Source organism: Nerophis lumbriciformis, linkage group LG05 (assembly GCF_033978685.3).
Source record: "Nerophis lumbriciformis linkage group LG05, RoL_Nlum_v2.1, whole genome shotgun sequence".
Lineage (NCBI taxonomy): Eukaryota > Metazoa > Chordata > Actinopteri > Syngnathiformes > Syngnathidae > Nerophis > Nerophis lumbriciformis.
Window position 1 is genome coordinate 42,540,651 of NC_084552.2, and position 64,682 is coordinate 42,605,332.

The 64,682-nt window shown below is 40.9% G+C and overlaps 4 protein-coding genes and 2 long non-coding RNA genes across 10 annotated transcripts; 2 read left to right on the top strand and 4 right to left on the bottom strand.

Moving 5' to 3' along the window:
* Positions 1 to 12,773: 12,773 nt before the first annotated feature.
* On the bottom strand, positions 12,774 to 16,081 carry LOC133605626 (uncharacterized). The gene is made up of 3 exons (XR_009815157.2): positions 15,953 to 16,081; positions 13,228 to 13,575; positions 12,774 to 13,148 (listed from the first exon to the last, which is right to left on the bottom strand). It is a non-coding gene; the product is annotated as an uncharacterized lncRNA (long non-coding RNA).
* A 5,192-nt stretch (positions 16,082 to 21,273) lies between these two features.
* On the bottom strand, positions 21,274 to 22,178 carry LOC133605722 (uncharacterized). The gene is made up of 3 exons (XR_009815173.2): positions 22,042 to 22,178; positions 21,695 to 21,941; positions 21,274 to 21,545 (listed from the first exon to the last, which is right to left on the bottom strand). It is a non-coding gene; the product is annotated as an uncharacterized lncRNA (long non-coding RNA).
* Positions 22,179 to 26,698: 4,520 nt separating this feature from the next.
* On the bottom strand, positions 26,699 to 29,326 carry smim20 (small integral membrane protein 20). The gene is made up of 3 exons (XM_061959158.1): positions 29,121 to 29,326; positions 26,962 to 27,018; positions 26,699 to 26,862 (listed from the first exon to the last, which is right to left on the bottom strand). The coding sequence occupies exons 1-3, from the start codon at positions 29,227 to 29,229 to the stop codon at positions 26,819 to 26,821; spliced, it is 210 nt and encodes a 69-aa protein (XP_061815142.1). The 5' UTR covers positions 29,230 to 29,326; the 3' UTR covers positions 26,699 to 26,818.
* Positions 29,327 to 29,606: 280 nt separating this feature from the next.
* man2b2 (mannosidase, alpha, class 2B, member 2) lies at positions 29,607 to 45,208 on the top strand. Of its 3 annotated transcripts, XM_061959160.1 has the most exons (19): positions 29,609 to 29,805; positions 31,452 to 31,598; positions 31,685 to 31,790; positions 33,781 to 33,953; positions 34,019 to 34,128; positions 34,197 to 34,374; positions 34,479 to 34,677; positions 36,163 to 36,353; positions 36,415 to 36,577; positions 36,656 to 36,792; positions 38,932 to 39,209; positions 39,279 to 39,470; positions 39,534 to 39,777; positions 39,846 to 39,956; positions 40,016 to 40,220; positions 40,623 to 40,769; positions 40,839 to 40,951; positions 41,021 to 41,138; positions 43,322 to 45,208. In XM_061959160.1, exons 1-19 carry the CDS (start codon positions 29,671 to 29,673, stop codon positions 43,429 to 43,431), a joined length of 3,057 nt encoding a protein of 1,018 aa, XP_061815144.1. In that variant the 5' UTR covers positions 29,609 to 29,670; the 3' UTR covers positions 43,432 to 45,208. The 3 variants fall into 3 exon arrangements, with proteins under 3 accessions (XP_061815145.1, XP_061815143.1, XP_061815144.1); XM_061959159.1 differs by having other exon boundaries at positions 29,608 to 29,805; positions 36,415 to 36,792; XM_061959161.1 differs by lacking the exons at positions 40,623 to 40,769; positions 40,839 to 40,951; positions 41,021 to 41,138; positions 43,322 to 45,208 and adding an exon at positions 40,296 to 40,557 and having other exon boundaries at positions 29,607 to 29,805; positions 36,415 to 36,792.
* Positions 45,209 to 45,794: 586 nt separating this feature from the next.
* Positions 45,795 to 51,765, top strand: LOC133605848 (uncharacterized). Of its 3 annotated transcripts, none has more exons than XM_061959162.1 (8): positions 45,795 to 45,936; positions 46,436 to 46,507; positions 46,576 to 46,647; positions 48,785 to 48,972; positions 50,930 to 50,984; positions 51,063 to 51,228; positions 51,290 to 51,487; positions 51,576 to 51,765. In XM_061959162.1, the coding sequence occupies exons 1-8, from the start codon at positions 45,904 to 45,906 to the stop codon at positions 51,731 to 51,733; spliced, it is 942 nt and encodes a 313-aa protein (XP_061815146.1). In that variant the 5' UTR covers positions 45,795 to 45,903; the 3' UTR covers positions 51,734 to 51,765. The 3 variants fall into 3 exon arrangements, with proteins under 3 accessions (XP_061815146.1, XP_061815147.1, XP_061815149.1); XM_061959163.1 differs by having other exon boundaries at positions 50,933 to 50,984; XM_061959165.1 differs by lacking the exon at positions 45,795 to 45,936 and adding an exon at positions 45,973 to 46,214.
* Positions 51,766 to 51,980: 215 nt separating this feature from the next.
* LOC133605849 (low density lipoprotein receptor adapter protein 1) lies at positions 51,981 to 59,250 on the bottom strand. The gene is made up of 3 exons (XM_061959166.1): positions 58,952 to 59,250; positions 56,544 to 57,239; positions 51,981 to 52,738 (listed from the first exon to the last, which is right to left on the bottom strand). Exons 1-3 carry the CDS (start codon positions 58,965 to 58,967, stop codon positions 52,653 to 52,655), a joined length of 798 nt encoding a protein of 265 aa, XP_061815150.1. The 5' UTR covers positions 58,968 to 59,250; the 3' UTR covers positions 51,981 to 52,652.
* Positions 59,251 to 64,682: the final 5,432 nt, after the last annotated feature.

Sequence of the window (64,682 nt, forward strand, 5' to 3'; positions counted from 1 at the left end):
AGCAAAAAAATGTTTTGGAAAAATAAAAATGTTCTGCCATTTTCGAAGAGGTTTTGAGACATCTCCTACAACTTTAGGACCAGTATTGTTCCGTTGATGCAAAACAGATTTTTTTAATTTAGGGGGCAAAATTTTAGCGGAAAACATTTGTTTGCTGCATGTCTGCTGCATGTTTTAAAAACGCCACAGCGACCAGCATGATAACATGGATGTAGTAAATGAGTGCCTCCATGGTTAAAGCCGCATAGTACACGCAATATCCTCAACAAATAGGGCGGAATGCATAAAATGGAGGATGAAAAAACAGACCCCAGAAAAAGATGGTAAGCCGCTAGTATTCTATATAGTATCTTCTTCTACTCATGTTTTCCCCAAGATGCTTGAGGAAATGCTCAAAGAGCATTGGGAAACACGAGCTATGGTGTCTAAGAGGCAATGGAAGAGCAGGGAAGTCCCAAAATGGCGATTCTTTTGTTTTTATTTTTTGCTCATAAAGTTAACCGTATTAGTTTTGAAGTAATCATGGACCAGGGTGAAAGAAAACAGCAATTAAGTAATGAAAACAATACTTTTACATGTCTTTATCCACCCTGTTTATGTGCGGAAAGGAGCTCCAGATGACGTTACACCAAGAGGGGGCGACATATCGAGGCTGACAATGGAAAATGGGCGTTCCAAGTACATTTATCAAAAACTAAGTGATATTATAAGAATTTACGGTAACACTTTAGTATGGGGAACATATTCCAAGTAACAAAGACTTAATTGAGAGTTATTTGGACACAAGGGGAACATATTCTAAGTAACAAAGACTTAATTTAGGGTTAGGGGGTTAGGGTTAGAGGGTTAGGGTTAGGGTTCATAATTGGTTGTATAACAAGGCCATGCAGAATAAGGCATTAATAAGTACTTAATAATGACTAATTAAGAGCCAATATGTTACTAATTTGCATGTTAATAAGCAACTAATTAATGGTGAATATGATCTCCTTACTAAAGTGTTACCGAATTTACTGCCAGATTCATTTTCAGGAGCAAAAAATACATGAAAAGAAATTGTTCGTGACATTTCAGTCATCCGGACGCTATGTGAGTATGTGCTGCAAGGGAGGTTGTCAAAAGCTATATGTACTGATCGGTCAAAGTTTAAAGGTCAGAAGACCAACGTAGTGCAGCGTCATTAGCAGCAGCTGGTACACCCGCAAAAAGGAAGCCAGGAAGGAAAGAAAAACAACATGCAACCGCACATCCAGAAGCTAATCCGCTTCAATGAAAGTAAAATATTGGTTGACATTGACAACGTGACGCCAGCCAAAAGCCAGAAGATATTTATATCTATTTATATGCACATATGTCTGACCTTCATCCGGCCTCACCCTCTCCTTCCCCGGCTCCTGCCTATTAGGCAACCTTATTACCTTTAAATGAGAACCATCTTTTCCTTTCCACTCTTCACTCCTCTTTGCCTCAGCTGCCTGGATGATGTCACCACTAATATTTTCTTTTTTCAAGAGCAGTGAGCTCATTGGAGCGGACCACAACAGGAGCTGGCATCCAAGTGTTAGAGCATCATTGACCTGAGAGCATGTGTGGAATACAGCTCACCACTTTACTGGCTCCTCTGGAACAATTATTGCTACTCTGATACCTCCTTTAATAAATATATTGTTTATTACAGCACAGTGGTCCCTCGTTTATCGCTGGTATTTGGTTCAGGACATGACCGTGATCAAATAATTTCCGCAAAGTAGGAATCAAATCAAATATCTTCATAGACAGGGCATAAAAAACTGCTTACGACCTTTTAAATATGTTTTTTTTTTTTACATTATGAGACCCCTCCAGATATGAAATAACACCCTTTAGCCACTTTTACACTCTTTTAATCCAATATAATAAAGCTGCCTGGGGCTGAGCTAATCAGTGGCCACGATACTGATTGGTTTGGTTTCCTCTAGTGCAAATACTACTGTAGTGTTGATATTTCAAGTTGATTTAGCCATGTTCCTGCTTGAAAATAATTAAGGACAAACACATTGTAGAATATGCTTTAAAAAAAGTCTTTAAATATCCAAAAACAATCTGCGATGTATTGAAGCCGCACTATTAGAAGTGCCATGTGGCGAGGGACGCCTGTACCAGCTTTATTGATGCAGCCCTTGCATTGGAGGCCCTTCTAATGTGTGGGTGTACCTAATGTTGTGTCCTGGGGCTGTTTAAAATCAGCCAGTGTCCCTCTGCATAAGACGCAGGTGTCCAAAGTCCCGCCTGGGGGGCATTTACAGCTTTTTTCTTTTTGGTCATCTGCATTTTGTAGGAATAAAATAACTTTCTTTTTTTTTGAGCCAAACACACGGCATCGTCCCAATGCTCCAAAGACAAAAATGTTCCAAAACCCCCCAAAAAACACTCAAACACCATGTAACATATACAAATGGAAAATGTTGCAATTAAATATGTTGCCATCACATAAACACTGCAGAGCAATAACAAATGAAAAAGGAAAAAATGTTGCCAAGATGATATTGGAACACATACAAAACTACAAAAACAATTGCATGAGTGAAATGATGCAAACAGAACAAAATGGAAGTGTGCCATGCTGCCAGGGAAACAGGCCTAAGGGATATCTTTAAAGAAGAGGTGAATGATAAGGTACATTTTAACTCCTATTCCACTATCTTAAGTTTTTAAAGACAGATATATCTCAAGTCGGTTGCCCTGGTATTAGGAATGGGAATCAAAAACCGGTTTTAACATGAATTGATTAATGTGCTGAAGTTGAAAAACTTATTCGGGTGTTACCTTTTAGTGGTCAATTGTACGGAATATGTACTGTTCTGTGCAATCTACTAATAAAAGTTTCAATCAATCAATCAATCAATTCTAGTTTGGAACCGGTTCCCAGTGTATCAATTCCTTGGAATTGCTTGCCAATTTTTCAAACGATTACCTTTACGGATGCTGGTCTGTGGCAATGCTGTGCGTAATGACGTCAAATAGCAAAACGGCAGTGCTCGGACAGAACAAACACTTTAAAGTTGACTATGCTTTACAAGAAAGGATTGCAACATCGCTGCTTGTAATGATTGCAAGATTGCCATTTAATCAAGAGGAGGACATACACTATATTGCCAAACCATACTATATGGCCACCCATCCAAATGATCAGAATCAGGTGTCCTAATCACTTGGTGTATAAAATCAAGCACTTAGACATGGAGACTGTTTCTACAAACATTTGTGAAAGAATGGGCCGCTCTCAGGAGCTCAGTGAGTTCCAACGTGGAACAGTCATAGGATGCCACCTGTGCAACACATCCAGTCGTGAATGTTTCTTGCTCCTAAATATTCCAAAGTCAACTGTCGGCTCTATTATAAGAAAATGGAAGAGTTTGGGTGGAAGGCGGGGTACACCCTGGACAAGTCGCCACCTCATTGCAGGGCCAACACAGATAGACAGACAACATTCACACTCACATTCACACAATAGGGCCAATTTATCATTAATTTATTAATTAATAAACCTATCCCCAGGTGCATGTCTTTGGAGTTGGGAGGAAGCCAGAGTACCCGGAGGGAACTCACACAGAAAGACACTGAGCCCGGGGTTCAAACCCAGGACCTTAGTACCACCGTGCTGCCCAGGAACCAAATCATTAAGTAGAATCAAAAGTGGAATTGGAACTGGAATCATCCTATAAAATCCCATCCCTACCTGGTAGCCTGACTCACTTCTGTTTTGTTCTGTAAACTTGCAGCATTTTACTCATGCAGTTGTTTTGTAAGCTTTTGGGAGGCATTTACATTAATACAATTCAGAAAAGTTGCAAAAATGCTTGCAGAAAGGCTGTGCTAACCTGCTTAACGAGGATAATTGTTTGGCGATACCCTCCTTGAGATATATCCTTTAGCGTGCATGTTAAGCGCTCACATCTGCGTGCCTGGATCTGTGTGCATGTGTGTGTGTGTGTGTGCGTGTGTGTGTGTGTGTGCGTGCGTGCGTGCGTGTGTGTGTGTGTGTGTGTGTGTGTGTGTGTGTGTGTGTGTGTGTGTGTGTGTAAGGGGGCTGAGGGGGTCAGTCTGGGCAATGGTCCAGACTGCTAAGAAGAAAAGTAGTGAGTTTCACCACAGGGGGCGGGGTCTGGGCTTGGTGCCAATAAGGCGTGCACGCGTGCATGCACCCACATACTGTAGCACTAGCAGGCGATACTAGCTGAGGACGCAGACGGCCTGAAGAGGAAGCACAGAGGAGAAGAGATGGGAGGAAGTGCACACTGATAGGTTGGAGACACAAGTCATGCTGATAAATGAAAGGAAAAAAGGGAAAGTGTGTGTGTGTGTGTGTGCGTGTGTGTGTGTGTGTGCGTGTGTGTGTGTGTGTGTGTGTGTGTGTGTGTGTGTTTGTGTGGACAGAAGAGGAAGGGGGTGTTGAGAGAGGAAAGGGTTTTGGTGGAAAAATGGATAAGACTACATTAGGGACAAATGAAAGACACACTATGGTTTGTTTGTTTGACCTTTTTTCAGCAAAGGTAGGTTCAGTCACGTGGGTTATGTACATAAACTGGTTCATCCACTATGATAGCATCACATGCAGGTGTGGATGTCCTAAAAAAAAGAAAAAAAGTAGAAGGGAAGCAGACATTTGTAATATTCTTTACTATACTTCTGATGCTGTCAACTGATTTTGGTCCAGGTTGGAAACATAACAGGGAATTGAAGTACTTGATCTCCTACCAATCAGCATGCACACTGATCACCAACAGCAGGTTACGTGTCCATGAAGCACACAAATTAGTCCTAAACATTAAACATTCTGCTTTGGAGCTTTTCCCTCCTGACCCTGGTGGCCAACTAAGAACAAGATTTGACTTCAAGGTTTCTCCATATTGTTATCAAATACTTGCGAATACCAATTATTTCAAATACTTTGAAGTTGTTGGGTTTTTTTTACTTCATAACTCTCTGTTACAGTAAAACTACCATAAAATGATGGACTGTTTGCTAAAGAGGTTAATTCACAAAATCCCCAGAGGATAAAATACTTTTTTTGCCCACTGTGATTGTAACCATGAGACCATATGCATATATTTGTATCTTTTTCTTCCTATGATAACTTTGCACCGTTGCTCCTGCATTTGATTTTTGCATATTTTTTTGGGATGATTCACTTGGAATACAGAAATGACTTATAAACCAAAGTACTGCTATTTATCTGTTATATACTGTTGCATATTTAAATACAATTACACAGGACTGTACACATGCCATCATTATAAGGAAGTAAATACGTCATATTACTGCAACAATGAGTCTGTTTATTTTAGCCAAACGTTGTACTCGAGTAACAGTACCAGTACTTTTGAGTAATATGACTCAAGAAAAATTAAAAAGTAGTTAGCCAAATAATTACTTGAGTAAGGGTGTGTATACAACAAAAAAAACTTTTCAAGTGCAGAGTCGTGAAGTGAATTATATTTATGTAGCGCTTTTTCTCTAGTGACTCAAAGCGCTTTTACATTGACAAATGCATTACAGTATCTACATTTAAGCTACGTTTACAACAGTGTGGGTGGCACCAGGAGCAAGGTGGGTGAATAATAATAATAATGATAATAACTGGGATTTATATAGCGCTTTTCTAAGTACCCAAAGTCGCTTTACACGTAGAACCCATCATGAAGTGTCTTGCCCAAGGACACAACTGCAGTGAATAGCATGGCGGAAGTTGGAATCAAACCTTCAAGTTTCTGGCCGGCCGCTCTACATGTGAGTCACGCCACCCCACAGTAACTGGTGAGTGACTTCTAATTTATTTAGTTGTTATTTTGTAATGGTGCTTGCATTACAACCATAGTTGGAGTGTTTGTGTGTGTGTGTGATGATAGACACTACAACAGCATGTACTACAAAATATACACATTTTACAGTCACTTGACATTATAGCAGTGCTAATGTGTGCAGCTAAAACATAAAAAAAACCATCTACAACTTACAATAAAACATGTTTTCTCCAGTTGGAAGTGGAATTCTTGTGGTCGGAAACGTGAACATTTCTACTAACGCAGATGACGGAGCATGATATAAATGTTATTTTTCCTAGTTTGTAAGGAAACATTGGAAAGTTGTGTTGCCTCGTCATGTCATTTTTTACAGTGTGCAGTTTGAGTGCGGTCATTTGACTGCCAGGTTCTGTTTGGTGAAACGTCGCTAACGCTTATTGATCGTAGTTCTTATGTTGGATTGGTGAAACAGAGTCATGTGACGGTGCCCGCTGGAAGAACTCTCTCCAAAACTCTATGCAAGCTGTAATCAATAAATCCGCTTATGTCTCTTGGGGTGGCGGGGGTTGGGGGGCTGGAGTCTATCCCAGCTGGCCAGCTGCACTTGGGCAGAAGGCGGGGTACACCCTGGACTAGTCGCCTCTTCATCGCAAGGCCAACACAGATAGACAGACTAAAATCACATTAACAACTATAGAGTCAAATTAGGGCCTGATTTACTAAAGAAACTAAAACACGTGCAAACTTAATAGCATGGGCAAAGCTGATCTACTGAATGTGTGCAAAGTGGATTGCCTTCATTTTGCATCAGTAGCTGTGTTTTCATTGCAGTTGTTCGCAATATAAAAGAGATGTTTCAAAAATTCCCACACAGTACGTTTGCGACTTGTAGATGCTTCCTTTACAGTGTGTTTTGCGTCATGAGCCGTAATTCTGGTAAAATCTCATCCCGCGAGACTCCACTTGGAGGAGGATATTGCAGCCGTTGCTGTTGCTTTGATGTCAATAGAAGACATAGGCAGCGTGCGATTGCTCAAAGGCAACATCCTTACGGCCCCCTTGACACTTGTTCGGGCACGTGGGTTTCTCCAAGCCTCTACTGCGGGGAAGGGACCCGCAAGACGGCCGATCTCTACTGCAGGGAAGGGACCCGCAGGATGGCCGACCAATCGGAAGCGAACCCAAGACGCCCAGTCTGCCCAATTTGTCCTGCATTGCCGCCCCGTCGGTTCGGTGTTAAGTTGCCCTCTAAATGCGAAAAAGAGTTTCCATCATGCTTTTGCGAAAAACTTCAATATAGAAATGTCTCCCAAACTAATCATGAGCTTAAAAATGTTTTAGCGATATTTGCAAGGTTTTTTGAAATATGGGTATTTCCATTAGCAGTTTCTACTTGCGATTTTTTTTAGGTTTTGCGCATTTCCAGGGGTAATGAAAACACAGCTTTTTCCCCCCTCTCCCTTGTAGAGGAGGGGGCACAGGTTTGGTGGCCACGGATGAAGCGCTGGCTGTCCAAAGTCGGGACCCGTGGTGGACCGCTCGCCTGTGCATCGGTTGGGGACGTCTCTGCGCTGCTGACCTGTCTCCGCTCGGGATGGTCTCCTGCTGGCCCCACTATGGACTGGACTCTCACTATTATGTTAGCTCCACTACGGACTGGACTCTCACAATATTATGCTAGATCCACTCGACGTCCATTGCAACGGTCGCCCTAGGGGTCCTCTCCAAGGTTTCTCATTGTCCCATTGGGTTGAGGTTTTCCTTGCCCTGATGTGGGATCTGAACCGAGGATGTCGTTGTGGCTTGAGCAGCCCTTTGAGACACTTGTGATTTAGGGCTATATAAATAGACATTGATTGATTGATTGATTGACAGCTTATGTCTTCATTGATATGCAGAATATATGCTGATCATCAAAACACCCACAATGCTCGGAGGAGAAGATGCAAATATAATTATTTAGCACACGCAATGTGATTTATCAACACTCATCACTGTTTTGCAAGCATTATTTTGCTTTTTATTTAGCACGTGTAGGAAGGATGTGCAAACTGACAGCTCCACACATGGCTGCAGGATCAGTGCTCGCGCTGCACAGACAGACGATGGACAGAGAATCCTCCGTCCTACGGGTGTGTGTGTCAATATTTTGGACGGTCAGAAATAAAAAATATTACACATATCGTCTATTCAGCAACATAGTTTTATAATTTTACAGCTGCTAAAGGACTTAAGGGGCTGATTAAAACGATATATTGATGCATTTTGGTGTCCATGCATCCAACCATCCATTTTCTACCACTTGTGCCTCTCGGGGTTGCGAGCCTGCATTTTGCTTTAGTATTTTTCTGATGACGCTTTTTTTTCTCATAGAATATATATTATTAAAATATAAACTTCTTTAAGTGTGCATTTTTTTGCGTCTTGAGCGGAGTAAGTGCAGCCTCTCTCCAATGAGCGCACTGCACGACTGCTTTTAAAATGCCCATAAAAAGTGGTAGATGTCTCCTGCTTGTTTGAAAACATCGCAAAAACACCACAGCAACTACAATTGCACAAGCACTGTTGGTAAATCGCACGCCTGGATGGATGGATGGATGGATGGAATAAAAGTAGTATTTCCTCTTTACAAATACACAAGTAAAAGAGTATGTTGCATTAAAACTACTCTGACAAGTACAATTAGTCCCCAAATAATACTTAGATGTAACAGGGCAAATGCAGTGTTGTTCTTTATTTACCCAGGAAAGTCCTTCCTCAAAAATTCTTACGTCAGTGTAGTTGACACTGGGAGCAAGGTGGGTGAAGTGTCTTGCCCAAGGACACAACGGCCGTGACTAGGATGTCGGAAGCTGGATACGACCTTAGAACCCTAAAGTTGCTGACACGGCCGCTCTACCATCTGAGCCACGTACCACACTGCCCTGTTACTACCTACCTCTGCCGCTAATTAAAACGAAACGATCCTGGTTGCCGCCCTATTCAAACACAGTGCACTGCGCACATCCAGGGATCCTAATGTGCCCCACAAGCCTTGAGTTTGATATCAGTTTTTAAAACAAAGCTCCCAGGAACCAAATGACCTTTTCACTCTTTCCATGCACTGAATATTTCATGATGTTCTTTGCCTTCTGCATTATAAAAGACAAATAGCAGGAGGCTACAGGAGTGTGTCCGTCAAGCACACGTAACAAATTTGTTCCGTTGTTGCTGCTGTGTCTCTCGTCCTTTAACGCTGCGGACACACAGATGGAGGAGAAAAACAAGTAGACTCGCGGATAGAAAGAAAGAAGGTCTGTGTTGGTGCCAGAGAGGTATAAGGTTTCTTCAGACTTATTTTCCTAACTTGCTCCTTCACTCTGCTACACTCTCTCTCTCTCTCTCTCTCTCTCTCTCTCTCTCTCTCTCTCTCTCGCTTTCTTTCTTACACACATTTTTGTCTTCTTTTCCTCAGATTCCGACTCTAAACCATCTTTAAAAGTGTCAAGATCATCCAAATCCGAAAGGAGTGCACGCACGCACGCGCACGCACACACACACACACACACACACACACACACACACACACACACACACACACACACACACACACACACACACACACACACACACACACACACACACACACACACACACACACACACACACACACACTATCCAAGGAAGATGGAACCTTTTGGATAACTGAGCCCAGATCCCTTGGGCTACTCCTAAACAGACGCTCCAGTTACACCACCACGATCCAGAATTTAGTTCCTTTGTTATGGTTTGCTTTGGCAGATGCTTCCCCCCCACCTCACAAATATGCAGAGCCACCCCCTGACCACCTCGCCACTGCCGTCTTCACCCAAATAACAGTAAAGTCGCACAAAGAACAATTACACAACTTCAATCACTTTGTGCACACGCGCACAATAGTTCCTTTTTAACCAGAACATGTTACCGGTTTCAGTCCGGAGTTTACAGTGTTCTTCCCTGTTTTGAAGGCTGGGAGACTGGTGGTCGGAGCAACAAGGCCAGTGGACACAATCTTCAATTAACTTTGTTCATATGCCTTTGGTCCACACTTGGAAGAGACCAGATTATTCCTCATGGTTTTCCAATGGACTTGACTTTTCTGTACAATTATTCCCATGTTCCATTTTTGCTTGCAACTATAGCTTCCATGCAAATCGTGGTTCTACTTTTTGTATGAATGGGTATGTCTTTTTTCGTCCTTCATTACAGGTAGGTATTGATATCCACTTTTTGTCTATTATTTCCAGGCAACTTTGTTGCTCCAAACCTATTTTTAGCTTTCGTAGTCTCTGCTCTTATGAGTTAAATTAGCAATTCATGTCAACGCCCCTCAAACTGCTTGACTGACGTTGCCATAAGATGTCGACAAAAGCCATCCATTCATCTTCTTCGCTTATCCAAAGTTAGGTTGCGGGTGCAGCAGCCTCAGCAGGGAAGCCCAGACTTCCCTCTCCCCAACTACTTTATCTAGCTCTTCCCGGGGGATCCTGAGGCGTTCCCAGGCCAGCTGGGAGGCATAGTCTCTCTCCAGCATGTCCTGGGTCTTCCCTGTTGTCTCCTACTGGTCGGACGCGCCCTACCTCCCCAAGGAGGCGTTCGGGGGGTATTCTGACCAGATGCCCGAACAACCTCATCTGGCTCCTCTCGATGTGGAAGAGCAGCGACTGTATGACAGCGCTTCTCACCCTATCTCTAAGGGAGACCCCTGCCAACCGACAGATGAAACTAATTTAAGCCGCTTGAACCCGTGATCTTGTCCTTTTGTTCATAACCATAAGTGAGGATAGGGACGTAGATTGAACGGACCGATGCAGGGTTTGTATCACTGCAAGTGCTCCGCCTGTCGAACTTACGATCCACTCTTCCCTCACTTGTGAACAAGACCTCGATGTACTTCAACTCCTCCACTTGGGGCAGGATCTCCTCTCCAACCCTGAGATGAGATGAGATGGCACTCCACCCTTTTCCGGCGAGAACCATGGACTCAGACTTGAAAGTGCTGATTTTCATCCCAGTCGCTTCACAAGCCAGCAGGACCACATCATCCGCAAAAAGCAGAGACCTAATCCTGCAGCTACCAAAACATATCCCCTCAACGTCCTGACTACACCTACAAATTCTGTCCACAAAAGTTAAGAACAGAAACGGTGACAAAGGGCAGCTCTTCCCGAGTCCAACCCTCAATAGAAACGGATTCGACTTACTGCCAGCAATGCGGACCAAGCTCTGACACTGATCATACAGGGAGCGGACTGCCACAATCATGCGGGCCAATACCCCATATTCTACGAGCATCCTCCACAGGACTTACCGAGGGACACGGTCGAATGCTTCCTCCATATCCACAAAACACATGTAGACTGGTTGGGCAAACTCCCATGCACCCTCAAGGATCCTGCCGAGAGTATAGAGTTGGTCCACAGTTCCACAAAGAGGCCGAAAACCACACTGCTTTTCCTGAACCCGAGGTTCAACTATCAGACGTAGCCTCCTCTCCAGTACACCTGAATAGACCTTACCGGGAAGGCTGAGGAGTAAGATCCCATGATAGTTGGAACACACCCTCTGGTTCCCCTTTTTAAATAGAGGAACCACCACTTCAGTCTGCCAATCCAGAGGAACCACCCCCATGTCAATGCAATGCTGAAGAGTCTTGTCAACCACGACAGCCCCACAGCATCCAGAGCCTTAAGGAACTCTAGGCGGATCTCATCCACCCCCAGGGCCCTGCCACCATGGAGCTTCTTAACTACCTCGGCAACCTCAGCCCCAGAAATAGGAGAGCCCACCAGAGAATCCCCGGGCACTGCTTCCTCATTGGGAGACGTTTAGGAGGGATTGAGGAGGTCTTCGAAGTATTCCCTCCACCGATCCACAACATCCGCAGTCGACGTCAGCAGTACATTGTCCCCACTGTACGCGGTGTTGACAGTGCACTGTGGCACAGGGGTTATTGTGTGTTTCTCACAATACGAAGGTCCTGGTTTCTATCCCTGAGGTCGGATTCTTTCTGTGAGGAGTTTGCAAGTTCTCCAAGTGACGGTGTGGGTTCCCTTTGGGTACTCCGGCTTCTTCCCACCTCCAGAGACGTGCACATGGGGATAGGTTGATTGGCAACACTAAGTTGGTCCTAGTGTGTGAATGTGAGTGTGAATGTTTTCTGTGTTGGCCATGCGATGAGGTGGCGACTCGTCCAGAGTGTACACCGCAATCCGCCCGAGTGCAGCAGGGATAGGTTCCAGCACCCCCTGCGACCCCAATAATGACGAGCGGTAGAAAATGGATGGATGAATGTTACAGAGATGCTGTGGTAATTTTTATATACTGACTACAGTACAATGACGATAAAGCTTTCATGCATGCGTAAACAGTCCAAGTAGCAATCAAAACCTACCGTAAACAAAACTGAACATACAAAAAATAGACTCAAGACTTAGCACGGAAGCTTGTAGCCAGCAAAACCTCCATATTGAAATAATGGCACAGGTTCGTGAACTCCACCCGAAAAATCACGAGGAATAATGAAAGATGTTACTTGCCAATTGCAGCCCTCTGCCTCGTTGCTCCGCCCTCTCTCACCACACCAAGCTGTTAACAAAAGAGATCAGAAATAAGGAACTGACCAAATTATGAGTTTGTCTTAAACGTTTTCACAATACTATGTTGTGGTTAATAGAGGAATGTTGTGTGCATGAGAACATGGTCAACGTTTTACATACTTGGCATTGTCAATGAACGCATCATTTCCTCCACATTCCTGAGGGAAGGATGACATTGTAGTGCTTTAAACGAGAGATGAAGAAGACAGAGCTGAGCAGAAGTGAGCTCAGCAGAGTGGAAATGGAAGTCTTCTTCGCGGCGAGGGAGCGTTCCAAGCAGAGCTCTCAGTAGCGGAAGGCAGTCAGACGAGCACTAAAGTGTATTTGGAAGTCCAGAGACCACAAGTACACGTTTGGTTTTCCTTCTCCCTTGTCTTCCTCTTCAGCCCCAGAGCCAGACCACCGTTTTTGCGTCCAAATGAATCATTCAGTCACCCGCACGCTAAAGAAATATTTCAGTATTCCCACCACGTTTCCTGGCACATGTGCACACCTTAACGTTCAGCACACACACACACTAAATCCTGCATCGTTTTCCTTCAGCCCATGAAGCAGGATCCTTCCAAGAGATTTCCAACACTGACCTGAGATCATGTCACAATATATCTTCATGTACCTCCATTAGATCAATCCTCCTGGTAAGTAAAACACAATCAAGGCGGGAGTAGGGGAGGTATATTGGGCAGGAGAGCTTCGTTTTGGGGGGCTGCCATCCCAGGATTTCTCCCTGGAACATGTGGTTTGTCCTCTGAATGGAGCAGGAAGGAAGGAATGAATGAGTGAGGCTAGCAAGGAAGACCACAAAGTGAACATTGCTGCTTCTGCACCTTGTCAAGATCCTAAGCAAACACTGAAGTTGCTCCTTGCCGCATTGCTCAATGAGGTTTTGAGATGCTTGGGTGTAATCCTGCTGACTAATAAGCCAGTACAGACGAGTCTAGGATATCGAACGCTCCAAACGTCATTTGATTTCGAGGATCATCATCCCGATGTGTGTGCTGCGTCCTCTTCCTGCAGGTGTCCTTAAGGTGCACCACACACCCCAGACCACCTCCTGCCTCCACTTCCTGCTCAGCGCAGAAGCAGCCAAGAACAGACAGCCTGTGTTCCGTCAAGGCCTCCAAAATACCACGACTTTTCCAAACTTTCCTCTCTGAGCCAAGTCGTATATTCTGCTGTCAAAGGAAAAGCACAAGAGATGATTTTTACTCACACAAACATAAGCCTGGCAAGTTCAAGTCATGAGTGATAAATAAAACATTCCGCACAACTGCTGCAGGGGTCAACTCATTGAGTCTGTGCACTAATAGCAGGATTTTTAATCATTTTTATGGTATGTTCATTGTGACAGAGAGACCTCATGAAAAAAATGCTTTGATAACAATGGTAACTCTCCTGGGCTGGCTCGGAATACAGATGACACAATGAAAAGTGTTGAGGCCACAATTTCAGAATTGTCACAAATAGTCTTATTTTGTATATTCCTGAGAACCAGCGTCCTCTGTACTGGACATTTGATTTTGGTCTATTTATTTTGTCGGAGTTACAATATTCAGAAAAAAATAAACAGCTTTGTCTGTGCAACAGGAACACTCTGCTGTTTTTAAAGACCTACTAAAAAAAAGCTATTAAGAGATCCTCTATGACAGCACTCTGGTGTTTTTAAGAATATGCTGCTAAAATCTTAGTCTCTTACAAGTTTTTTTAAAAGAAATTGCAAGCTGGTTGGTGTCATTCCCGGGCCAAATCTGGCCCCTGCTCTATATGAAGTCAATGAGGTAGTAAGCATGTGCCTTCCAGCATGGTTTGAATCAACATTCATTTTAATAAATGGTTCAGATAAGTTGGATAACTGTCTATAACTATCACTTGACCTGGTAAATAGCAATCACGGTGAGGTGTGTTACGAGTTCTCAAATAGGCTATGGGTACTGAAAAACAATAACCATATACTTTACTGATTAATTCATTAGGATCTTTTCATAAAAAGGGACCTATGAGGATTTTAACCTACATTTAAAAAACTTCCTTGTTGTCAAAATCAGTGATTTTCAAACTTGAGTATAAGCGGGCCCCATCTCGTGGTAAGCCAAATCTCTTTATTAAATATTCAAACAGTATTACTGTTCAAACTGTGTGTAATGTTACAGCCGCCAACAATATTAAATATACTTGTTGAATAAAACCTCTTCTGCCTTGTTTTTAATGAATATTTAGGTCTACTATGCAACTGTATCTGTATTTATCTATGGTGGTACTTGGAGTGTTTTCTGAGGTGGTACTCAGTGAACAAAGTGTAAGAACCGCTGGTCTTGATAATATGTATTGGATATACTTTGGTGTACATTTTGATACACTTTTATAAACCGTTTTTTTTTTAATCTGTCTGCAAGATGTTTGATGGTATCGCTTGCAGATTGCAAAAAAAAAAAAAAAAACTGTTTAAATATATATTTTGGAGTCGTCAACATATTTTGTTTTCTGATATGGTTGAAAATAATCTTCATAAAATTAAATAGATTCACCCGGTCACAACATTAGGTACACCTGCTTAAAAAAAGCTGTTTGCAGAATTTATGTCACTGCATTTTGCACATGCCACGATTAGATTAAAATAATACCAAACCCTATCTTTTTTTGGCTGAGAGCTTGACTTAATTTCCGAATAAGTACATCCACCTCACTGTGGCGCAAACAGAGGCATCCAAAACTGTGTGCAAGTTGATGCAAAATGCATTAACCTCATGATTTGGCATTGTTTAACAAAAGTATCCCACTTTGTAGCATTTAGAAGTCAGAAAAGATTAAAAAAATCAAAAATCCCCTTTAACCACTAAAAGGCAATGTTTGCAAATCGCTCTAAATTGCATGTTTCAAACTAAAAATTATAACAATTAGGAACACCAATGGCTAGTCTAAATTGTGTTACAATTAGTGGTTTAACATAACTTATATGTTTTTTAGATGCCTATATTACTGTGCATCTAATTATAAGTCCCACCAACCTTATTTTTGGACACATTTTATTTTGCGAAGTGTAATGAATTGAATTATACTTACATAGCGCTTTACATGATGAAACCAATTATCTACATCTTTAAGCTACATTTTAAACTAGGGTGGGTGGCAAAAGTGTGGGTAAAGTGTCGTGCCCAAGGATACAACGGTAGCGACTAAGATGACGGAAGCGGGGATCGAACTTGGAACCCTCAAGTTTCTGGCTCGGCCGTTCTACCAACCAGCCATGTTGTACATACAGTATATTACCCGCAGATCTCTACAGGCCGCAGGTGTACACATTGAAACATGAAATACAGGTGAAACTAAAAAAAAGTGAATATTGTGCAAAGTTTGTTTATTCCAGCAATTAGGAAAAACTAATATACGACATAGGCTCATAGCATTCAACTCAAGATATTACATGCCTTCTATTTTAATAAAAAGTGATGATTATGGCTTACAAATATCCCAGAAAATGTGGGCTTTTCTAAAATTGTATGCGGCTGTGATAATCCAAACATAACAAATTAAGGTTTGACATGTCACACTCACACATTTTTGCGGTAATTGTGATGGGACCCCAAGACGCAGGAGATAGGAGGACAATGTGCAGGTAAGGCAAGTATTTAATTGTTAAACATTAGGAAGTCAACAACACATGTAACATTGTCCGTAACCAAGGCAACCTTACAGCCCTGACTGCAGGGCAGTCTGTCTTATAAAGAAGACTGATTGACAACCAGTCTGTCTTATAAAGAAGACTGATTGACAACCACCAACAGGTGTGCTGAGCTTGCCAATCAGGGACAGGTGAGGGAAGCAGCGCTCAGGCCAGAGTTGGGAAACCAGACAGGAAGTAAACAGAAATAAGAGCGCCAGACAGGAAACAAATACAGACAATAAGAAAACACAAGGTCATGTCAGACCTGCTCACTTTGCATGTAATGAGTTTATATTTCAAATAAATTACACATTTGAAGTTGAATTGCTGACACGAATGGACTTTTACACGATATTCCAAATTTTTGGAGATTCACCTGTATTCACAGAGGCGCTGGTGTTCATTCATAAATTCAACAAAAGACAGTGCCTGTAACACGGCATACAGTAGTCTACCCGAGAAGTCACTGAGCGCTGTCTGTGTCCGTCTCACTGAAACCGCTAAAGTTGTCTTCTTCAGCGCGCGGCAGTCAAATCTATTGGGGCCTGTTCCCTTTTTCAATGGCCGGGTCGATCATCTTCAGCTTTGGGGTTGCCTTGTGTGCAATTTGTTCATTTCGTCGTGTCTTATATGACGAAACGTACATAACGTGCTAAATGGCTGAGTGAATGATTGTGTGAGGGTGTTTGAATTAATGTGAACAATTTCTTTGCTTTGCAATTTTGTTGGTCTGATGTGAAGCGGCAACATTTATAAGCAGCATGAAAAATCCATAAACTAGCTTTGGCATTAATTAATACATTGATTTAGTTAAATTAAATATGGTTAAAATTGTGGGAAAAAAGTTGTTAGGGTAATTATTTTGAATAAAAATTGGTCTTGAGTCCGAGGAATTTGTCTGATGTTCAAGCGTGTCACACTGGCCGCTAAACTGGCTAGTGCACCTCCCTGATTCATCACGTTTCATGTGTCAGGTAAACCGCGACGAATAGGGCCATATGAATCCCCCTTTTAATGTACACTACAGCAGTCCATGAGAAGCAATTAATTTGCAGGCTTGTTGTTACAAAATAATTTACACTCAATAACAGCAATCTACATTTTGCTAAAACACTATCATTATCTGACCACACACAAAGGAAATACGGATGTATTACGTACAAGTGTAGTTACTGTATTTTTCGGACCATAAGTCACAGTTTTTTTCATAGTTTGGCCGGGGGTGCGACTTATACTCAGGAGCGACTTATGTGTGAAATTATTAACACATTACCATAAAATATCAAATAATATTATTTAGCTCATTCACGCAAGAGACTAGACGTATAAGATTTCATGGGATTTAGCCATCAGGAGTGACAGATTGTTTGGTAAACGTATAGCATGTTCTATATGTTATAGTTATTTGAATGACTCTTACCATAATATGTTATATTAACATAACAGGCACGTTCTCAGTTGGTTATTTATGCGTCATATAGCGTACACTGATTCAGCCTGTTGTTCACTATTCTTTATTTATTTTAAATTGCCTTTCAAATGTCTATTCTTGGTGTTGGGTTTTATCAAATAAATGTCCCCAAAAAATGCGACTTATACTCCAGTGCGACTTATATATGTTTTTTTCCTTCTTTATTATGCATTTTCAATCGGTGCGACTTATACTCCGGTGCGACTTATACTCCGAAAAATACGGTACATCAGTAGGTGCTAAAAGCCGAAAGAGGGAGGGATATAATGCTAACAACACTTTGGAGAGTTAGCGCAAACAGCTCCTTTTTAGTTTTATTTTATACTTTCATCAAAGGATATACAAGCTTACAACTCACATGTTGCAGAGTGATTTAGTTTCACATTCAGTGGGCTCTCTGGTGTGTGATTTATTAGTGCACTGCCACACTGCCAATACCTTGATAGTTTTATTTTTTTACTCTATGTCAGATAAACAGTATTGAATCTTGAACTCTAACCTGTGTAGTTAACAGTTATTTATTCAAGGCTCCAGAATATAAAGGGATATTGTTCAATGCAAGTCTCGGGTGCTTCTACGTGCATCAACAGGGCAAGTTGGCAAAGTATCTGCGACTGCAAGCGGATTGTTATGGGCCAGTCTGGACAAAAAAAGTCCAGGGCCAAGTTTTTGTCCCATTCCACCCCTGCTCGAGGCTGAATGTTGACGGTATGAGCGGGCGCCCTGCTGCTTTAAGTGCATTATAGTTCATAAGGAAACCTGCTAAAGTATGTGACTGACGCATAGCAGGGCTTTAACATTTAATTACAAATGCTGGTTTTAGGACTCACTTTATGAAGAAAAACAAAGACAAAAGTGTGGTTTTTAGACAGCGGAACAGTCTGGAAGAATGGAAAGATGAGGTCTCTCCTTAACAAAGATTTTCCTCTGCAATGGATAAAAGATGGAAGAAATAATCGCTCCGCTCCAACTTTTAAAATTCAGCTAATTGTTTAAACATTTCCTGCACAAATCCCAAACATGGACACGGTCCCAACGACGGAATCCTGGCACTCCTGACGCCACTTTTCACATGTCCCTGCTGGCCTCGCTCTATCACGTCCACAGTCCTTGCAGCATCATGGAACAAGGGTGTACAAAGTGCGGCCAGGGGGCCAATTGCATCCAGCAACTCTGTTTTTATTGGCCTGTCGCACATTCTAAAAATGCAATTAGACTAGAAAATTACAAAAGACAGCAAAATAATGGAAAAAATGGGCAATCTAACAAACACAACAAAATTGGGTTTCGCATTTAAAATAGCGTAAGCCTGGCCCGTTTATGTCGACAACCCGCTTAAAGGGGAACTGCACTTTTTTTGTAATTTTGCCTATCGTTCACAATCATTATAAGAGACAAGAAGACAACATTTTTTTGGTTTTTTTCTCGCTTTCTCTGAGCCGAGGATGTAGTTGTGGCTTGTGCAGCCCTTTGAGACACTTGTGATTAAGGGTTATATTAATAATCTTTGATTGATTGATTGATTGATTAATTTCTAAAATATAAAAATCGGCTTGTTCTAGGTAGCTAACAATGCAGATAATGGGAGATATCAATTCTAACACAACATCACTTTAAAAATGCATTAAAAAAAACCTCAACAATACTTAATTTACGTTCCGTACCCTGTATAATAACCAAGCTGTAGCAACATTGTTATCGTAAGGGCGAACACTGACACGTCGGCCTGCTACGGTATTAGCTGTAACAGCTAACTACGGCAAGAGATAATCCAATCAAATCAAACTTTATTTATAAAGCGCTTTTCATACATAAAATTAATGCAATGCAAAATGCTTTACAAACTTAAAAACAATACCCCGATGACCCAGACCCCCTATTATCACACACACACATACGCACGCTTATAAATACCAAACATAAACACACACACAACATACACACATATGCAACTATATGAACAAATGAATGCATGGCTGAGTACAGAGGAGACATGTGAGTAAACACTATCACAAGAACCATCTGCACCAGGAGGTCATCAGCCACCAGGACGCTGACACAAAGCACCCCCACAAGCACGGCCGATGCAGATTGCTCCCTTTAAGGAACGTTGGAAAGTAAAAATATTAAAACCTGTAAAATAGTAAGAAACATGAGTAGAAATAAAATATAAGTAAGACATATGAATATAAACTAATTAATTAATTAATATACAGTAAATATATAATAAATAAATAGAACTAAATAAAAATCTTGCATAACTAATAAGATAAAAAGTAAAATATGAATGACTTCAATAAAATAATTAATATTAGGTAAAAGCTAAATCAAAAATGTGGGTCTTACGCCTGCTCTTAAAAACATGAACGTTCTCCACAGCCCTGAGGTCCTCCGGCAAGCTGTCCCATAGACGGGGGCCATAATAGTGGAAAGATGCCACCCCATGACTTTGTGTCCTGACGTTTGGAATAATTAGGAGATGAGTGCCGGAGGAACTCAGGGCCCGTGAAGGTTTACAGGGAAAAAGAAAATCTGAAAGATAAGAAGGTCCAATACCATAAAAAAAAAACATTTATAAACCATAAGAAGAACCTTAAAATTGATCCTGAAACACATGCCGAGATTTTAAAACTGGTGTAATGTGAGCCCGCCTTCTGGTCTTCTTCAGGACACGTGCCACTGAATTTGGGAGTAATTGTAAAGCTGCAATAACCTTTTTAGGAAGAACAGAAAGCAGAGTGTTACAATAATCTATACGACTTGTAATAAAAGCATGCATTAGCATCTCCGTGTTGCCCTGAGAGAGAATTGGATAAAATCTGGATATATTCTTAAGATGATAGAACCCCAAAAAATATGTGTGTTCTTGTTTCTCATAATTATTGTGAACGATAGGCAACATTCCCCCCCAAAAAACTTTAAATCGTAATTGACATATGCGGTTGACCACTTTTGTCGACCCTAAGTGTCATTTCTATGAAGGTCAGTTTATGTGGACATGTTAACTTCATAATTGCTAAGTAGTGCAAAATGACAACAGCAACACAACATTCTGTCTAGTTATATATCATTACAATGTGCGCACAATGACTTTAATTTCACAATAAAGGAATGACAGTAATAACCAGTATTCTACTACTGACAAATTGCAACAATTAATTTTTTTTAGACTGTTAGCCACTGAAAGAAAGATGTGCGCATGTATGAAAGCTCTATAGTCGTTGTGGTCAAGACGTACAACAAAGTTACCTGTTAGCTAACAGTATCAGATATAAGAAAAGACAAGCATCCAAATAAAAACATGCCAAAATGCTGTTGGTACAAATTCTGTTCAATATCACCCATTCTTTTTGAGTCTTTGGCCAAAGTCAATGTGCAAGCAATGTGTTTCGTTTAGTGTCCCGTAGTGTTGGCTGTGACCCCAGAATGCAGAGATGGCAAAGTACAGGTAAAGTGTATTTTGTAATAAAATAGTGCACAAAAAGGGAAAACAGTCACAGGAAGCATATGGAAAGCTATGCAACATGGAGTGACAAAGCAAAAAGGATCCTATGGGAAGCAGCCTGATTGGCAACCAGGGACAGGGGTGTCCTGATTGCCAGTCAGGGACAGGTGAGGGAGCCAGCACTCAGACTAAAGTGATGGCAAATGGAAGAAAACAGGAAGGGGAAGTAAAAATCAAAGCGACAAGATTTGATGCCCCCCTAAAATACTTTTCTACTTGGAGCTATTTTTAATGTTATCACTGCATTTTGCTGTACTTCTCAGTGTGAACACACTTACACAATAAAAACACTGAAGTGTAAGCTCTGGACTTGGGCGAACCGAGGCACAGGCAGAGTGCGATGTGCTGCTCTCATGCGTGAGTGACCGCTGACATGAAGGCCTCCAGAAAAGGTCACCATAGTTTGTGTAGGTGACGCGTCGCCTTAAGAATGTGCTTCTCTTCCTCTGGACGCTTGCTTCCATTTCCCCTCGCCTGCTTACTTCACTCACGGTGTCGCTTGAGGAATCTGGAAAACACCAGCGGGGAATGAGAGGAATTTTCTGCTTTTCTTTTTTTTTTTTTTTTTTTCACACACACACACACACACACACACACACACACACACACACACACACACACACACACACACACACACACACACACACACGCACACACCTCCAGCTCTGGAGTTTTCTCTTGTTTCTGAGCAGGGCCCAACAATAACACGCTCTCATAAACAATGGGCCTTGTTCCTGGCCTCGCACGCCAACAAAAGTCCCAAAGTACACGCTACATGGAAAAACCGAAGTGCAACCTCAAAAAAAAACAAAAAAAAAACACATGCTTGACTTTTCTTCATTTCTGTCGGATCCATGTTTCCCTCCGAGGGGACGTTGACGGAGCAAAATCCTGCACGGGGTTGCTGGTCAATGTCAGGAAACCACAAAAGCACAAAGAAGAAGAACAAATAAGCACTTTTGTGCTTTTGCAGCATGTTGGGAGTCTGAACAAGAAAGTCTAACCTTAATCATGATGGGATAATAAAATATGCCTTCTGCTTCTCAACTGTATTTTTAACGCTCACAATAATTAGAAGAGTAACGCATTTGTTCTGTTTTATGATAATGGCACACTAGAGAGGTTTCTGGACTACCGGTAGTTTTTCCCTTCTTAAAATAGAAGAAGACTGTCCAGTTGACTTTCATGCAGTGACCAGCGCCTCCCTGTGGATAACAGAGGCCAAACATTCCAGTAAAAAAAAACATTATGAATCTTTATGACAAAAATCTAACATCTACGACAGGGATCTTCAACTAAATAGTTTTGGGGGCCGCATTTCTACAAAGCTAAGGGCCCGGACTTCTGCCTTCAGTATCAGTCTTATTTTGTATATTCCAGAGAACCATCATCCTCTAAAGCAGGGGAGTCAAACTCATTTTAGCTCAGGGACCGCATTGAGGAAAATCTATTCCCACGTGGGAATAGAGTAGCCAGAAATTGTACTCAAGTAAGAGTACTGTTACTTTAGAGATTTATTACTCAAGTAAAAGTAAGGAGTAGTCACCCAAATATTTACTTGAGTAAAGTATGTTGTGAAAAAACTACTCAAGTACTGAGTAACTGATGAGTAACATACACACTCATATCATATATATATATATATATATATATATATATATATATATATATATATATATATATATATATATATATATACTGTATATGTATATATATATATATATACATACATATACATTGATACATACAGCACATCATTTATATGTATTTATTTTGCTGTTTTTGTTTACATGTTAAAGGTGTTTTAATGATAATACAAGCATGTTTAACATATAGATTCCTTTCTTTCATGAAGACAAGAATATAAGTTGGTGTATTACCTGATTCTGATGACTTGCGTTGATTGTAATCAGACAGTAGTGATGATAACGTCCACGTTTTCAAATGGAGGAGAAGAAAAGTTCCTCCTTTCTGTCTAATACCACATGAAAGTGGTGGGTTTTTGGCATCTTATTTGTCCAGCTTCCATATTCGTTTTTATACCCTTTACAAGAAATATATTGGCGTCAAACTCCGTAGCTTGCTAGCTTGTTTGCGCTGGCTTTCGGAGATTCTTGTTTTGAAAGCGCAGGCGCGATGGAGCAGCACTTTTATTGTGAAGACAGGAACGTCCTCATGTGCGATCAGTCTTTAGGCTTTTGACGGGATGTACGGTTGAAATAAAAAAGTATCTTTTTTCCTTCACACTTTTGATTGATTGATTGGAACTTTTATTATTAGATTGCACAGTACAGTACACATTCCGTACAATTGACCACTAAATGGTAACACTCCAATAAGTTTTTCAACTTGTTTAAGTCAGGTCATGTGACCACCTGGCTCTGTTTGATTGGTCCAACGTCCCCAGTGACTGCATCTGATTGGTGGAACGAAGTGAAACGTCACCAGTAAGGCAGGCACTTTGAAGGTCTGTCTGACAGACCAAAACAAACATAGCGTGCATTAACAGATCGATAAAAATTAGTAGCGAGTAGCGAGATGAATGTAGATAAAAGTAGCGGAGTAAAAGTAGCGTTCCTTCTCTATAAATATACTTAAGTAAAAGTAAAAGTATGTTGCATTAAAACTACTCTTAGAAGTACAATTTATCACAAAAGTTACTCAAGTAGATGTAACGGAGTAAATGTAGCGCGTTACTACCCACCTCTGGGGCCGGACGGGTAAAATCATGACATGATAACTTAAAAATACAACTATGACAATTTAGGATTGGTTTCTTTGTTTTATTTCGGCCCAAAATAGAACAAGCACATTCTGAAAATGTAAATATCACAAATAACCCTCTTGACAAAACACTTCAAGTTAGTTAAAAATTCTGACGAAAGAAATTGGTGCAGTTTCAAAAACACCATGAAGAACAAAATGAAATTAGACTTCATCTTGGTGTTTCTACAAACCAATTAAACTTTAAATCGCAGCCCGTATCTGTTTTTCCGAGCTTTCCAGGTTCTACACCAAAGGCCATGGGCTGAGCCAGGACAGGTGGTGGACTTTCATACACACTTCAAACTACAACTTAAGACTTTCCAAAAATAGCTTTAATTGCAATAGAAAAAGGTTTTCTTTCCAAGGTTAACAAAAACAACTTTAACTACATATAAAGCTATAAACAAAACTAAGCTCAAGTGTTGCGTAAGCAGTGGTCAAAAAATGTTGTCACCTCCAGTCTCTCCACCCGACATTTGTCCAATCAGTTTCACCTGTGCACCCCTATATGTTTTCCTCACAGGTGCTGTAAATGACACACAATGTAAATGACTTTCTAATTTAAAAAATAAATAACTTAATATATGCAGTACCAGAGAAACATGAATAACACTAAAATGGCTACCAAAACCATAATGACCAACAACAAAGTGCAGTTGCACAGTAGGCCCAAGCATCCATCAAACACCACCACAATGACCACCACCAAAGTGCAGTAGCGCAGTAGGCCCAAGCATCTATCAAACACCACCACATTGATCAGCACCAAAGTGCAGTAGTGCAGTAGGCTAAAGTATTCATCAAGTAACAAATAATTTAACTTAATATAAGCAGGACTACCGAAATATGAATAATACAAAAATGGCTACCACACTTCAGGTAGGTTAAAAATTCTGAGGAAAAAAACTGGTGCAGTTTCAAAAACACCATGAAGAACACAATAAAATTAGACTTAATCTCAGAGTTTCTATAAACCAATTAAAATGTGCAGTGTCTCATGGAGCATTTTAAGTGAGGTCTCCGAATGTATATTTCACTCCTGTTTGTTTTACATTAGGTTGAGTGGGAGGAGTCGCAGACCTGCTTTACCAAGCACCTCTTGCTTGGTATACTTGCTCGCCCCAATATAAACTATTTAAAAAATAAAAATAAAAAAATGTAAAAATGCAGTTTAATTGTACACTTAGCAAATTCATCTCACGGGTCGGATTGAACCTGTTCGCGGGTCTACTCCGGCTCACAGCCCGCATGTTTGACATCCCTGCTCTAAAGTAAACATTTGATTTTGGCCAATTTTTTATTTTTTTTGTTGATTTATTTTTTTTATCAAAGTTACAGGAGCGCTCTGCTGTTTTTTTTTAGGACCTTCTGCAAAAAAAGCTAGTCAAAGATCATCTCTGTGACAGCACTCTACGGTGTTTTTAAGAATCTGCTGCAAAACATGTGACTCTCTCACAAATTTTTTGACCTAAAATTGCGGGCCACCAGTTGAATTGCCCAAATGATGCAAAAGAGAGGACCTAAAATGGAAAACTAAAGAAGCTGAACAAATGACTACTGACTGCATCTGAAGTGAACAAGCTACAGTGACAGCTTACTTCCACATCACATTAGGAAAAAAGTGTGGAACTGCCAAAAAGGAGAGGATTTAAAGGGGTGCCTTGAGGAACGCCTCAGTTATGTTAATCACAAGTTTGGACCCCAGTGTTCTATGTTTACTAGCAAGGGTAAATGTCAATGCAAGGATCTGCCAGTGTTTACAGTGGTTCAAGTCCCTCTATACAACAGGAGCACTCTCGTGTTTTTAGGAAATTGCGGGGGGGAAATGTACGTTTCCCTAGTTTTGAACTACACTCGGGGGCCGGTCTGGTGTCTGGTGGATTTGGCCCCCGGGCCACCAGTTGAATAGCCCTGATCTATGGTAATGATGACAGGTATGATTTTTGTCTTACTTTCTGACACATACTGTAGGTATGAAACCTGGGTGAATCTGCCCTCATTTGAAATATTGAAAATACCACTGATGCTGGATTGTGCAGTAAAATGTGTTTGTGCTGTTAAGGCTTATCAGTATTTCAAAAATATATTTTCTGTGTCAAGTGTCCTTGTGTTACCCACTATCAACTATTCTTCAGAGATCATTATTTTGCCAGTGCTGTTGGACCGGATGTGACGTGTAACGCTATTATTGTAAAGGCTGGAAATGTGTGACTGGTGGGAAAAAGAGAGCTATTGACAGTGGCTATGATTGAACGAGATAAGATTGTTGACTTTAAAAAAGTGCCTCTCCAGTTACAATAGTTTTAATACTCCCATATTTGTGATGAAAAATGTCATCTCCACTTATATCCTGCACTGACAATAGCTCTTGCTGTGTTGATCACATACGTTAAGCACCTTGGGTAGTTTTTAATAAAAAAATTATTTGCGTTCTTCTTGCCTTGTCTTCTTTTCTGCTCCATTTGGGTAACTCTGTTTCAAATTTTTTTTTTAAATGTCTCATAATCAAGCCAACAGGTTTGTTTTGGTCTGTCTTCCTGAACCGAGTCTGCACATGTGCAGAAGCATGGAAAAGTTATTTGCGTTATTTGCGTTTATCCTGACTGATAAAGAATTATAATGTATTTTAAAGCACACAAGTTAAAAAAAAATATATATATTTTTTAGACAGCTTGTGTATGCCTAATAGTAAGTCCGCCCTTGGACTTGGACATGACTGCGCCACAGGTCAGAAAATGTATTTTTACAGCAAGCACAATTTTTATGACACAAACATTTTAATATTTCCAATGAGAAAAGTGGTCTCCTTCATGCAGGTTTGTCTTAAATGCTGACATGTAATGATGACTGGTATGATGTTTGTTCGCTATCATGAGCAAGAAGAAAAGCAACAAGTTGAATCTAAAGGATTTTATTTGTTTTAGCATATCAACACTTTCTTCACCTCATTCACTCACACATGCACACTGCCCCTCCACCTGTATCTTCTGTCCTTGTTGTTGTCGTCACCAGGAATCATTTGTCTGAAGGCTTGAATGGATCAGACCACACCTTCAGACCTGATCAAAATAAAAATGCAGAAGTTTTAAACATTGATTAGTTTTCTTATCAAGTGAAAATGTACGAAAGAGGAGTAATAATTCACAGTAAGCTCTTACCTGCAGGCTGCACATCCTCCGGTTTGATTCCTGCACGGTTCACCTTCTGGACTTCTCCTGCAGACACACACTTTGGTTAGTTGGTTTGTATGATATCAAAACATGCCTTTACAATGATAACAGAGATATACTGTGGTACCTTGGTTTTCATTATTTATTATTTCCAAAGTATAGAGGAAAACCGAACTGCAAACAAAGAACCCCACAGACTCCACCTATATACTTTGCTACAACTTATGTCTCAAATTCAGTTACTCACCTTATTTATCAAAGTGATGGCATTCTTATTACATCCATGAACACATGGACAACAACTGTGTGCTCACGCAACTTTGTTTCCATCAACTGATGCCATCACACATATGTGCGAGACCGCTTTTAGACACAACACGTCACACTGACGTGACTCTGCAACCTTACGTGTTCTGGCAATCTCCCCCTCTTCCCGTTACAACAGCAGGGAATACAAGGTGGAACTAATCTTCAAGAAAATGTTAGTGCTCTGTATACATTTATGGTGGCACATTGCAATCATGATTCTCTGCCTAGATTTACAGTATATAGTGTGGTATGTTCAGTGACACTCTGGAAACATGGACGCTAAGGCTTTTGTTGATTTTGTTTAGACTATGATTGTAATCTACAACTTTTTTTGGTTATCTGGTGGCTTTTTTTCTCAACCATACTCAATAAAAAAAAGCACAGAAACCAAGTCACCAAGTGATTAATTTGGCTAAAAGTGAGGCAGTGTATGAAAACAGACATATTTTTGTGAAAATATTCTCCTAAAACCGAGGCAGTTGAAAACTGAGGCAACACAGTGGTCTTTTTATCATTGGGGTGTCATTGCCCTCAATAAAGTAACCAAATATTGGAAGTAGAACATAAACTAGCAAGAAACACGTCAATAATGAATAAAGCAAAACATGTTATGGACCACAAAATCACTTCATATTCTCTACTGCTCGCTAGTGTTACCATATCTGAGTTATTGCGTAGAAATATGGGGAAATAACTACCAATGTGCGCTTCATTCACTAACAGTGTTACAAAAAAGATCAATTAGAATAATACATAATGTTGGATATAGAGAACATACAAACCCTTTATTTATTTATTGAATAATAAATATTGAAATTCTACGACTCGGTGCATTTGCAAACAGCTGAAATGATGTACAAAGCAAACTATAACCTGCTCCCCAAGAATGTACAACAATTCTTCTCGACAAAAAAGGGGAAATATAATCTTAGAGGACAATTTAATTTAAAACATTTGTATGCACGTACAACATTTAGGACCTTTTGCATATCAATATGTGGAATTAAAGTATGGAATGGATTAAGCAAAGAAATCAAACAAAGCACTAAGAACAGTTTAAGAGACTGTTCAAACTACAAGTGTTCACAAAGTACACAGACGAAATATGATAAACATCTTGAACCTTTTTTTTTCAAACGATAATCTAATTAATCCCCTAGGTGAACCATACATTACTTAACTATTTACTTATGAGAACTTAAATTATTGTGTATATGTTTATGTCTAATATGTATTATGTATTTATCCATCCATCCGTTTCCTACCTACCTCTCGTATTTAAAACTTGTGTATTTAATGTATTTACATATTTGTTTATTCATTGTTCTGTTACAAACAGAAACAACTGGAAATATGCGCTGCATTACATTGAAATGCTGTTTTCTATGCATGTTCGAATTCTACCTCGTAATATTTACTCGAGGGTAGTTTAGCGCTTAAACTAGATCAATATTTCTCAAAGTGTGTGTACGCAGGCTCCATCTAGTGGTACACCAGAGAAGTGTGTACACATGTATTGTAAATGGAGTATCATTGTTGATGATCTTTGTGCATTGTTATTAAATATACTTATATACCAAGTGTTTTCTGAGATGGTACTTAGTGAGAAAAGTTAGAGAACCATTAAACTAGATGTTAAACTACAAGGGTAGAGTCCCCCCCCCCCTAAAGAAGTAGATGCAGTATTTCTGTTGGCAGTTAGCATTATATGTTAGCAACCTTGACATAAGAGACATAACATTAGTGCCAGACTGAAGACGCATGTGTGTGATGTGTTGCTGTCATTTTAAGCAGGTTTTCTGATCATTGCAAAGAAAAGTAAATGTGTCGCCACTTACTGTAGTCTTCTTTGTGGGTGAACGGGTGGACGAAAATGGGGTAAAATGCAGCAGCAACTGCAGTCGCAAATCCTCCAAAAATCAGCACTATCTTTCTGTTTTTGGACATTCTTCCTATTTTATTTGGCGCAGGCTATAAATTGTATGTTACCTACAAATGTGCATAATACTTGAGCAATAACTTCCGGTGTAAAGGTTACATAAAGGGCAAACGCATGTGGTTTGAGCTTTTTGGCTTTCCGTAGCAGCCATAACGCAAATCACGTGACCAGACAAAAAACAATACAGTGTAGTTGAGGCAGGTTAACTGCTTGTTCGGTGTCATGTCATGTTTTATAAAGTTCAAACAGGTGCTTCGTGTCTATTTACAGTATTTATATCCATGTGCAAATGTGTATTATGTTTGATTACGTTTTTCCGGGGAAAGGGTTACGAAGTGGACACACACGTCTTATTTGTTCTTTGCGGCTTTCCGTAGTCACCATAATGCTAGTCACATGACGCGTCATATTAATAACAACGAAGTTGAGGCTTGTTCGGCGCTAGTTTTATGAAAATGAGTTTTTTATCCGTAATATGTTACTTTCTTTGCTGCGCATATGCTTCGACAGACGAAAACAAGCCAGTTCAGGCATTTGTAATCCCACACAGTCACATGGATGTAGGGTGGGTCTACACCATCCAGGTAATACTGCCCAGCTGGTATTTGAACCTTTATTTACCATAAAAAAAAACATTACAATTCATATGGGGAGTCCTTCTGCTCCAATGGGACAGAAGGACCTATTGTTATTGTAAGGTTGTATTATTATTATTATACCGGCCGCCTCTTTGAGTTGTAATTTGACCCTTCAAAACTCACCATATTTGACCCACACATCAGGACCTGCGAAAATTGCCTTTTAATTAAAAAAAAACCGAACCCCAAAACTCAAAATTGCGCTCTAGTTTGGTGTTGATTTTGCAAAGCAGATCAACGTTGATATTTCAATGTCTTACGTTACAACATAGTTATTAATGTTGAAGGCTCAGCTATGTACTATAAATGGTAATTTTTATAAACGCATAATATTTACCAATTAATAGTTTTTCAGATGAAGATATTATGTAAGTTACTCTGCTACTTTATATGAAACCTACAGGACCAATATATACAGCATAAAACAGTGACACAAATATTTAATAATTTAAATATACCAAATGCAACTTTCTGGAGTATGCTTTCAACTTGTCCCCCCGAAATTCCCTCAGCTTTTTTGTGATGGTTGCGGCCTAAAATACCTGAATTGGCGGCAGCTTTTTCAGATCGTTGCAACAAAAGTTGCAATGTTTTTAAGTTTATTTTTTTGAACAACATTGAATTAATTGAGGATTTTTATACATTCATTATTAATAGTTCAAGTGTTCCTTGTAACCATATTCTCTAAATGCACAGGATTTCAACAAAATATGGAAAACAAATATTGCTGTTTTACTCGTTGTATTCCACACCTAATTAAATGTAAACACTCGATGGCATAAAAGCACATGCTCATTGACAAATTACTCTACTTTAAAAAAAAAAATAAAAATTCAATTATAACAAATGATAGTAATAGTTAATTTTAATTACAGAAATAAACATCACTAAAGGCTTCCTTATCGTCCGTTGTTTGCTTTGTTGTCCACGAGTTGCAGACATTCTCCATGTTTATTTTATGCTTGTTAAGGCACTGCGCTCTCTTGTAGTGGTTTTTCTTTGTTTCATGCATTGAACAAAGAAAGCACAGACTACCAAGTCAATTTCATGGTGTGTTAAACATACTTGGCCAATAAAGATGAGTCTGCTAAGTCCGTATGTCCATCTTAAACATTCATTTATGTTCCAACATATATATCCCCTTACGTTTAGTGCATTTGTGAACTGTTGATTGCGATCTCACCCCCCGCGACCCCGGATGGGACAAGCGGTAGAAAATGGATGGATAGAAGGATGATTGCGATCGATAGTGACATTTTTTATTTGGTTATAGATTAGATTATAATTACACATTAACATATCTGTCATGCAAAAGCTGCCTTTTTGCTAGGTCAGTATTGCAAAGGAGAATCTGTTCTTAATTGCCTTATTTTACCTGAGCAATAGAGCATTATTACATTGTTACATGTTGTTGTTCCTGCTTTGGCTGCACAAGAAACAAGCAAAGTGAATAGACGTTGAATTAGATTAGTTGAATTTGCATGAACTGGCGCGATTAAGACATTGCCAATATTAAACATTGAAGAAATGCCCCAGGATGATCACTGTCTTAGTTTCCATTCAGACAGAAAACTAAAGTTTATTTACCACAGGAGAGCATGCACGCCTATGCAGCCAATGTGTACACCAGTGTGACAGAGGAGCTGTCGAAGGGGAAACATCGAAAGTTTATCGTTGTGGAGCAGGAATTTTTTCGACTGTGGTGGAATAACGTGGCCTCAGACTCCCACAAGAAAAAAGTATTATTAACACATAACAATGTTTTACTACCCTTAAGTGTTGAATAAGGAGGTTCAAACATGGTGTGACTCGTTTTAATTTTTAGGTCCGGCAGCTTGTGAAAGAAGGCCGACTTGAGTTCATCTTGGGGGGCCAAGTGATGCATGATGAGGCTGTCACTGATTTAGATGATCAGATCCTTCAATTGTCAGGTATTTTGGTATTGATCCAATACCAAGTAAATACTGTGCAGAAAAAGTATTATCGATATGTTTTACCAAAAGAATTATGTAAGATCATTTAATGATTTTGTGACTAATCATGATTATAATCAGAATAAAACACAGGACAAATACTTTAAGGGTGTCCAAAGTGAGTCCTACTGGCCATTTGTGACATATTTTTTTTATATTTTTGTTTTGTCTGAAATCATTGTCCTGTGTTTTATGTAGGGGTGTCCCGATCCGAATGGGATTTCAAATTTATATCAGCAAAAAAAAAACAAGTATTGGATTATTGGCTTGCATCTAACCTCTCTGATATAAGCATTCCGATACAGGCAGTCTTGCAGCGTGTTTACCTGTGCAAAGCTGGAGAGCCAGTTAAAATGTCCTCCAATGAACACACAAGGTTGGTCATTTTAGGCAATAGGAGGTAGCAACTACACAACACCCAATCACATAAATAGCACACAAGCTAGTCATAGGTAATTAGGATAGGATAGGATAGACCTTCATTTACCCCACAATGGGGAAATTATGTGGTTGCAGTGCCCATTTAAAAAGTCCACCAAAATAAGGTAAAAACACACGAAAACAAGAGGGAAACATTGAAGAACACAAATGACATAAAAGTCATTAAGAACACAGAGCTGATGCAACCAGCAGCCACTTCAGTGGTGCCATTTCTGCATACAACAACAAAAGTAAAACAAAAAATGAGCAAGAAATAATACATATTGCGCACATTCAATTGCAGCATGCATAGACAAACAACAACAACAACAAAAAACACCATCTTAACAACCACATGACTGTGGTGCTCCAAGCCATCGTTTGCTGGGGGGAGGCAGCACGGCCATAGACAGGAACAGACCTAACAAAGCGACCAAGAGACCCATCTCTGTCTTAGGCTGACCACCAGCCCCCAGCCAATGTCTGATCCACAAGGGCGAGAACTTCGAGAAGTATCCGATACATGCTCATCCAGCCAGGACTCCGTGAAGCTCGTCCATCCGAGAGAGAGCAAACAATCCCCATGACAACCGATGGCAAACACAGCCTAAACATCTGCCCTATCTCCCGACGCTTAACGCCATTTCCACAGCCTCGTCTTTTCCTCCACATCGCAACTGGACCCTGCGGTCTCTCTACGCAGACTCTGGTGTGGGAAAGAACCAGCCGCTGGTCTGCGGCCAAAAGGCTCCCCATTCAAAAGTTCACAAAACACATCAAAAACAGCGCAGAAGTCACAAAAGTGCCTCCCCTCTTTGCACAATCCCAAAAGGGGTCGAACCATAAGTCAAAAACACATGAAAACAAGCGGGAAACATCAAGTAAGACCAATGAGGACACACAAAGGCCAGAGCTCCTGCAATCAGCTGCTACTACAGCGGAGTTATTATAAAATAATAGTAACAATTAGTGTCCTTAACTGAACAATATTGCGGTCTAAAACACCACATTTGTCAGTATAAACAAATATACAATTATTAGAGTTGCAATTTATTTACAGATTTGTATCCAAGGCAGAAGTGTAAGTAACAACTGTGTCCGCATTATTCAACTTACTGTGTTGTGATCTTTTTTCAAGGAATTATTGTGGCCACTAGGTGTCGTCAAAAAAAACATATTACTACGCCACTTCAACTTAAAACATTAACATTCCAGATGTTAATAATAAATAGCTAAACAATTGTCATACCGTACATACCATTGTACTCTGTTTGAGAAGTTTCACTCGCTCAAACCTTTTCTAACATTCCACATTATAAAATGATAAAGTATGCATGATTTCTGCTGATATCGTATTAAATCAGAATTGGAATCGGACAATATTCAAGGCTCCAATATCGGTATCAAAAGTGAAAAAGTTGTATCGGGACACCTCTAGTTTTATGATCAAGTAATTACCACCCTGTCGTTACGATCAGTGTTTGATATGTCAGTCGTATCCGCTTCAAGATTCTTTGTGTGACTTCAGAGGGCCATGGCTTTCTCTACGAGACGTTTGGCGTTCGTCCACGGTTCTCTTGGCATGTCGATCCGTTTGGAGCCTCTGCCACTACGCCGGTGCTCTTCGCCCTGGCGGGGTTCAACGCTCACCTCATCTCCCGCATCGACTACGACCAGAAAGACGACATGCAGCAAAACAAGGTCGTCACGCAGCGGCCTGTCAGAGTTGCATCTTTGCATATAAACCTTTTGTTCTCTTGCGACAGAAATTACAGTTTGTGTGGAGAGGTTCCGCCTCCTTGAAAGAGCAGCTCTTCACTCACATTATGGACCAGTTCAGCTACTGCACCCCGGCTCACCTGCCGTTCTCTAACAGGTAATCACCAGTAATACAACAAACACTTTAAACCGACAAAAGGCATAATGTTTGTGCGTATACCTCAGCTCTGGCTTTTACTGGAACGGAGTAGCATTGTTCCCAGACCCTCCTAAAAGCGGTGTGTACCCCAACATGAGTTTGCCCGTTACCAAGGCAACAGTAGATGCTTATGCCAGGACCATGGTGGAGAACATCAAGCAGCGGGCCGCTTGGTTTAGAACCAGACATGTTCTGTGGCCATGGGTGAGACGTTCATCATTGTCATATTCATTGAATACATACTAATACATGTGCGTGTGTGTGTGTGTGTGTGTGTGTGTGTGTGTGTGTGTGTGTGTGTGTGTCAGGGCTGTGACAAACAGTTCTACAACTCCTCAGTGCAGTTCAACAACATGGACCCTCTAATGAACTACATCAACAAGAAGAGTAAAGAGTTTGGAGTAACAGTGCAGTATGCGACACTTGGGGAATATTTCCAAGCCATCCACCAATCCGATCTCATCTGGAAGGTCCGTGGCAGCCAAGACTTCCTGCCTTATTCTTCAGGTAGCTAGCCTACACTAAATACAACAGAACCCGCTTAAGTCAGTTTGTAAAAATGACCATACACGGTCAGCCACTTTTGTTGACATAAACTTTGAGACCCAAATGGGTCAGTTTATGTCGACACATGTTGTAGTATTGTTAACGTTCTCATTATAGCTAAGCAGCGACATTAATGCTGTCTAGTTGCACAGCATTAAAACATGTACATAATGACTTCCTGGCCAGTGCAAACTGCAAGGTAAGCCTCATAATAAAAGCATGGTCGTATATACCTGGATTTAACCAGCAAAATGCACATTTTTAATTGTTTTGTTTGGATTGTTATGCACCGGGGAGAAAAATTGCACATGTACAAGAGCTTAAATGTCATTGTAGCTAAGACATACAGCTAAGGGGCGCCGGAAGTTGGCAGACCCGTCGGCGATCCTGTTCTTTCTCCCTGTAGTGTTTGTCTGCTCTTGAATGGGATTGTGCTGAAAATTTTAATTTCCCCTTGGGGATTAATAAAGTATTTCTGATTCTGATTCTGATAATAAATGAATAAGTCAAGGCATGGAGAGTAGTCAGGAGATTGTCTGCGTTGTCTGATGTGTAGGGAGAGACATCAGAGAAAGAATCAGCAACACCAGGTGTGAGCAATCAGTTGAGTCCACTAGTGATGGCAATCGGGTGTGCTCCGAGCTCTGGCACCAACCAACCATCAATCGATTTTCTATTGCTTGCCTTAGCACAAACAACAAAACACCCTCTCAAGTGTTTTTGCTTGTGTTTAAAAAAAAATAAAATTATCTTTATTACGGCCGCCAGCGCAGAAAAATCCATAAATTAGCCGCTCTGTCTTATAAGCCGCGGGGTTCAAAGTGAAGGAAAAAAGTAGCACCTTATCGTTCAGAATTTACGGTAGATCATAATATATATATATATATATATATATATTCTGTCAAGACGTGGACTATGGCAGGGTTTGTTTTCCCGAGATTGGAGTGGACATGACGTGAAGGTAGGGACATGATTTAATTTTACTATAAAAAAGGAACAAAGGGTGCAAACAAAAGGCGCGCACAAGGCGGAGAACAAACTTGGCTATGAAACAAAAGAACGTCAACACATAAACTGAACTATGGTCATAAACAAAAACTTACTTGGAAAGCATGGAGCATGAACTATAGTATCAACAGGAAGCAAAGGATAGCATGGGTGTCAGAACTAGCAGAAGTCAAACAGAGTTAATGGCGCCAGGCCGACCAACAGAAAAAGACAGGCTTAAATAACAGTGACATGATTGGTGACAGGTGTGTGAGTCCAAACGTGGAACAGGTGAAACTAATGGGTAACCATGGAAACAAAACAAGGGAGTGAAAAAGAAGGAACTAAGGAACCAAAACCATACAGGACATGACTAAAACAAAACATGATCACACAGACATGACATATTCACTGTAACAAAAACTGTAAAAATGTTCTCCCCTGTGTCGTATTTGTTAGCATCCCAGCAGGCATGGACAGGGTTTTATGCTTCAAGGAACGTCCTCAAAGGTGTGGCAAGACGAGCCAGCTCCCAGCTTCATGCAGCAGAGACTCTCTTCACACGCTATTGCCTCAACTACCCAGACGGACCCGTGGCTAAAGACTGGGCGCTCACCAAACTCAGGGCTCTTCGCTGGGCCGTCTCTGAGGTAACGTGACGCAAACAGGATCTATTTGACCTTGAAATAGCATCTAAGTATTTCTTTGTAGGTACAGCACCACGATGGGATCACCGGCACAGAGTCTCCTCGAGTGTCAGAGATGTACATGCAGCATCTCACACAGGCCATGATGAGCGTGGACGAGCTTCTGGCTGCAATCATCTTGCTGCCGCACAACCTCGACTCAAAGGGCAGCAACTACCATGGAAAAGGTTTTGTTGCTTTATCATCTGATGTTTCAACCGCACAGCAAGAGTACCAGTATGATGCAAACGGGCTTCTCTTTGCAGGTGCTCACCAGACATTGGAGCAGCATGTTATCGTTTATAACCCGTTAGCGTGGAACGTCACCACCGTGGTCAACGTCACCGTAACCTTACCGTTTGCGAGAGTCTATGATGATGCCGGACAAGCAGTGCCTGCGCAGGTAACAACTTTGTATTAGAAGTGTAACTGTACGCCATCGCCACAGTTCGGTGCGTACCTCGGTTTTAAAGTAATGCTCAAACAAATGATTTTTTTAATAGTTGAATCTTCAGCGATTATTTTTTCGATTAGTCGACGAGTCAAACGGTTATTGCTTATGATCTGCTGTACACATTTTAGTTTGGTATTAAGTCAGTGACTCGATTATAACATTAAAAAAAAAAAAACAATACAGTACTACCTCAACTTACAAGCCTAATTGGTTCTGTGACTGAGCTCATAACTCAAAACACATGTAACTCAAATTAAAGTCATCCACTGAAATTTAATATAATTAATTTTTTTATGTCCTTGGCCCCCCAAAATATCACAATTTTACCATGTAGCATGCCTTTTAAAAAGAAAACCTTCTTTTTAGATACGAAGTAGTCCAAAAACTTATGGTAGTTTTATGAAGTAATGTGATAATAATGTACAATATTTACTTTGAAGAAATAACAGACTTAAAGTGCAGGATGTCCTGTAAACATGACATTCAGTATAAAAGTATTTTGATCCAGTACTGTTATGGTTGTTTGGCTGCAACATTTAAGTGTAAACATGATCATGAATATCAATTAAAATGTTGTTAAGCAACGAGTCGACAAAAACTAATCTTTGTTGAATAATTTTATTAATTGACATTGTCCATTATGACTAATTGTTTCAGCTCTGTTTTAAAGTGACGTTTTGGTTCCTTTTGGGTATGGTAAGGTAACAAAATGCAAAAACATAGAGCTGCTTAGTTTCCGTGTAAACCGCTTTAATTAGAAGGCCAATAACCAGCGGCCTATTTAATTGTGAATTGTGTTGACTTAAGTTAGTCCCACCCATTCCAATATGTAGCAAATATGGCATTAATTCAGGGTTAGGCTCCATCGCTGGTGTGTTTAGTAAAACATTTGGGTAATGATTACTTTGCTACTTCTCAAGGGTAAGTGTGGTAGTGCGCTGATTGAATACTGCCCAAGTATTACTTGACTTTAATGATGAAAGAGGGTTTTCAAGCTCCAGCTTCTTCTTGGCACTATTATTAGCTATGATTCATGAAGGGTGGGTCTGCTCTGTATTTGTTTGCAAGGTAGATGGTGTGACACACTTCCTGTCTCTCACAGAGATTTAGCAGTTTTTACATTACCTTTATCTTTGGTGTAATTATGTGTTTGTTTCTGTTTTTATAGTTCGTGTTAATAGCTGCTAAAAGTTGGCAATGTCTATTTGCTGTTTACAGCTATACTTGCTGCTCTATAGTATCGCGTTGGGTTTTGGTCATTGAATTTTATTTTCATAAATGGGAATTAAAAACCAAAAAATAATTGGTTTATTATTTCAAAATGAAATACAAAAAATTAAATTGAAAACAATAAGTGTTCTTTTTTAATGTCGAAGAGCAATAACTCGATATAAAAACGGTTAAACGGTCTAAAAATGAAGATCTTGAGTCGACAGAAATGATAAATGTGTCCAAAAATATGTTTTTTATATTATGACGTGGACCGGCGTGCATCATAAAGACAGATGGTGGATGTTTTTTTTGTATAAACGCACAACACCATGTTGTTTTTTTTGTTTTTTTTCTACAAGCCAGTCCTCAGTCTTGTCTTTAGGTAGCAACTTCAAAATATTAAAAAAATATTGTTTTTGGTCATATTCTTTGTTTTTGCTGACTGCTGATTTTTAATTTTGTAATATCCATCCATCCATTTTCTACCGCTTATTCCCTTCGGGGTCGCGGGGGCGCTGGAGCCTATCTCAGCTACAATCGGGCGGAAGGCGGGGTACACCCTGGACAAGTCGCCACCTCATCGCAGGGCCTAATTTTGTAATATGAAATATAAAATGAAAATCTAACAATTTTTTTTATCTAATTATTGCTTTTCAATATGAAAAAAGAAGAATGTTTTGTTTTTCAAAATTAAACTTAAATACCTCTGTAATGGAAAAGAAGAATGTTATGTTTTTCAAAATTAAATTTAAATATCTCTAATGGATGCATTGATGTATGCCTCTGCACCATACCGATGACAAATACATAAACTGTTGCTTCATATGCTATTCTAATCTCTAAAATGGTAATGTAAAAAAGTTTTTTAACTCACAGATCCAGAAGTCCGCCTTGTCCAACATGACCTACGACCTCTTCATCGTGGTGGACCTGGGTGGTCTTCAGCACAGGAAATACTCCATCAAGTTCTCAGAGAAGCCCTGCCTCAGGAGTTCCAAGTGTGGTGAAACTTTCGAAGCCAAGTCGGTTTCGTTCGAGAGACTAAGCGTTCAGGATTGGAAGAAAACGGGCAGGAGGCTCCTTCCGGTTCTGAGTGAATGTTACAAGCTCATGTTTGACCAGGACACTAATTTACTGCACAGCATCACATACTTGTAGGTGTCGTCCACTATCTTCCCTTTAAGGACTTTTGGCAGTGTAAAACCCTGTCCTGTCTTTGCCAGGCAGGACAAAAGAAATGTGGAGATGACGCAGGATTTTTGGGAGTACCAGTCCAACGGCGACGTCCGAGCGGGGCCCGTCTCAGACAACTACATCTTCAGCGCCAACGGTTCAGCAGTGCGAGCGTACGAGGCCGTGCGAATGGAGATCGTCCCCGGCGACGTCCTGTCTGAGATCAGGCAATACTTCTACAGGTGCGTTGCCACGTCTTTGTCTCATGGCTGCTTGTCCGCTCACAATCATGTATCATGATCCAGAAATGAAAGCGACGACGACTACGCCTTCTCTGTGGTCACCCGGGTCCCGCGATGCTTTGGGACCAACGTCGGGTGTCAGAGGCTGGAGCAGACTTACTCACTGGGCCCCCTCTCTGTCAACACTGAGGTGGTTTTCAGGACCAGCTCGTCGCTAAGAAGCGAGCGGACGCTCTACACAGACAACAATGGCTACCAGATGATGAAGAGAACACACAGCGAGTTCACCAACAACACTTTAGCTAGAGTAGGCTTTCTTGGTTTCCTCTAGGCGCTACCAGCCAAATGGATAATGGGACCCTTCTTCTTTTCCAGAACTTTTTCCCCATGGTGCGTGCGGCCTACATGGAGGACGAGCTCAGTCGGTTGGTGCTGGTCAGCGAGCGAGCACACGGCGTGTCCAGCCAAGCCAGCGGACAGCTGGAGGTACGCATTCTCAAAAGACTCAAAGCATACGTGACCTCACTGTGTGCTCTGCCTCCCAGGTCATGCTTCATAGACGTCTCTGGAACAACCTGCCCTGGAACCTTGGCTACAACCTGACTCTCAACGACAGCTCAGTGGTCCGACCTACGCTGTGGATGATGCTGGGTGCCAAGGGTGCGACCTCCCAGCTCTATCAGCGGGCGGCGATAGAGCTGCAGCACACGCCTGTTGTCATGCCCATCGACAGGCCGCGGGAGGAGGACGGTAAAAGCTAGATCACGTGCATCCAAAAACTAGAATGAATAAATTATTAATGGTAAATGGGTTATACTTGTACAGCGCTTTTGGACCTTCAAGATACTCAAAGCGCTTTGACACTATTTCCACATTCCCCCATTCACACACTAATGGCGAGAACTGCCATGCAAGGCCCTAACTAACCACGACCTATCAGGAGCAAGGATGAAGTGTCTTGCTCAAGGACACAACGGACGTGACTAGGATGGCGGAAGCTGGGGATCGAACCTGGAACCCTCAAGTTGCTGGCATGGCCGTTCTACCACCCAATCCACGTCGTTAATGAGATATACCACCAGTCTATGTGGACCAACTTATCAAGTTTTCTTATTGTAAACATTTACCTTTGTGCTGTTCTGAGCTTTTTAGGGAAAGGCTGGAGTGAGACAAAGCCCAGAGGAAGTCCTCCTCCACGTGCGCTGGTGCTGCCCCCCAACCTCCACCTGCTCAGCCTCAGCATCCCCGGCTGGAACTACAGCTCCCGCCATGATGTCCACCTTGCTCGTATTCGCTCAGGTTTGACGCGGGGAGACACGTTTAGCAGCTGGGTGTTTTGCGCCAGTTACCGAGTGTCATTCCATTCAGGCCAACATCGTCAACCCGAGCCGGACTATGATCGCGTCCTGTTGAGGATCATGCACATCTTTGAGGAGGGCGAAGACCATGACCTCTCAAAGCCGGTCACCATAAACTTGAAGGTGGGGAAGATTATATTGACAAACAACAACAAATGTAGCAACAGTTAGCTTCTTCACACATGTGCTCAGGATGTGCTGCAGGCTGTGGGAGAAGTGTCTGCCGTGGAGGAGCGTTCTCTGACAGGAACCTGGGATGTGGCCAGCATGCAGAGATGGACATGGAAAACTGCAGAAGAAATGCCCATAAGTAAGATTGCGTTTATTTGGACACTGAATGATGCTAATGCTAATTGTTTTGTTCACGTTATTGGATTATGCTTAAAGGGGAACTGCCCTTTTTTTAGAATTTTGCCCATCATCCACAATTCATATATGAGACAAAACACATGTCTTCTCCTTTTATGTGTGTGCTAAATATGATAAAACTGCTACCAAGAGGCAGCTAACAATAAAGGTTAATAGGATAAGATCTGTTTCGCCTATAAAGACCTCTAAAAAACCCTCCAACAACGTGTTATATACATGCTACGGTGGAACCTCAATTTACAAACTTAATTTCTTCTTGAACATGGTTATTTCATACAGTGAAGCATAGTTGCCAATAAGAATAATTGGTTCCAGCCTCGACAAAAGTCCCAATTTTGGTAAAAAGACGGACTAGTGTACAGTGCATCTGGAAAGTATGTACAGAGCTTCACTTGGATTAAATTCATTTTTGTCCTCAAAATTCTACACACAATACATAATGACAATGTGAAAAGTTTTTTTTTCAAATTGCAAATGAAAAACTAAAAAAATCACATGTACATAAGTATTCACAACCTTTGCTCAATACTTGACTGATGAGAAAAAGATTGAACTCTTTGGCGTGAATGCCAGGCGTTATGTTTGGAGGAAACCAGGTACCGCTCATCACCAGGCCAATACTATCCCTCCAGGGAAACATGGTGGTGGCAGCATCATGCTGTGGGGTTTCTCGTTTTTCAACAGCAAGACTCGAAGACTAGTCAGGATCGAGGTAAAGATGAATGCAGCAATGTACAGAGACATCCTGGATGAAAACTAACACTTCACATCCAACCTGATGTAGCTTGAGAGATGCTGCAAAGAGGAATGGTTGAAACTGCCCATAGGTTTAAGGTTCAAAGACCTTTTTGTCATGTGCACAATTTGTAGAATGAAATTATTTCTTTGTTTTCACACTAGTGCCAAGTAGGCAACAATCTCTACTGCTCCTATGTGCTTTGTGAAAACATTTCAAATAAGAACATAAAACAGTGACTGACAATGTCCGCTCTCACTGAGATGCCGACTGATGGGATGTTTGTATCTTTCAGCACTTGTGCTCTCCATGAGCTGGTAAATTCAGAATATTCCTCACTCCTCTAATAGAAAATGCTTGCTAGCGATGTTGTAGGTCTTATGATACATTCCATTTGTTGACAGCCAAGTTGAGCGCCATATAATGTCAAGTTGGTAGTGTGTGGTTTGTCAAAGTTGAACAACTTCTTTGGTTGTTGTCACAAACTTATACTAAAGGTGAAGGGTCTGGGAACAAACCGAGCACTAACTTTTCCTAACTCATAAGCAATACAGCAGAAGCAGCTCTAGCAACGTTTTTTATGGCGGCTCGCAACCAATATTATTAGAAGCTCAAGCTAGCTAGTAGCTAGAAGCTGGCTACTCGCTACCTTCTGCCCGAATGCAGCTGAGATAGGCTCCAGCACCCCGCGCGACCCCAAAAGGGACAAGCGGTAGAACATGGATGCAGGTAATCCCATTACCTGCATTGGTAGCCTCCTCATACTAGCATCCATCCACCCATTTTCTACTGCTTGTCCCGGTTTTTTAAATATTTCGAACACATTGAAAAGGACAATACGTGTGTTCTTGTGTCACATTAGGATTGTCAATGTTGGGCAAAATTCCAAAATAAAAGTGCAATTCTACTTTAACAAAGGTACATTACACTTTCAGTTGTACAATCGATGATAGTTATTACCATATCAATTAGTATAATAAATAACGACTTAAGGATAATATCAAAGACCTTGGTTATTTGTTCATCCCTATACCTTACAAACACCATATTGTACTGTTTATGAAACTGGCTCATATTGGTACATTGTTGACTTAATTACACTCCACATATTGACGTGTTGAAGTGTTTTTCCAGTGATGTGTGTACTGTGCGTATGAATGTTTTCAATTAAATTCAATCAGTGTACTCTCAAAAATGATAACGTTTTTGATTCTGTATTAGTGAATTTCAACATTTGTGATAAAACTTTAACATGTGTGTTCTGCATATAACCAACATTGTGTTGGTTATATATCCTGTCCTTTTTTTGCGGTACAGTTTGTGAATGAAGTGTGCTTTTTCCTTGTCTCAATAATTCGGACATGTTGCTTCTGTTTTCTTTATTCCAGAAAACGTGAGCTCCATTGGCGTCATAGAGGAACCTTTTTCAGTGACCATCTTGCCCAAACAGATCAGAACTTTCTTTGTGTACTTCAAGTCCAGCTGTCGTCGTCTGTGATGACATCTCCATTTATTTTGGAATCGAAGGAAAATTTCGGCTCATTTTTGCACATCTAGATCCTTTTTAATTTAATGGTTTAGCATTCACTTTCTTACGGAATAAAGTTCATTGAAAAAAATCCTAATTAGTTTTTTTAATTTGCTATAAACTACGAACATTAACATTAAGAAATGTCCAATCTTGAAAAGTTGCATTTTGTGTGTAGTCAATGTATGAAATAGTTTCCCTTTTTAAAGATGGGACTGTTGCAATACATTATCTTTACAAAAATATTATATTAATAAGAAGATGGATGGATGGATGGATATACACTATATTGCCAAGAAGTATTTGGCCACCTGCCTTGACTCTCATATGAACTTGAAGAGCCATCCCATTCCTAACCCATAGGGTTCAATATGATGTCGGTCCACCTTTTGCAGCTATTACAGCTTCAACTCTTCTGGGAAGGCTGTCCACAAGGTTGCAGAGTGTGTTTATAGGAATTTTCGACCATTCTTCCAAAAGCGCATTGGTGAGATCACACACTAAAGTTGGTCGAGAAGGCCTGGCTTTCAGTCTCCGTTCTAATTTATCCCAAAGGTGTTCTTTCAGGTTCAGGTCAGGACTCTGTGCAGGCCAGTCAAGTTTATCCACACCAGACTCTGTCATCCATGTCTTTATGGACCTTGCTTTGAGCACTGGTGCACAGTCATGTTGGAAGAGGAAGGGGCCCGCTCCAAACTGTTCCCACAAGGTTGGGAGCATGGAATTGTTCAAAATGTTTTGGTATCCTGGAGCATTCAAAGTTCATTTCACTGGAACTAAGAGGCCAAGCCCAACTCCTGAAACCCCACACCATAATTCCTCCTCCACCAAATTTCACACTCGGCACAATGCAGTCCGAAATCTACCGTTGGTCTGGCAACCTCCAAACCCAGACTCGTCCATCAGATTGCCAGATGGAAAAGTGTGATTCATCACTCCAGAGAACGCGTCTCCACTGCTCTAGAGTCCAGTGGTGACGTGCTTTACACCACTGCATCCCACGCTTTGCATTGGACTTGGTGATGTATGGCTTAGATACAGCTGATCGGCCATGGAAACCCATTCCATGAAGCTCTCTGCGTACTGTACGTGGGCTAATTGGAAGGTCACATGAAGTTTGGAGCTCTGTAGCAACTGACTGCAGAAAGTTGGCGGCCTCTTTGCTCTATGCTCTTCAGCATCCGCTGACCCCTCTTTGTCAGTTTACGTGGCCTACCACTTGGTGGCTGACTTGCTGTTGTTTCCAAACTCTTCCATTTTCTTATAATAAAGCCGACAGTTGACTTTGGAACATTTAGGAGCGAGGACATTTCACGACTGGATTTGTTGCACAGGTAGCATCCTATGACAGTTCCACGCTGGAAATCACTGAGCTCCTGAGAGCGGCCCATTCTTTCACAAATGTTTGTAGAAACAGTCTCCGTGCCTAAGTGCTTGATTTTATACACCTGTGGCCGGGCCAATTAAGTGATTAGGACACCTGATTCTCATTATCAGGGCGGGTGGCCAAATACTTTTGGCAATATAGTGTACGTTGTAAGTGTATATGTAATGTAGATATCAAGTGCTTGATTGTATACACCTGTGGCCGGGCCAAGTGATTAGGACACCTGATTCTGATTATTTGGATGGGTGGCGAAATACTTTTGGCAATACAGTGTATGTATATTTTATATTTTTACTATGTCTGTTTTGACAATCTTATTGTAAATGTTCCTTAAACGTGGGCTATATTTGTTGTAAATGTTCAATTTTGTTGAATAATAAAACATTTTAAAAAAGTATTTTGAGTGCTTGAGTACAGAGAAGTACGGCAAAATGCAGTGCACGCCAGTGCCCGAATGTTGCGCTCAACACTCCCCAAATGACACTTACCATCCAAATTGTAATACTAGAAACAAATTTAAATTATCCATCCATCCATCCATTTCCTACCGCTTATTCCCTTCGGGGTCGCGGGGGGCGCTGGAGCCTATCTCAGCCACAATCGGGATTAGTCGCCATATTATCCACGTAAGAAGCGGAGCGACTAAGAAAGCAAGAGACGAAGAAGACGCCGGTATGCACCACTGGTCTCTGTCAGATAGCAACTTCAACAATAATAACACATAATCCCAGTAATGGTGATGTAGTGTGCAGTAGAGGCAATATAGTATGATCTCTGACATGTATCCTGCTACTAGAGCGGCCAAAATGTCCAGAAAAGAGGGGAATAGTAAACCCATTCACCCCACCTGTGCCACTGGTCGCGACCAGTTTCATTAGCGCCCCTAGTGGTAGGGAGCACTGGTCCCAGGACAACACCTGCTGCATTTCCGGTAAGTACGCCATGGACGCGCCTTCATTTCTTTGAAAATTCGCGCCTTGAGTAACTAATTACGCAGTGTACTATTAGTATACATACTAAAGTGTAAGTACGGGAAAGTGTCGAGTGACATACATATGCACCATAAAGAGCAAGAAGAAGAGAAAGTGGTAATTATTCCCATCGTCATTTCCGGTTAGTACACAAGTACGGTGATGATTTGGGACAGCACTTCACTGTCACACACTTCAAGTGTACGTGCGCAAATAGAAACAGCCTAGATAAGCCAATAGAGGACAACACCCAACAACAACGACAAAACAGCTGTTGAACTGAAGCCATGAAGCATTAAAATACACATTTACATTTTTTTAGGTGTATTTTGGTAACGTGTTCATGAGTGCGCTGCAGAAGGTCGTTATTTCCTCTCACTATGATCAGCGTCAGCGTAAGTCGTTTTTTACTGTGTTGAATTGTAACGATTGTCTCCTAAAATGGTGTTATAATTCAACATTTGAAGCATGCTCGTGTTACTAACTCGCAGCATCAAATGTGTGTATTACCGTACGGGGATGCTGTTAAGTAGCTAGGCGTTGCTCCTGTTGCTAGGATACGAGCTGCACAGTAGCTTGTATTTGTATTTATTTGCTTTTTAATGTGTGTTTGCAGAAACGAGAGAGGGAACAGAGGAGGAAGCTGCAGCACTTTTTGTCTGATCTGGCTTTGCTGGGCTCATTGCAGGTGTGACCTCAGCAAATATGCGTCAAAGATAGAAAATGGTCGAGCTTGACGTGTTCTTGCCTGTTTAGGGGTTTAAGTATTTCCAGCCTTGGCTGAGAGGGAAGGAGGAGCTGCTGCTGACTGTTGTCAATGAAGATCTGGTCAGTCGAATATTTTCATTTTAAGAGAACTGTATTGTGCATATGAATGCAGATGCAGTATACTCAACTTAGAGTGTTTTGAGGTAAGAGCTGTCTCTCAGCTCATTGTTATGCTTTAGATTGTAAGCAAAAATGTCAGGTACAAGCATCACCGCCATTAGCAAATATTACAGTGAATCCTGTACGATGCGGCCAAAACGTCTGGTCTTATTTAGACTTAGGCTTCCTTTTTATTGTCATTCAAATTTGAACTTTACAGTACAGAGAAGAACGAAATTTTGTTGCATTCGCTCATGGTAGTGCAGGATAAAAAAGCAATAAGGTGCAGATATAAATAAATAGATTACTGTACAGATAAATATATTGCACTTTTGCATATGCATCCACGTTTATGTATGTATGTTATATTGTCTTTGTATTCCAGCGAGTTAATTCATTTTTGGGGGGAATTGAGGGGATTATTATGATGCGTTCAAGAGTCTTACGGCCTGAGGGAAGAAGCTGTTACAGAACCTGGAGGTTCTGCTTCGAAGGCTGCGGAACCTCTTTCTAGAGTCCAGCAGTGAAAACAGTCCTTGGTGGGGGTGGGAGGAGTCTCTGCAGATTTTTTGAGCCCTGGTCAGGTATGCGCTAGCAATGCCTTATGGCTAAAGATTGGCATACCTTTTGTTTTTCCAACTGATGCACTGAGGAGTGGTCCACCTTGGGTCCCGACTTGAAACAGCTAGTGCATCATCCGTGGAGGCTGATCCATGGTCGCCTGATAACCTCTCCATGCAGGAGAAGGGGGCAGAGCAGCAAAGAGAGACGGCAGATCAACTGGTCTAAAAAGGGGTCTAATTAAAGGCGAAATGAGTTTTAAGATGGGAGATAAAAGCTTCTACTGAGGTAGCATCTCTAACTGTTACCAGTAGGGCATTCCAGAGTACTGGAGCCCGAATAGAAAACGCTCTAAAGTTCGCAGACTTTTTTTGGGCTTGGGAATCACTAATAAGCCGGAGTTCTTTGAATGCAGATTTCTTGATGGTACAATACAATCAGCAAGATAGGATGGAGGTAGACTGTTTAGTATTTTATACGTAAGTAGTAAAAAGTAAAGTACCAAATTTTTCGGAGTATCAGTCGCACCGGAGTATAAGTCGCACCTGCTGAAAATGCATAATAAAGAAGGAAAAAAACATATATAAGTCGCACTGGAGCCCGGCCAAACTATGAAAAAAACTGCGACTTATAGTCCGAAAAATACGGTAGTCGCATCTTAAGTGCACAGGAAGCCAGTGCAGGTGTGCCAGTACAGGTGTAATATGATCAAACTTTCTTGTCTTTGTCTAAAGTTTAGCAGCAGCATTTTGTGCCAACTATAATTTTAACGTTGACAGCCCTTGTTTTTATACAATATTTATTATCTAAATGTCTGTTTTTCTTTGTAAAAGGCATGTTACATGTTAAATTGTGCTGTTTTGGGGGGCAAACATTCAAATGAATATCAATGGAGACGTTGATTTGAGAGGTGGCGACTTGTCCAGGGTGTACCTCGCCTTCTGCCCGATTGTAGCTGAGATAGGCTCCAGCGCCCCCCGCGACCCTGAAGGGAATACGCGGTAGAAAATGGATGGATGGATGGACGTTGATTTGAGGTAATAATAATAATAATAATACATTTTATTTATAAGGCGCCTTTCTTGGCACTCAAGGACACCGTACAAAATCACAACAATAAAATCAAATTGGATAAAAAAAAACAACAACAACAACAAAGATAGAGAAGAAAAGATGATTACAATGAATAGGCAGTCAGGAATAGGTGTGTTTTGAGTCTTGATTTGAAGAGGGATATTGAATCTAAGTTACGAAGGTCTGGTGGTAAAGAGTTCCAATGATGTGGGGCAGAGCGGCTGAAAGCTTGGGCACCCATGGTGGACAGTTTAAATAAAGGGACAGTGAGATGAGGTACAAGTGTTTTGAGTTAAGAGGTGTGTCACAGAACCAATTAAGCACCCAAGTTGAGGTACTACTGTAGAAAGAAGGTAGTGAGTAGTGCGCATCCTTTTAATCATCTATATTTAGCTCAGAAAAAACACAGATTTAAAAGTAGTGAATGATGTCGGTGCCACATAACATTAGCGCTGTCCTTCAGGGTTGGCGTTCCCCTGGCTTCGCCGTGTCCAGAGCTTCCTCCAGCGGCAGCTCAAGCAGCAGCGCTGATTCAACCAGCAGCAGCTCCCTCAGCCTGGCCAGTCAAGCAGCTTCCCCGCTGCCTGGCGGGCCTGAGGGTCCACCGGCTGCCCATCCAACCCATGCCAAGACGCACAAACACGTCGACAGGTGAACGCAACACACCACTGCACACCTCTGACACGCTCATATCCAATTTTGCCACGCCCTCATGTAATTTTGGCACACCCTCAACAATTGCAGACATGCTCATGGCTTTATATAAAGCAGGGGTGTCAAACGTACGGCCTGTAGGCCGGATCAGGCCCGCGAACAGGTTTTATCCAGCCCGCGGGATGAGTTTGCTAAGTATAAAAATCAGCCGAAATTTTTGAATGAAAGAAACTGTTCTAGATGTGTCCACTAGATGTCGCAATAGCAATTATTTGTATCTTTGTAGATAATGCTACATATGTAAAAAAAAATTAAATGTTAGTGCATCAGTCGGGAAAAATGAGCAAACTACATGAATAACATCTGTAATTTGATTTTGATATTTTTTTAATCTTGATGGATTGAAAATGAACACCAACGAGTTGACTGATAAACATTATCACATAATTTATTCAGAAAGTATAAATAACAACAAATAAAGATAGAATACTATTAACTGCAACATGTAGGTGTAAAAAAAAAAAAACATTTTGATTTGTACATTTTCAGAATGTGTTTGTTCTATTTTTAAAGAAAGACAACAATCTGATCGAAGTTGTCTTTATTTCTAAGTTATCGTGTCGTGATTTTACCAGTCCGGCCCACTTGGGAGTAGATTTTTCTCCATGTTGCCCCCGATCTAAAATTAGTTTGACACCCCTGATATAAAACATCCAATTGAGACACGCCAATATTGGATAGTGACACACAATCATTACTGTGGACACATTCAAACATGCACACGGGCTGACAGAACCTGATTGAGGCCATGTCTTCACTAAGTCGTTTAACCCCTTAAACTAATAATTATTTAGCTTAAGCCCCGTTTCAGCCACACTAAACCATCGTTCAAGGTCCCCCTCCTCGGACAATTTTTTTACACGGGTAAGTGCGCCGTTTATTTCTTGAATCTCCAGCACTTAGCTTTGTATGGACTCATTGGTCGTTTACAAAGTGAGTTCGGAAAGGAAGTGACGTCAGAAAGACCGCGCCCCACACAGGAAATGACGTAAGAAAGAACGCGCCACAGCCAGCTTCATTATAAATCGGTTTCGTAACTCGTAGCTATCCACTGGAAATATGAAGGCAAGCCATCCAGACATGCCCGTGTTTCTTCTTCTACATGTACAGACACTTGTGGAAATCACACATGAATACCTTAAGAGAAAGTGATTGCAGCTATTTCGGATACAACACTTCTCAGACGGCAAGACAACTTTCCAATGTCAGCTGTGATCTTCCGAAAAACTTTGTCCATTTGTCGAAGGAGAGACAACGAAAATGCGAGCTCCCGTGGATGTGATAAAAAAGGTAGCGTGTGCTTTGTATTACCTGGCCGTCGAGGGAAAACTACGGAAAACGGCGAATGCTTTTGGACTATCAAAGCAGATTGTATCAGTTATTGTCCGCCATGTATGTCGCGGACTCAACGTCTAGGTCCAGAGTATATAAAGTCACCAAAAAGAAATGGACAATGAAGGTGAAGGCAAACGAGTGAGGAGTGTCCTGACCAGATATCTAGATCCCTAGTTTGATTGATGTAAAATGTTCATTATCACATTGTTTACGTGTCTAATAAAAATGTGATTAATTTATGATGGCTCAGTTGTGATTCACTACAATAGATACACTGGATTCCAGTTAATTTAAATACCACAACACTGGATATTGTTCAGATAAGTTAAATTTAAGAACTTGCACACAAAGCAACACTGGATGTGACTATGACGTGCCATTTTCCACGCATGCGTACTAGGTCGCATCGCACCGGCGGACGGAGGGGGTCTTAAACTGTGACTTTCTTGTGTGTGGACAAGGATAAGGTTAGGTGGGATTTACCCTGGATAACCTTATCTGGCTTAGTGTTAACGGGGCCTGAGGGAAGCAGGGATGTGACATTTTTTTTTGTCTCCAGCAGTGAGGAGCACCTCCTGCCAGCCTCCCCCAGTGAAGAAGAGATAGCAGAGCCTGTAAGAAGACAAAAAAAAGACACTTTGTTTTCGTCTTCAGTGAAATAGGTGTGAAGAAGCAGCGTGTTTCCTCTGCAGGAAGTGAACTGCACGCTCTTCCTGCTGGCGGGCTACGTGAAGTACGGCCGTCCTCACGCCTGGATACGCTCCAACCACGAGCGGCTGGTTAGTATCGGCGGCAGCGACTCCATGGTTAGAGACACGCCCGTCAAGCTCAAGTCCATCACAGACTGGCAGGCCGGCGGTAAGACGCGTGCGACGCGGGCTCAGATGATCTATGTCGTCACACGTCTTGTGTCTCGAAGGTGTCCGTGTGTGGGACGTGGTCAGCGAGCTGGTGTGTCTCTGCACCGTCCCCTTCCCCTCCAACCCCTTCGCCTTGGACATGCGCTACATCCAAAGTCTTCCTGCGCCCGAGCGCTTCCTGGTCACGGGGGCGCTCCTCAACTTCCTGGAGACCTATGTCGTCTACGGGAACCGTGACGAGTTGCACTATGACAAAGGTGAGTAGTCAACATTGCCATTTGTGGTTTCTACTGGAGCCACAAGGCGGTGCTGTTTAGCTAAAATGTATTTTCTGTCTCCTGGCAGTGGTGGAGGAGCTGAAGTCTCTGAGGTGTGTGCACTTCCACACCCTGCTGGAGGTGCAGAGGCTGAAGAAGAACAGCAGGTTGGTGAACACGCCCACTGATCACCACTCTTCTGCAGAAGACCAAAATACATTAAAAAATGTTTTGTCCTGTCAGTGAAGGCACCTTGAATAAAAAAACATGCACCTTGTTGACATGCTATTTTAACCAGACATCCCTGGGAAACATGTCACATGACTGCCGCCAGGACCTTTTAAGAACATTTTTGTCCTTAACACACACAAACTTACTTCAGGCCAAATATAACATTGGAAGTCAGTCATGGAAATATGCTCATTCAAAGTTAAACATTTGACTTGGTGAACGCTTTAGAGAGCACGTGAAGACCCTTGGAAAAAACAACAAGTATAAAAAGATATTTAATTAAATATGTACATAACTACATTTAAAAAAACAGACTGACAAAGCAGGCACTGGAGTCCCTTCTTTCTTAAAATACATCACATGAACACTTAGTGGGCACAAAAATGGCACCTTTCCGTTTATAACTTAAGATGGGCATTAGTAAAGTTGAAGATGATCTGCTTTGTAACGAGTTAAAGTGGTGCTTACGGCCTCGAGTGAACACGAGAAGAGCGGTTAAACCCAGAAGAGAGCGAGGCTTTTGGAGAGGAATGCAGGTGCACAGCCGCACATTCCAAGAAGAGGCTCTCTTGATGGGACACAACGTTCTCAGTGTTTCCGTGATAAACAAAGCAGCAAGTCACGGCTGGGCGGCTCTCTAAGCTGAGGAAGGCAGGGATGTGGGGGTGGGGTGCATGTCGTGTATAAAAAATAAATAAAAAACGAAGGGAAAAAAAAGTTAAAATGGTAATGATTAATTAAAAAAATCATTTTTCAAAAGTGCTGACGAAGGTAAAAAAAATAATAATAAAAGAGGACTTTTTCGTCGTTTTGTGGTTTTTGGTCTTCAAGCTTCAAGCCAACCTTCTCTTTAACGCCTTAAAAATGCAGCAGAGAAGAAAGCACCAGTCCTCAGTCCAGATAGTCACAGTAGATCTACAGTCGTTGCAGGGGATCAGCTCCAGCTGTCCGAGGCAGACCCTCTCCTGGTGATGCCTCTGAGGGGGCTGCGGGACACAGAACCTCTTTGCTTCCAGTGAACTTAAAGGAAAAAAAGAGACAGTTGGTCAAGTTATGTTTGGAGTGAGGAAGCTTGTTGACTCATGGATGTCTTCTTACTTCAACACCTTTACAGTTTGTGTATTTATATAGTGTGTGTGTTTATAAAGTGTGTTTGTTCATGGATTGTGTAAATGTAGCGACAATACCCAAGCTGGCAAAGTCAGCACTTCAAGCTGCATTATTTTTTGGGAGATGCACGATGGCTCAACAAATTAGTCTGTTTGCCTACGTATCATTTTGCGGAAACAAAATGTTATCTACTGCCAATTTGTCTTCTATTAATTACTAATTGAAAACAATCTGCATTTTTGTAGTTTTTGGTCATTGTATCGGATGCACGATGGAGTAAGTTTATTGATCATATTTTTGTTTGTTGTATATGAACATAAAGACAATCAGCTATGAGGCATGAGTGCCTTTTTTATTTCTCAAAAGCAGTAAATACCCAGCTGGTGTATTTTTTAATCAAGGTTTCATTGTGGGAAAGGTTTTACATGTACTCAACATTAGGGATGATGTTCGAAACCGGGTCTCCCAGTTGTTTGATAAGAAAAGAACCGATACCATGGACTCAATTCCCTTTTTGAGAACCGGTTCCCGTTATCGAGGCCACTATAGTAAAGAAAAAGAGTTGGTTCTTTATTCGAATCCCTGGGAACGAATCCCGTCGCACAGGAAATGCCCTGTGGCACGTCCCAGAAAATGACGTAGCTCAGTCATTAGGCAGCAGATACAGAAGCAGCAATAAGGTTTATTATATATATATGCTTTTTTGTATTCTATTTTAGTTACTTTGAATTTACAACCCCCTGGCACTGTTTTGTACTGTTCGGTATTGTTTTTGTTTCTCGTCTGTTTGTAATTTAAATTTATAAATAAAGGTTTAAAAAAAAAAAAAAAAAAAAAAGCAGCCAGAAAAAACGCCTCAAGGCATGGCTTAATTTTACAAAAAAATACGACAAGGAAACGGCCATCTGCAATTATTGCTTTGCTCTCATGTAAGGGGGGGAAGCACAAGCATGATGAAACATGTTCAGGCCGTACATAACCTGAATGTTAGAGAAAGGTGTCGTGGAGAAGCAGCGACAGAGATGACGAAGCACGCTCCTCTCTACTTCGAGCTGCAGCGCCGATTCCAGTGAGAGTGCTGGTGAGTAACTAACGTTAACTGTTGCCGGTTAATTTCCATATATGCTCACTCGTAGCCTTTAGGCTAAAATAAGGTTACCTCTTATGTAAACCAGGACTGCAGTAATGTTAGCTAGACTAACGTTACCTAAGCATCGTCAGTGGTTCACGTTAGCCTTTTTGTATGTGTCTGATAACGTTATCTTGTAGCCTACACCACTCCAGAGTTTGCAGGTCTGTCTAATAAACTAGTGCTTTATTTCTTTCTTTAGTTTATTTCGTGCATGAACACACTTACAGCATAACACATCACAGTTTCATATCATTTCACTTTACATCATGTCTGAAAAGGAGTAGAAAGAAGTAAAGCTTATTTAATCCTACCCCTTTCCCACTTCAGAGCATTTACAAATATATACATCATTTACTGACCTTTTTATAATAAAATAACATCTGTGAATTAGTATATACAACAGTTTTGCAATATGTAATTAATTAATTCTGTCATTAATATACTGAGATGAAGAATATTTTATTTTCAATAAGGTTGAAAGTATTTCTCATAATTCTTCTTTGTACTTTGTAAGCACTATTAATTTGAACAACCTCTTAAAGTGGATCATATGTTTAACGTCATAACTTAATCCATTCCATCATTTAATTCTACATACTAATGCTAAAGACTTAATAACAGACACCCCAATCTTCACATTCAGCTAATTTCCCCCCTAATTCTATGCTGTGCCTGTCCCTCATTTTCCCTCCAGGACAAGGACGTGCAGTCATTCCTGGAGGAGGCCACACTGATGGACCCCAGAAGGATGTTCCAATAGCAGCAGAAGTGCACTTTTTGGAGAGCTGTATTATTTGTCAGTTTTGTGCCCAAGGGACTGATTTTATTTAACACTCTAGTATTATTTATACATCTACAGTGATCACAGAGACAGGTTGTTTTTGTGTTACTGTATATATTTGTTTTTCTGAAAAATCCCACTTAATATACTTTGGTTAACAACAGTCAATATTTTTATTTTTTTATTTTATTTAGGGGGGTAATAACAGTCTTTTTTTTTTTTTTTCATAAAATAAAAGTGAGCTTTTGTTAAACCAAATATTGTGTTTTTTTCCATATACAACAATTTGATAAGAGAATCGATAAGGAATTGGTTCGATAAGAGGATTCGATAATGGGCTCGAACTCGATAATTTCTCATCAAACATCATCTCTACTCAACATACTCCATCACACCATACATACTGGACTACACTTGGGTTCGATTCCCTCTCCTCGTGGATTATTGACTGTTTTGTTTTGAGTCTTGATTTAGAGTAGAGATGTCGATATTATCGGCCGATAAATGCTTTAAAATGTAATATCGGAAATTATCGGTATCGTTTTTTTTTTTTTATTAAATCAACATAAAAAACAAGATACACTTACAATTAGTGCACCAACCCAAAAAACCTTCCTCCCCCATTTACACTCATTCCCACTCATTCACAGAAAAGGGTTGTTTCTTTCTGTAATATTCTGGTTCCTACATTATATATCAATATATATCAATACAGTCTGCAAGGGATACAGTCCGTAAGCACACATGATTGTGCGTGCTGCTGGTCCACTAATAGTACTAACCTTTAACAGTTAATTTTACTCATTTTCATTAATTACTAGTTTCTATGTAACTGTTTGATATTGTTTTACTTTATTTTTTATTCAAGAAAATTAATTTATTTTATCTTATTTTATTTTTAAAAAGGACCTTATCTTCACCATACCTGGTTATCCAAATTAGGCATAATAATGTGTTAATTCCACGACTGTATAAATCGGTATCGGTAATTAAGAGTTGGACAATATCGGGTATCGGCAAAAAAGCCATTATCGGACATCCCTAATTTAGAGTACTTGATTTTTTTCTACAGTGGAATGTGGCAGCTGTCATTAATTACTCGCAAGAGGAAGGATCACAATGAAATAGCAAATGTTTACTTTGAACACAAATGTAGCCACAAGTTAGCATACTTATTTTAATATTTTGAGCCTTTTTTTTGTATTACAAATTTAACCAATGAGGATCGATTGCATGAATTAAATGACGCACAAAAACGTAGCCTCGGGTCAGCATGCTTTTGAGTTTCCACTTTTGGAATAAATGTAGTAGAAAGCGAGCGAGTGTGCTGTGGGTTTTGACTTTTGTTGGTGTTTTATTTCTATGATGTATTAGGTTAGTTATTAATTAGTTGCGAGAGGAGTGAGCCCATTCAGAAGACACTTATTACACCTCTGTTTTGTCTATTGCAATATTTTCCATCCTTGTATTACAGTTCTGTAATTGATAATCTCTTATCAAAAATAATATGTGAAGAACGATTGCATAAATTAAATGACAGGTATTTAAGACACACAAGAATGCAGTCAAAGGCGAGTGAGTTTCGACTTTTGGATTTTTTGGAGTCTATTAGAAATTGTGTTAATAAATGTTGTCTGTGTCTATCATTAATAACCTGTGAGAAGCAATAGCAGTACGCTCATTCTATGACAAAGCTAAGTGGGTGTGTGGAATCATGCCAGGTGCTGGCCCACATTATCCCACCAAAGGAAGGTTAAAAAAAAAAAAAGCAAAACATGGCGGCGCCACTAGATATGTCGTACCTTTTCCCAGACTGGAGGGCAGCGTGGAGCTCTTGGCGTTTCCGGGAGAGTTGGCCGACTGCTCCGCATGATTCCCGCCCACTTCGCTGTCATTATGCCAGTCACTGAGCGCCTGCTGGAAGGAGTGCGCCAGGCAGGCGGTCATGTCCCGCGCCCGCTCGGCCCGACTGCACCAGAAGACGCGACACTGCAGCTGCTGGCCGTGATGCTTGCAGATGTACAGGAAGACGTTAGGGCGGGCGGCGTCGGCGGCGCAGTAGGCGATGTCCTGCAGGTATGTTTTGGTGAGCTGCCGTCCTGTGCTCAGCTCTTTGACCTCCACGTATCTGGGCCGCACCACCAAGGCGTGATCTTTGCTCAGCTTCTTCCCGTTGTTCACGCCTTCCAGCAAGCGGCCGATGGCGTCCTGGGCCTGCTCCCGATCCAGAGAGAAAATCTTCTCCGTGCCGAGGTAGTGGACTTTAAAGAGTGGGTCGCCGTGCGACAGGGACTCAGTGCGATCGCGACGGAAGCGTCGACGCAGTGCGGCGGGAGAGTTCTTCAGGGTCTGCATGAGGTGGAACGTTCCAAGGGACATGGTGGGTCTAGTGTGGGCTTTGCTGCAACTTCCTGCGGCCAGCTGGTCCTTCGTGAGGCCTCGAGCGCTCTTCCAGCTTTCTGCTACAAAAGGAGCGTTGTTGCATCCACTGCTTCTGTCTGGAACAACAAGATGACGTCAGCGGAAAAACTAAATGATCTACAAGTCATTTGTGTAGCAGGCACGGAGGCCGTGACATGTTTTACTGTGGTGACGCCTCGTAAAGCTGAGGGCAAACAGTATTGAAGTGCAAACACGTTGCTTAACCAAAGAAGAAAAAAAGGCGCTAACATAACTTTTTAAGAAGTTAAACTTATGCAACCAGCAGGCTGCTATTGTCTCACGAACCAACACAAGAACCACAGCGACGCCTCTTCTCCTTTGTGTCGCAAGTGTTGGTGTTTGTCATCCATTCTGTCAACATCACCTCGTCAGAAGTGTGCAGAAACAAACGCTGTGCTGGCCTTTGTTAGCCGACCCCCCCCTCCTAATGCAGGAAGCAGCCTTAAACATGCTGCGTGCAAACAATGGCATGCTACTGGGAGTACGTGAGATCAAGTCTAGCAAGGACAAGCGAACGTGTCAGCACGTTTATGTTTTGAAACTAAACAGTTTCGCCCTCGTTAACATGCACTCTCTAATGCGCTTGCTGTGTGCTACTGAAACACTAGGGGGCGCTGGCAGGTAAACATAACTTTTGACAGGTCTTACTAGTAATATTTGTTTGAATAAAATCTGCTTTGGTTATGCTGCTTCCCAAAAAGCATAGAATAGAAACTGCTATTGTGATGGCTTGCTTGGAGCGACAATTACACAATAAAATATTTACTTTAAATTCTTAGATCAAACGTCAATAACATGTTTACAGCACTAAATGCAGTTTAATTAAGAATGTAGGTGTTTTTTCCTCACACGGTAATATAGTCATACCTCAGTTGTCCTACGTTTCATCTTCTCGTCAAAAGTTTGCATATACCGTCTCAGTTATCATGCGGCCAAACATTGCGCCTAACATACTAGTCCATTTGCCTACGTATCATTCCGCCGAATCTAAACGTGATCTTAGGTCACAGGTGTCAAACTCAAGGCCCAGCGGCCAGATCTGGCCTGGTACATCATTTAATGTGGCCCACTACATTGTTTATATAGCCTGCAGAGCCTGGATGTATTAATGCACTTTCTGGCTAAACATTTGTTCAATTTTGACAGAAAAATGTACTACACGTGATTGCACATGTTCCATACTCTAATATTATCTAATCATACAAGTTTTTTTTTCAGTTGTCAAAAATAATTACTTAAGTATAGGCTTGTCATTTTAGAGCGAGTTAATGGTTAGTAAAAATATAATGAAAATAATAATAGTCCTACCTTGTGGAAGGACTATTTTTTTATAACCAAAACGATGAAACTACAGATGTGTACCTTTTCAGTCTATATCAACAGATTTTTTCAAATAATACGTACAAATTCATGCAATAATTTAGATTATTTTTCTAGTGCGTGAATTAAAACACATTACCACAAAACGGATTGCAGCTGAACACTATTGTGAAAGTCAAACTGCATTAATCCACTTTGAAACAAACAGTGTTGACAATACAATAAGTAGTTTCTCCGCAGTGCAAAACACCATAGAAACCTTTTTTTCTTAATTAGAAGTTCTTTTTTTTTAAACGTTTTAATGCCGATTTAGGCATCAAAGCAGAGCAGGTAACACTGCAAAGTCAGACGTGTGATATGCGACGTGAGTGAGAAAAGCGAGCAGGTTAATGTAGGAATTGTCAGTATTTGCGAGGCACTTCTGTAGGGCCGACATCGTTGTTCCTACCTGGCCACAGTCTCATGCAAGCGATGTCCGTGAACGTCTCAGCTGAAACGTGGAGTTTCTTGGAGCGAAGACACCGCGAGCATAAACGACTAAAATAACAACTTTCACAAAAAGAAGTGTTCGTTTGTGTCTTATTTTCTCAGATAAAGGCAACATCTACGCTAAACTACGTTAAGATAAACTGTGTTGTGTTAGGCTATGCTATCCCGGCAGTACTCGTGTCGGCTCGCGCACAACTGTTTTAAACAGCGGGGGCGCGCGCTCGACCTTCGTGGACGAGCGCCCACGTCAAAGGGGCGGGCCCATACCAAATTGACCGGAGGTGGAGTGGTAAGAGCGATTATTTATACGATTAGTGTTTTACAGTACATTGTAACCTGCACAACGACTCAACGCGTTCTTTTCCCATTCATGAAATTGTTTTTATTGATGTGAAACAATTACAAAGTGACAAGATTGTATGATTTTAGACATAACACCCCTGGCACACACACACACACACACACACATTCTTGTATTTGTTACCTTCTTGAGACATCCAAAAAATGCCTGCCTCTTTACAACCACCCTTTATAGATATATAAAGATTTGTGTTTACAACATTAATAACCTATACATACTATGCAATTATATAAAAGGTAAGCTTTTTGTTAATTTTTGTTTTGTTTTCATTTTTTGTTTGTAATTGGTTTTTAATCTTCATTATTTACTTCAAGTTATTACAGTATGTCTCTATATACATTTTAATTTTATTGATTTTGGCCAAATGGGGCGCATTTCTATTTCTTACACAGGCTTGTTATTACATATGATGGCCAGAGGGGGAGCACTTTTAAAACCGACACAGTCCATTTGAAAAATCCCTCCTTTTTGGGACCACCCTAATTTTGATAGATTTCACCACTAGAGTGCAAATGAGACATTCTCTATTAGATGCAATGCTTTTCCGTATTGGGACCATGATTTATGTCCTAACTTGTTCACCGCTCCTCATATGGAAGGTACTTTTCCTTGTTGGTGTCTCAAGAAGGGAAAAAGTACAAGAACACACACACACACACACACACACACACACACACACACACACACACACACATACACACGCGCGCGCACACACACGGTAACTTTTTAATAAATCCTATGTTCCTACACACTGAACTACTAAAAAAACAAAACTTTGGTATCATTTAAATCCGAAGTAAATACTATACAAAACCATTGAATTATTATTATTTTTGGTTTGATCATGATTAGAATCATAATGAAACACAGTAAACACACAACCATAATACAAACAAAAACACAGATATTTTAGAAAACAAACCAAAGAGAATATTCGATCATATCGATCACATCATGCTAGTATCGAGCCAACATGGTACTACCCTTGATATCGATAGCGCCAGGCTGGATAATTCCTGTACGCATAGCAATTTTCTTAGAATAACACACAACTCACATAATGTGTTTTCTGTTGTGAATGTGTCAGGGGTAGATATGCATTCTACTGAGGTGGCAAATCATGATGCGTTCAGTCGATCGCTGCATCAAGCAAACAATCTGAAAATTCCCGTCGTATCAATTCCTAGATATGGTCGAAACTATTTAAAGTGCACTACGTATAATAAACGCAACATTATTAATATTTCTACTACGTATAATTTAAACAAAAACTCGTCAAAACAGCCCAATACTTATAATCTGGGCTTTTTAAACATAAGATCATTGTCTCCCAAAACGTTATTAGTTAATGAGGTCATTAGAGACAACAATCTTAACGTCATTGGTCTTAGCGAAACCTGGCTCAAACCAGACGAATTTTTTGCGCTAAATGAGGCATCTCCTCCTAACTATACGAATGCGCATATTGCCCGTCCCCTTAAAAGGGGTGGGGGGGTCGCACTAATATACAATGAAAACTTTAACCTTACCCCTAACCTAAATAATAAATACAAATCGTTTGAGGTACTTACTATGAGGTCTGTCGCACCGCTGCCTCTCGATATGGCTGTTATCTACCGCCCCCCAGGGCCCTACTCGGACTTTATTAATGAATTCTCAGAGTTCGTTGCTGATCTAGTGACGCACGCAGACAATATAATCATAATGGGGGACTTTAATATCCATATGAATACCCCATCGGACCCTCAGTGCGTGGCGCTCCAGACTATAATTGATAGCTGTGGTCTTACACAAATAATAAATGAACCTACGCATCGCAACGGCAATACGATAGATCTAGTGCTGGTCAGGGGTGTCACCACCTCCAAAGTTATGGTACTCCCGTATACTAAAGTAATGTCCGATCATTACCTTATAAAATTCGAAGTTCTGACTCATTGTCAACAAACTAATAATAATAATAACTGCTATAGCAGCCGCAACATTAATGCTGCCACAACGATGACTCTTGCTGACCTACTGCCTTCGGTAATGGCACCATTCCCAAATTATGTCGGCTCTATTGATAACCTCACTAACAACTTTGACAATGCCCTGCGCAAAACCATTGATAGTATAGCACCGCTAAAACAAAAAAGGGCCCCTAAAAGGCGCACCTCATGGTTTACAGAAGAAACCAGAGCTCATAAATTATCATGTAGAAAGTTGGAACGCAAATGGCGCGCGACCAAGCTTGAGGTTTTCCATCAAGCATGGAGTGATAGTTTAATATCGTATAAACGCATGCTTACCTTAGCTAAAGCTAAATATTACTCAAATCTCATCCGCCTCAACAAAAACGACCCTAAATTTTTGTTTAGTACAGTAGCATCGCTAACCCAACAAGGGACTCCTCCCAATAGCTCCACCCACTCGGCAGATGACTTTATGAATTTCTTTAATAAGAAAATTGAACTCATTAGAAAGGAGATTAAAGACAATGCATCCCAGCTACAACTGGGTTCTATGAACACAGATACAACTGTATCTACGACGGATACTGCAATACAAAATAGTCCCTCTCTTTTTGATGAAATAACATTAGAGGAACTATTACAGCGTGTAAGTGGGATAAAACAAACAACATGTTTACTCGACCCACTTCCTGGGAAACTTATCAAGGAGCTTTTTGTATTATTAGGTCCATCAGTGCTAAATATTATAAACTTATCACTTTCCTCTGGCACTGTTCCCCTAGCATTCAAGAAAGCGGTTATTCATCCTCTGCTCAAAAGACCTAGCCTTGATCCTGACCTCATGGTAAACTACCGACCGGTGTCCCACCTTCCCTTTATTTCGAAAATCCTCGAAAAAATTGTCGCACAGCAGCTAAATGAACACTTAGTGTCTAACAATCTCTGTGAACCTTTTCAATCCGGTTTCAGGGCAAATCACTCTACGGAGACAGCCCTCGCAAAAATGACTAATGATCTACTGCTAACGATGGATTCTGATGCGTCATCTATGTTGCTGCTTCTTGATCTTAGCGCTGCTTTCGATACCGTCGATCATAATATTTTATTAGAGCGTATCAAAACACGTATTGGTATGTCAGACTTAGCTTTGTCGTGGTTTAACTCTTATCTTACTGACAGGATGCAATGCGTCTCCCATAATAATGTGACCTCGGACTATGTTAAGGTAACGTGCGGAGTTCCTCAGGGTTCGGTTCTTGGCCCTGCACTCTTTAGTATTTACATGCTGCCGCTAGGTGACATCATACGCAAATACGGTGTTAGCTTTCATTGCTATGCTGATGACACCCAACTCTACATGCCCCTAAAGCTGACCAACACGCCGGATTGTAGTCAGCTGGAGGCGTGTCTTAATGAAATTAAACAATGGATGTCCGCTAACTTCTTGCAACTCAACGCCAAGAAAACGGAAATGCTGATTATCGGACCTGCTAAACACCGACATTTATTTAATAATACCACCTTAACATTTGACAACCAAACAATTACACAAGGCGAATCAGTAAAGAATCTGGGTATTATCTTCGACCCAACTCTCTCGTTTGAATCACACATTAAGAGTGTGTACTAATACGGCCTTCTTTCATCTCCGTAATATCGCTAAAATCCGTTCTATTTTATCCACTAGCGACACTGAGATCATTATTCATGCGTTCGTTACGTCTCGTCTCGACTACTGTAACGTATTATTTTCGGGTCTCCCTATGTCTAGCATTAAAAAATTACAGTTGGTACAAAATGCGGCTGCTAGACTTTTGACAAGAACAAGAAAGTTTGATCATATTACGCCTATACTGGCTCACCTGCACTGGCTTCCTGTGCACTTAAGATGTGACTTTAAGGTTTTACTACTTACGTATAAAATACTACACGGTCTAGCTCCGTCCTATCTTGTCGATTGCATTGTACCATATGTCCCGGCAAGAAATCTGCGTTCAAAGAACTCCGGCTTATTAGTGATTCCCAGAGCCCAAAAAAAGTCTGCGGGCTATAGAGCGTTTTCTATTCGGGCTCCAGTACTATGGAATGCCCTCCCGGTAACAATTAGAGATGCTACCTCAGTAGAAGCATTTAAGTCCCATCTTAAAACTCATTTGTATACTCTAGCCTTTAAATAGCCCCCCTGTTAGACCAGTTGATCTGCCGTTTCTTTTCTTTTCTCCTCTGCTCCCCTTTTCCTTGAGGGGGGGGGGGGGGGGGGGCACAGGTCCGGTGGCCATGGATGAAGTGCTGGCTGTCCAGAGTCGGGACCCGGGGTGGACCGCTCGCCTGTGCATCGGCTGGGAACATCTCTGCGCTGCTGACCCGTCTCCGCTCGGGATGGTGTCCTGCTGGCCCCACTATGGACTGGACTCTTACTATTATGTTGGATCCACTATGGACTGGACTCTCACAATATTATGTCAGACCCACTCGACATCCATTGCTTTCGGTCTCCCCTAGAGGGGGGGGGTTACCCACATATGCGGTCCTCTCCAAGGTTTCTCATAGTCATTCACATCGACGTCCCACTGGGATGAGTTTTTCCTTGCCCTTATGTGGGCTTTGTACCGAGGATGTCGTTGTGGCTTGTGCAGCCCTTTGAGACACTTGTGATTTAGGGCTATATAAATAAAGATTGATTGATTGATATTATTATTTGGATTTATCTGTACACGCCCTACCACAACACAAGTGGTTGGCAATACTGCAATTTGAGTAGTGAATACCAATACTGATACCAGTATCAATACATTTTACTTGAAAAAATTTCATGTAGCCTATTTGTATTTTTATTTCTTTTTTCCCCACTTTAATTTTTTGGATCATGACTATAATCACACTAACTTTAGGCAAACTAAAATGAACAATGATGAACAAATGATCTACATACGCATACTGTACAATAAAAGACATTACAATATTAGGGCTGTCAAAATGAACAAGTTAACTCATGTGATTAATCACAAATATCATTGCATTATTCATGAACACACTTAGATTAATCAGGCAATTTATTTTAACCGTACAAGCTCTTTTACCTTAATCGCTATATCAGGGGCAGCAAACTCGTTTTCACTGAGGGCCACATCGGCTGCCCTTTGGGGGCCGCTTGTAACCGTGAATAATTTATGACTATAAATATATAGGAATGTACCTCATGATATTATTATACAATTGCCTATGCATTTAATTACTTGTATTTATTTTACATACACTGTGAAAAATATATTTTGATTATGTTACAAACTCACAGCTCAGTCGCCACAATTTTACCTTAAAATTTGGGGAGGTTTTTACAGCATATTACTGTAAATGGAAAAACGGTACTATAG

Coding starts and splice junctions, on each gene's coding strand:
- smim20 (XM_061959158.1), bottom strand. CDS start 29,229: ATGTCCAAAAACAGAAAGATAGTGCTGATTTTTGGAGGATTTGCGACT. Junction 27,019..29,120: donor CACCCACAAAGAAGACTACA/GTAAGTGGCGAC, acceptor GTGTGTCTGCAG/GAGAAGTCCAGAAGGTGAAC. Junction 26,863..26,961: donor GGAGGATGTGCAGCCTGCAG/GTAAGAGCTTAC, acceptor TATTTTGATCAG/GTCTGAAGGTGTGGTCTGAT.
- man2b2 (XM_061959159.1), top strand. CDS start 29,671: ATGAAAATGAGTTTTTTATCCGTAATATGTTACTTTCTTTGCTGCGCA. Junction 33,954..34,018: donor ACGACATGCAGCAAAACAAG/GTCGTCACGCAG, acceptor CTCTTGCGACAG/AAATTACAGTTTGTGTGGAG. Junction 40,770..40,838: donor CCTTGCTCGTATTCGCTCAG/GTTTGACGCGGG, acceptor CATTCCATTCAG/GCCAACATCGTCAACCCGAG.
- LOC133605848 (XM_061959162.1), top strand. CDS start 45,904: ATGCACCATAAAGAGCAAGAAGAAGAGAAAGTG. Junction 46,508..46,575: donor CTTTGCTGGGCTCATTGCAG/GTGTGACCTCAG, acceptor TTGCCTGTTTAG/GGGTTTAAGTATTTCCAGCC. Junction 48,973..50,929: donor ACGCACAAACACGTCGACAG/GTGAACGCAACA, acceptor TTTTGTCTCCAG/CAGTGAGGAGCACCTCCTGC.
- LOC133605849 (XM_061959166.1), bottom strand. Junction 52,739..56,543: donor GCCCTCCAGTCTGGGAAAAG/GTACGACATATC, acceptor TTTTCCTTTAAG/TTCACTGGAAGCAAAGAGGT.